At 36.2% G+C, this 70,457-nt stretch overlaps 1 protein-coding gene across 2 annotated transcripts; it reads left to right on the forward strand.

The window, feature by feature from the left end:
- Nucleotides 1–8,548: 8,548 nt before the first annotated feature.
- LOC148954514 (sex-lethal homolog) lies at nucleotides 8,549–57,214 on the forward strand. 2 transcript variants are annotated; one of them, XM_089086561.1, is made up of 6 exons: nucleotides 8,549–8,598; nucleotides 34,321–34,514; nucleotides 45,517–45,692; nucleotides 49,189–49,302; nucleotides 51,891–52,090; nucleotides 55,622–57,214. In XM_089086561.1, the coding sequence occupies exons 2-6, from the start codon at nucleotides 34,338–34,340 to the stop codon at nucleotides 55,882–55,884; spliced, it is 930 nt and encodes a 309-aa protein (XP_088942687.1). In that variant the 5' UTR covers nucleotides 8,549–8,598; nucleotides 34,321–34,337; the 3' UTR covers nucleotides 55,885–57,214. The 2 variants fall into 2 exon arrangements, with proteins under 2 accessions (XP_088942687.1, XP_088942688.1); XM_089086562.1 differs by having other exon boundaries at nucleotides 8,552–8,591.
- The last annotated feature ends 13,243 nt before the right edge of the window (nucleotides 57,215–70,457 follow it).

A 70,457-nucleotide genomic window follows, 5' to 3' on the forward strand; every position in this document is an offset into this window, starting at 1 on the left:
CCGGGAGGAGTTTAGTCCTAAATAAATATTTATGCATTGCTAAGTCCCTAATCTTTCCAATCTCACTTTCTAAAATTAAATTCATACACATATTTACCTTTTTGTACTCTATACAATATCATCAGTCAATAAAAGCTTGTATATTTTCGAAACACTTATCAGTACTTCCTGAGCGCTTCTCTCCTTGAAGAAATCAACTATATCATTAATATACACGTTGAACAAAATCGGTGACAGTGGGCATCCCTGTTTTAAATCTATTCGCGTCAAAATTTTCCCGGATACCCTTACCTAGTATTCTAACGACTAGGCCTACTGAACTATATATTCCTACAAAATCTAGCAAAATTTACAGGCAATCCAATCTCCAAAAGTCGCTTAATTAACATAGCTCTGATCACATTATCAAAAGTCCCTCTTACGTCCAGTAACGCTACGTAAATCCTGCCCCTCTTTTCATGATTCCTTTTCTAACTATACTATGCAAAATGAAAACCTTCTCTATTGTACCCCCTTCTTTCCTAAACCCGTCCTGCTCCTCTATTAATTTCCCTACATCTTCTAGCCACTATCTACTAGCCGACTATCTTAGCCGACTTCTTAGCCGACTATCTACTATCTTACAAAAAATATTGCTAACTGTGGGAGAAATCTGGATCATTCGGTAATTCGAGAATTCTTTGCTGTTTCCTCTTATATAACGGTACAGCTATAGATGTTGTCCATTCTATTGGCCAGCTGCACAATAAAAATATGTTGCTGAAAACGAGAGTTAAAAATACTCGTAGTGGAATTCCGTCTCTACCTGTAGCTTTTTCTTTAACTGATTTAATAGCCTCCCAAATCTCCTGGTCCGAAATTGGTGATATCATTTTCGTGTCTCCTTCTGTCATGGGTCCAAAAGGTCTGCTTTCTAGTAAAATCTTTTGGAGATCTTCTTTCATTCAGTTTCCGTTTATCGATTGTACCCTGAGGTGCTGTTCCCACTGTACAGGTTCCAAAGAACATGTCTGCGCTGCTTCGCATTGTTTTCTCACTCTTATCATCTTCTTATATCGCTTTCTATTATCTCTGTAAATTCTTAAATTATTCTCTATTCCTTGCGGTTGGGATGAGCGTACTTTCCTTAGGCTCTCTTGTACAATGCGTCGAAGACTCTCACACTCGTAATGAAAAAATATTTTCGTCGATTTATTCTCTTTCTGTAGTTAGCATGTCTACCTCAGCGATTCTTCTAAATTACATACTGTTTCACTTACTTTTCCCACTTCAGCTAACTCAATAATCCTCTCCATCTCTTTCTCTAAGTTTTCGTTTCCTACAATAACCTTAAATAAATCTTCATTATAAATATTTACTGATCTCTCAATTTTTATATTTTTTCTTAAATCTAGTACCCTATTCTCCAAAACCTTTTCTATAACCTTATTTTTCCGTCGACGATCTTCTACTCTGATCTCTAACAGCTATGGCAAATGGTCGGAGCCAACTATTTCCAGAACCTCTAAATCCGCACAGCACGACAAGAGACAACCATAAACTAAAATATAATCAATTAAACTTGGACTCTTACCCGACAAACATGTAAACTCTCCTATCCCCTTATCCTTTCCAACCCTCCCATTAACCATAACCAAACTATACTCCCCGCAAAAATGAGTAAAATTCTACTTTAGCTACTTTTGGTTATCTTGGAAAGGAGTTTGGTTAGGAAAATGAAACTTTCAGGGATAGATCTACAGGCTAAAGTATGTCTCAGGAAGGTATTTTGAAGTACCTACCTCTACTCCTTCTCTCTCTAGAGGGTCCTGACCTTTAATGACCTTTACAAATCTGTGTGTTATAAAAGTGAAACCTTGTAATATAGATCTTCTGCTTAAAATGAAGTCTAACAAAATTGTTTTCAGCTTCACAACTTTGCTCAATCCTGATTTATAGAGTTTTAAAGGTATGCAAATACATTCCCTAAATTTTGAAAATTAACATTGATATGGCTTAAAATACTACTCAAATAACAGGAATTTCATTTTCAGAACTAAAGCCAGAGAAAAAGATACTGATAACTGAAAATTAAGGTAGCCTAAAATGTTGTTTTGTCAAAATTTCCTTCCCCTTAAATTCTCCAAACTTTCTTCTTCTTGAATTAAAGGATCTGCAAAATTAAAACCATCACAAGTTTCACGTTGTTCTAAAAAATCAGCCGAGTACGCATTAAAATCCCCATCAATATAAATCCCGTGCGAGGGTACTTCAGACGTAGAGCAGCCATTTCCTCAGACATAAGTTTCCAAGTATCTTCGTTTGAATATGAGCTAGACTGAGGCGGTAAATATACGGAATCCAGCATAATATACATTACTGAGCACTTTTAACGAAGCATAATCCACACGAAATTTTCAGTTTTACTTGGTAGTCTTTTAACTGAAGCAAGCGTTCTGTTTTGCACGGACACATATAGGCCCCTGTATGTTCTACTATTTCTACTTATTTTTGTGCATGCTTTAAACTCTTCATATCCCTCAATATTCACACTTTCCTCTACACTTTTCCACGTCTGTACAATACCCAAAGCGTCAAAATTGTTCGTTTGTTTCATCCTTTCCAACTTTTTACTTTTGAGACCTCGGATATTCCAATGACCAACCAAAAAACATTCAAATTGTTTCCCACGGCTCACCAGTTTCTATTTTTCACTTTCTCTTCTGTCATTCTCCCTTCTTTCCGTCTTACCTAGTTATGGTTCTACACTGCTATTGAGGCTTAGATCTCATTTATTCAAGTTCTGATAGTCGTTATCTTCGCTCTGGCTCCCGAAAGCTGATTCAAATTCTGACACAACAGTCTCTATTGACAAGGATCTTATTCTTGTGTCTCCTGATTGAGACCGGAAACGGCTTGTTCTTTCCCTGCGAGTTTGTGAGCTCGTTCCCTCCCCTGGATTGTTTGCGGCTTCAACTTCGGTAAGTCGATTATATGATCGCACAGTGCCAGTTTCTCTATATACTCGTAAGTGGTTTAATTTGTTTCTTATCTCTCGTTCTTTCAGTACGTCGATTATATGATCGCACAGTGCCATTTTCTCTATATATTCGTCAGTGGTTTCATTAACTATTAACTTGATTCCCTTCCACTTAGGTTTCAGATTCTTGGTGCGTCCCTCTTGATGTATCAATTTTAATTTGTTTTTAATCTCTCGTTCTTCAGGTGAATAATTCGGTGTCACATACACTCGTTCCTGTCCAAAAACTTTCCCGTTGCACAAAATAATGTCTCTTTGATACGCATTTGAAAACTGAACAAGTGTTGGACGTGGTCCCGATTTTGATTGCAGTCTGAAAACATCAGGTAAATCGTGGGGTCGGATATTACTTTGGGGAACCATTCTTGCAAGATAATGCGCTAACTCTTCTTTAAAAGAAATAACGGCTTAGCTTTCCTGCAACACATAAATTAAGAACTTCTTCGTTCAAGCTTCCTTCTTTAAAATTTGCATACGGGTTTCCTGGAGTGTACTTGGTTTTTCTGTGCTTTGGACTATAGTTTTTACTAAAGATATTTCCGATGTGAGTACCGTCATTTTAACTCCTAACTCATTTGGCAAATGTTGTATTACCCCGCTTGTTGATTTCTAAGACTCTTGCACGCTAGTTAATTTCGAATCCAGCACTTGTAACTTTTCGAATAATGCCTGAATTGATGCTGATATAGCTTCCGCCATCTCGTAGCCTAATAAATAAGCAAAAAACCGAAACTTGCTTGCAAAGGGGGTATATTTGTGAACCCTGTTTGCAGGTTTACTGTTTCTGAGGTCGGATAACTATCCAAATATCCATAAATCACACTTTTTTACGCACTTCTTTCGACGGAAAATAATCAAGTCTTTATCACCCACATTGACCTTATTACTTCCACTAATCTGTTGAAGTTTACTATTTTACTTATTGTGAAACTTCTATAATTGCTGAATTAATTACAGTTCATGGCAGTGAAATAATGAAATTCCCAAGTGAGTTTCGAAATGTCCAAAAATAGGTGCTTTCGCTTCGCTTCGATGGTGAGTTTAATAAGCTTCCCTGATGATGATGAACTAATGTGATACAAGAGAAATTAACGATAAAAATGATACGAAATCATATCTCTTGTGATATATTCAATTCATACCAGCCCAGTTGAACCTATATTATAATCTTTTTGTTACAAATACTGGCGGAATTTGCAATTTATTGAACATATGCAGTGTTAGACAAGAACTTAAATACATCTTTTCAAGAGTTTTGTAAACACGTACTTAAATAATTTGTTTGTATATTCATCATTATAAAAGTATCAAGTTTAATTTTATATCAAATTAAAGAAAGTGCATAGGAAAATTTGAACAAGCTTCAAGATTTTGTGCTCAGGTATAACTGAAAGATATTTCTTTTATTTGAAGCTGCTATTTAAAGCATACGAAGACCTTATTTAAAGTATACAAAAACCTTACTTACAGTTCGTGGTAACGAACTGTAAGTAAGGAGCGACCCGGCTCAATCGTAAGCGCAACCCTAGAAAACGGATTTTTGATACCAATAGATACATCAAAAGAATCAGATTTCAAAGCTGAATTCAAATATATAACTTTCATCAAGTTTAGTCATCTACTCATCAAAAGTTACGTGCCTGAGAAGATTTGGCTGATTTTTGAAAAAAGGGGGGAAATCCCTAAAAGTTATAGAACCTTTATGAAAATCACACCATTATATTCAGCGTTTCAGAGAACCCTACTGTATAGGTTCAATCTCCTAATTACAAAAATGCGGAATTTTGTAGTTTTTGCCAGAAGAAAGATCACAGATGCGTGTTTATTTGTTTTTTTGTTTTTTTTGTTGTTTTTTTTCACAGGGGTGATCGTATCCACCCAATGGTCCTAGAATATCGTGGGAGGACTCATTAGAACGGAAATTAAAAGTTCTAATGCCCTTTTTAAGTGACCAAAAAAAATGGAGGGCAACTAGGCCCCCTCCCAAGTACATTTTTTCCCAAAGTCACCTGATCAAAATTTTGAGATAGCCATTTTGTTCATCATGGTTGAAAATATGATAACTATGTGCTTTAGGATGATTTAATCCCCAGAAGTCCCAGGGGGGAGGGCTGAAAGTTATGAACTTTACCCAATGTTAACATATAGTATTGGTTATTCGGAAGTATACAGACGTTTTCAGGGGGGATTTTTTCGGGCAGTAGGGGGGTGGGTGGGTCGGGGGTTATTTGGGAATATCTTTCCATGAAGGAAGTTTTCATGGGGGATGGGACATCGCTGTGAAGGGGGTCCCAGCATTATTTAAAAAAAAGATCATAAATTAAATATAAAAAAAAGTTTTCCAACTGAAAATAAGGAGTAAAATCAAAACTTAAAACGAACAGAAAATATTACGTGTATGATTGGGTTCACCCTCTAGTCAAGAACTCGCTCTTTAAGACATAGATTTTTTAGTACTTTCAGAAGAGCTATTTATTCTAAATAACGGCCTTTGTGATTATGTGCTAATTTTTAAAGAATTGGAACAAAATTCGAACTTTAGCTTAAAGAGCGAGGTATTGACTAGGGGGCGAGTCCCCTTTTATACGTATTAAAAATATGTGAATATAGAAGTTCGTTACGTAATTTAATTCGTAAGTTACGTATATTTATTACTAATAAAAACGTTCGTAAATAAAATTAAACAAGTTTCGAGATAGCCATTTAACCAAATAAAAGTAAAATTAATATGCAAATTTTGTTTTAATTATTCATGTACGGTGAGCCAAAATCAAAACCTACATTAATTCTGATATTTTGATACCAGTAAATACATCAAAAGAATCGGATTTTTATACTGATTTCACATATTTAAGTTTCATCAGGTTTAGTGTTACGCGTCAAAAGTTGCGAGCCTGCAAAAATTTGCCTTATTTTCGAAAAAAGGAGGAATCTCCCCCTAAAAGTGATAGAATGATAATGAAAATCAAACCATCATATTCAGCGTATCAGAGAACCCTACTGTAGAGGTTTCAAACTCCTACCTGCAAAAATGTGGAATTTTGCATCTTTTGCCAGAAGAAAGATCACGGATGCGTGTTTATTTGCTTGTTTTTTTTGTTTTTTTTCTTTTTTTTCTTGTTTTTTTTCAAGGGTGATCGTATCGATCCAGTGGTCATTAAATATCGTGAGAGGGCTCATTCGAACCGAAATTAAAAGCTCTAGTGCCCTTTTCAAGTGACCAAAAAAATTGGAGGGCAACTAGGTCCCCTCCCACGCTCATTATTTTCCCAGTCACCCGATCAAAATTTTGAGATAGCCATTTGGTTCAGAATTGTTGAAAATCTAATAAATCTGTCTTTGAGGATGACTTAATCCCCCACAGTCCCCGGGAGAAGGGCTCCAAGTTATGAACTTTGCCCATTGTTTACATATAGTATTTGTTACTTGGAAGTACACAGCCGTTTCAGGGGGGATTTCTTCTGGTGGGGAAGGGATCAGAGGAGGGGGCTACGTGGGAGGATCTTTCCATGGAGGATATTTTCATGGGTAAGGGACATTTTTATGACGGGGGCCGCTGAATTTCCCAGCATTATTTAAAAAAAAGATCAGAAATTAAATAAAAAACAAGTTTTTTCAACTAAAAGTAAGGAGCAACCATAAGACTTAAAACGAACAGGCACTATCACGTACATTAGGGGTTCTCCCCCTAGTCAATACTTCGCTCTTTACGCTAAAGTTTTTTGGTACTTTCAAAAGAGCTATCTATTCTAATTAAACGGCCTTTTTGATTCAGGGGTCATTCTTAAAGAATTGGAACAAAATTCGAACTTTAGCGTAAAGAGCGAGGTTGTGAATAATGAGAAATCTTCTGATTTGCTTAATGAATACATAAAAGCCTGGAGGGTTATTACGTAAGTTGCTTCACGTATTATACCATATCAAAATTTCGAGAGAGTTATTTAACCAAAAAAAGTAAAATTTATATAAAAATTTTATTTTAGTTATTCATGTGTGGCGAGCAAAAATTAAAGCTGCATTAATTCAAAAATGTTCAAAAATTAAATTAAAAAAACAAGTTTTTTTTAACTGAAAGTAAGGAGCGACATTAAAACTTAAAACGAACACAAATTATTCCATATGTGGAAGGGACTGTCCCCTCTTCATCGCTTGGCTCTTTACTCTAAATTTTTTTATTGTTTTAACAAATAGAGTTGTGAGAAAAAGGCAAACTCTAGCGTAAAGAGCAAGGTGTTCGGTTACTTTCAGTTTAAAAAAAACTTGTTTTTTTATATAATAGGGAAAATGATGACTGGGGATTTGAACCATGGCACAAACTGCAAAGACCCATTTGATTATATCTTTCTTTACTCAACTTCATTTTCCTAAAGACTACCCTTAGTGTTTAACCAGTCTATTTATGAGGATTGAACAAATAGAAGAAAGTGAGAATGGGAATGTAATTCTTACCGTATTCACTGAGGAAGAGAAACATAAAGATCTTAACTTATCTTTCATAAGGTGCAAGAGTATATGGTGAGGCCATAAGCGAGTTAAAATAAAAAACTACGGACACTGACTTGTGTAGAAGTGACATCGCACTTTATGCTTATTTCTCTGGCTGATTAACGTCCAAAAGATTCAGTTAAAAATGTGACGCAGTGATTGGCTGATTTCTAGTGCATTTTTTAAGATCTTTTCCTTGCTTTAGGTTTGGTACCGATTAAAATCTGGTTCTGTGAATTGAACTACGAACACCTAGAACAGCAGTTTTAGGTTACTAATTAAATGCGAACAATCAAACGAAACATGATTGGAACAAAGGCCATCATTTTTGAGATTACTGACTTGTTTTACATTCATCGTCTAATGAAAACAGTAAAACATTAGATTGTCATATATGGTCTCTTAAAAAATCATCTTATATCTACAAGAATTTCTCCCTAGAGCGTCGAATTAGCGGTACTAAAAGTTGAACTACAATGGTTTGAGAAATGAAGTAATCTAAAGGAGTGGTTAGTCTAGATGTTTTATTTTCAATTAATCTCCTCTCTAGAGCCTCTACCACCTGGTCTGTTAGGCAAACTGATCTTTTTATCAAGTTTTGATTCATTTTTAATCTTCATAATAGAACCACAGAAAGGATCATAACAATTGATCCAAAACTGCAGCGCAGCAAAAACTTCTCTTTAGATTTAGCAGGTTCTATCTCAGGAAATCTTTTACACATCAGATGAACCATTTTAAAGAATACCACATAACCTTTTTTTTTAGCTCTTACCACTAATTAAAGGTATTGGAGACATGGGATTCTCATGTTTAGAACATTCTTGCCTTACTGACAAAGATACAAACAATATTGGGATCTTTTCGAAAATGCGGTTTACATGGTCAGGCCACATATAGTCGGCTACCGTACTTCAGAGTCCGAACTTGCTCCTAAATACATTTTTGGTTACTGGATTCAACACTGAACATATACTACCATCTATATTCTGCAATACTTATTTCATTAATAACTGATGCCAGTTACCGTTTTAAGGAAGAAAAGATACTTATTGGGTCATTAGCTGGAAATACTTCACTCATTTTAGTAGGAGGTTTCTGTTTTACTTAATACCAGTAGGCCAATTTGCAAGGGCTAACAGGTTGTTTGAGGTGAAGTTATAGGTAGGCCTATCAGTTTACAGTTGAGGCTGTAGGCTACACTGGAAACAACTTTAAAGACCATAAAAATACTTAGCCCTACGGTCAATATATACCAAATCATATTATTGAGTTAGGACTAAAGTGAATACACCATTTAACGCCTTTTTTTATGCTGATTACAAATATAATAAGCATTTATATCGGAAATGAATTTCAGCCCCCCCCCTATATAGGCCAATTTAGGGTTTGGTTAGGTTGGGCTAGGTTAGGTTAGGTATAGCCTATATAGGGGGGGGGGGCTGAAATTCATTTCCAATAGAAATGCTTATTATATTCGTAATCAGCATAAAAAAGGCATCAAATGGTGTATTCACTTTAGTCCTAGCCTAACTCAATAATATGATTTGGTATATATTGACCAGCCCTACTTGTAGCCTATTCCTAACACTTCGCTTTACCTTAACCCCCCACCCTGAATAAGTGCAAGTATATAGCCCAAATCATTTGTTTCCTAGCCTATGTGTTTGCCCACTAGGGGAAAGGGGGTTACCCCAATCTAATTTACCAGCATCTGATTCATAGATAGGCTATAGGCCTATCCTTAATAACCTATAGCCTATAGAATAAGATCTCATTGCTTTAATGTTTTCTTTTTGTTTTTACATCTAGGCCAGGCCTTCCTAAACTATGGGCTGTGACCCCAAATGGGGTTGCAGTAAAATTCTACTTTAGCCTAGTTACTTTTACCTATCTTGGAAAGGGGTGAGGTTAGGAAAATGAAACTTTTAGGGATGGGTCTACAGGCTAAAATATGTCCTGGGAAGGTATTTTGAAGTACTTATCTCCTCTCCTTCACCAACGATACTTTAAAGCCCGGCGCCCGCTAGCGCCCAAAGAACCCAAATTCATTAATACTTTAGCGCCCAGCACCCAGAACCCACAGCTCCCAACTTGAAAAATAAATACTAGCATTACCTTAAGCACAGCAAATTTATAGTCCATTTCTTCTTTAAATCACCGTTTAAAAAAGTAACATATCTAAAGTTCGGAAATCACAGATGGTGCGGGCATACACGAAAGAATTATGATAGTCACAAAAATATATTAAATTTATGTCAGCAAGTGCATTGTATCGGCAAGGTGAATATGGCAAAGAGAGATCATTATCAATTACAGGAGGGGAGATTTGTCTTCTGTCGGCAAACGCATTTCACAAAGAGGCAATTTGCATGTTACAAATATTCGAGATATGTCATTCAGTGTTGGCTCCCGCACCATCTGTGATTTGCTAACTTTAGATATGATATTTGTCTTCTGTCGGCAAACACATTTCGCAGAGACATATCAAGTTACAGGAACGATCAAATTTGGGTTCTTTCTGGGCGTTCAGAAATATTTCAAATATGTCATTCATTTTTGGGTTCTGATAAATTAAAAATGCTTGTATTACATGCATCCGGGTGTTAGCCTTGCTTGGGATTATGATGCCCTATACAGTGTTTTTGTTAAGTGAAAAATAATTCATACTTATATTTTCGGCCAAATAAGTATTCAAATAATCAATTTATTGTCAGTATAATTTTATTTTTAACTTGGGCGCCAGATTCAAAGATAAATAAACACCAGATCGCATGGGATTTTGTGAGTTCTTTGCGCTTTTTCTTCTTTGGCTCCAGTAAAAATCGCTATTTAAAGAAGAAAGAAGAATTCTCTGTACCAAAGGTAAAATAACTTAATATTTGGTTTTATGAATTGATACTTGGATGTGCTTCTATTTATCTTCCAAGTTGGGAGCTGTGGGCGCTATGGATTCTTGGGCGCTAAAGTAAATGTTGCTTTGATCCTGGAAGCTAGATCTGGTTTCAGCAAAGGTTTATATTTACCTTTGAATCTGACGCCTAAGTTAAAAATAAAATTATACTGACAATAAATTAATTATTTGAATACTTATTTGGCCGAAAATATAAGTATGGATTATTTTTCACTTGATAAAAACACTGTATAGGGCATCATAAGCCCAAGCAATGCCAACGCCCAAAGGCCCAAGCAAGCAAAGGTTTATATTTACCTTTGAATCTGGCGCCCAAGTTAAAAATAAAATTATACTGACAATAAATTGATTATTTGAATACTTATTTGGACGAAAATATAAGTAGGAATTATTGTGGCACCATATTGTTTTTTTTTTTATTTATAAAAGATGGTTAAATCAGTTTTTTTAGTCTAAAGCTCTTTTTTGATTCTGGGCACTTTGACTCTGGAAGCTGAGAAGCTAAAGTATCAAAGCTTTGATCCTGTAAGCTAGATCTAGTTTCAGCAAAGGTTTATATTTACCTTTGAATCTGGCGCCCAAGTTAAAAATAAAATTATACTGACAATAAAAATAAATCTAACAATCGAAAATAAATGTGGTCTGCTTCAAGAGGAAGACTTGGAGACCCCTCCTTCTCCAGTTTCTGTGGGGGGGGGGGTCAATTTTGGAGGGATAACAAAAATGCTGAGAATAGAAAATAAAGCGTGATCTGCCTCAAGGGGAAGGCTCAGCTGCAACTCCTTCCCCCATGTCTGCGGCCAGGGGAGGGAGGGGTAAATTTGTGAGGGAAAAACAAAAATGCTCAGAATCGAAAATAAAGCGTGATCTGCCTCATGGGGAAGGCTCAGCGGCCCCTCCTTCCCCCCTTTCTGAGGGCAGGTGAGGGGGGGTCAATTTTGGAGGGAAAACGAAAAATACTCATAATCGAAAATAAACGGGATCTGCCTTAAGGGGAAGGCTCAGAGGCCCCCCCTTCCCCCCTTTCTGAGGGCTGGGAAGGGGGGGGTCAATTTTGGAGGGAAAACAAAAAATGCTCAGGCAAACTATTACAGTTATATTATCGAAGTTTTCGCCATATAGCAGCAGATATCTTTGTTTTCAAACCATTTGCTTGCAATTATTAAAGAGAAACGTTAAATGATCCATGCCTTTTTTCTTTTCTTTTTTTTTAGAAATTCGTATGTGCACTGTCGATTTCTGTCAGCACCGTTTCGTCCCCCCCTCTAAAGGAAAATTGCTCGCAATGCCCCTGGCCTTGGCTACAACTAGAAGTATTTGAGACAAGAGTATAATTTTATTTGGCAACCGAGTGTCAATCCCCCCCCCGGAAATCCTGAATCTGCCACTGTTTCTAAGTTGTAAATATAATAGAAAATGCATTTTTTTTGTAGGGAATCTACATAATTTTTCGCAATGACGTGGAAAAACTATTTGAAGTTCCCTCAAGGACTTTTCTGAAATTATACCCCTGGCCACAACCTTATTATTTAACTATTACCTGTTAATACTTTTTAAATAATTTTTTTTTACTGATCTCTCAATGCCCTGCTCATGCGAAAGACCCCCCCCTCCCCTATTGCTAAGCCGCATTGCATACTTTGTCGATGCGGATTACTCTTGCCCCAGATGTAATAGAGGTATTGAATGGGTTGTCCATATTCTCGCCGGGTGCCGAAAACTGTTTCTGGTAAGGGTTAATTAAATTGAGTGGGTGAGAGTGGAGGCTCCGGGTTGTATGAAGACAACCGTAAAAAGAACAATCATGCAGTTATGTAGATATTTAAATGAAGCGTTGTCAGCAATAAGTGAAACTTGACTATCCTTTATTTGTTGTTATTATTTTCTTTTAGTTATTTATTTATTTCATTTTATTTGTTTAATTTTTTTTTTGGGGGGGGGGAGAAGTTAGATTTTATGTTATTTTTCTTGTGGAGTGTAATTAAGAATACTCTGTTGTATGGCATATTTCTTCGCTTATAATAAATTTATTATTATTATTGTTACATTCCGTAATGAAATTAATGGTGAGTCAAGAATGCAATATTTGTTCGTAGGCTTCTTCAGTTTGTGAGCTTCTTTGAACAATTATTTCCGTGTGATATTCACAAGCACGTCGACTTGTACTTTTCCCAGGGGCGGTCGTATTTTTTCCCAGGGGCGGTTGTCTTCCGTATCACCGGCTCAGATCTAGGGCCGTATCAAGGGGGGGGGGTGTACCAGGTTTACCTATTCTACCGTAATTCTATCGATTCCCCTTAAAATTGATATTTTACCAATTTTACCATTTTTCGTAATTTACAACTTTTCCGTATTTTACTGGCATTTTACCTATACTACTGACGTATTGGGCGGCACCTTGCACTCATCGCCCCAAAACCACCCAGAGAGCTGTCGAAAAAAGGTTTGGAGGAAAGCTTTTTTATTTTTTATTTATTTATTATTATTTTTATATTGGATGCGTAGGCTTGCGATTGAGGGTTACATTGGTTATTAATATGCATCATGTTTGCGCAAGACGAGAAGCCTATATAGAAAATATCAAATAAAACCATCCATGCAGATTGTAGGTATTCTGTGGTCAGGTCGGCTCAGATTCAGGGTAGGGGCGGACCCTGAGAGTTTAGAGATCCAATCGTATAATTTACCTGCTTAATAGTGATTAATTTGCTGATAGACAATGACACATTTAGTTACATTAGATAATAGATAATTAGAATTATCTATTTGGGATTAGGGCTTCAGCGGATATATCTCTCCTGTAAAGGAAACTTTTTTCAATGTAATTTGATCTTTTGCCGCAGCGGGCGAAACTTCTCAAGCAATTTTGACCAATGAGCATCAAGTTCCCCAAGCGTTTGGTAGCGATATCTCTCTGTTAGCATTGGAAAGCTTCTTCTTGCACAGCAATTGTGAGTGAAATGCCCCGTCGCCACTGAAAATTTTTTGCTAAACTTGACGCCTTTGCTGTCCGACGGTTGTCTGAAGAAGAAAAGAAAATATTTCAAAACTTCAAACATAATTAATGGGAAAAACTATTTTTTTTTTGAAATTAAAGAGTGGAGTTTAAACTTGAGACGAACAAAAATTATCACCCCTCAATTCTTGACAGGCACTTTACGTAAAGCAAAAAGGAAAATTATTATTTAGAAATTATGCTGATGGCATGCGGTGTTAATTTTGCCTTGCACTTTGCTGGTTTTTAGACTATCATTTTAATTTCAAAAACATGTTGAAAACCTTTCATTGCATTTTGAAAGTTGTCAGAAGAGAGGAAATTTGGGTTGCAAATGACCCTCAGCCTACGTCGGTCATTGGACCGTGCGTCAAGTGGAACGTGAAAATAGCCAAATAATTCAACAGAAAAGTGGTTGAGTAGCCATGAGGTTTGGAAGAAAATTGGAGTTGAATATCTGCTCCAGCACAATTAATCTGTAATTCAGGGGAAAACAAGGGTATAAGGAATGAGAAAGCATTTCTTTTCTTGTCAACTAGTTTTTTTTTCGACCCCAGTTTCCAGAGAAAAAATTATTAACACAATTCCATACACAGATGGGGGAAAACAGATACAGTGGATTGGCTGCAACAGAAATAACTTTCATTGGTTCCATATAAAATGCAATACAGATAAAATTGGCGAAATAACAGCAAGTGGCAATGAAAAACAGTTTAGGTGCAGTCTTTGCAAGCATAGTATTGACACTATGCTTGACACTACGTATAAACACAAACTAAGAATACTTACTACACTTACCTACTATACCTACCTACTACGAACATCACTAAAATGTCTTCTGTATTGTAAAAAACAATCGGATCTTTTGACAGTGTTTTGGTTTTTTTTTTACATAAATTCTCAAAATAGCCGATTTCCGCCGAGATAGAGAAAAAAATGTAGCTCAAGTCTCATTCAAAGCCAGCGTAAAGCTTTATTGCGCAGACAGACGGAAAAAATGTGAATACACACTTTTATTCAGTTTCAACGAGCAATTGGACTGGAGGGAATGTATAGTGTTCTATTGAGTTGTATTTTGTCTTTCATACCTTTCATTATATTTTATGCTCCGTCTTTTTCTTCATTTTGTGAACTGACGATTAATAAATTAATAATAATATTTTAATACTGGATAATTTAGTAGCTAATAAGAATCGTAATTTTCTGAGAAACTGCAGATCCAGAACCGTGACGCATACGCAGAATTCTTCATTACTTGAATTATTTGAAGGAAAAAAAAAAGAAAAAAGGCTTTACAACACACTAATCACTTGCACTAAAAGATGTTTGTAAAAACTCCGAATATGAGCATTTATTCTATGCAATTACATGTTAATTGCACTTAAAACAACATTGTTCCAAATATTACCCTTATATTGAACCTTAAATTATACGAATAAAAAAGAAAAAAAACACGATTCGGATATGTAATAGCCCTCACCCGTTTTCCTATTTATCTTCTAAACACAAACACGGTCATCAGGGTCGTATCCAAGGTTTGTATTTGAGGAGTTTAAAAACAAAAATACGGGGTGGCGAGGGAGTACCAAAAAATATCCTTTTTTGAAATTAGCCCAACAGACTTCAGCAAGATTATACCTAACGGACTTCAGCTAGATTAAGGCCCTTTTAAGATACTTTGAATTTGCGAGTCGAAGAAGTTTTTTGAAGGGGGAGGGGTTAAAAACCTGGTATCCCCCCTGGATAAGGCCCTGATGACCACGACTAAAAATATGACCACATAGATTTCGACTTCACATATTCAGGGCACACTGACGCTAAAAGGGGCTTCCTGGCAAAGAAAAAAAAGAAAAAGCATTTCCACATTACCAGGTTTCGAAAAAAAAAAACACACAAAATAGGACTAGTAGGAACCTTCGCAAGCCAATAATAATAAATAAATCAATAAATTTTATGAAATAAATTCTAAAAACTTATAAACATAAATAAAAAAAAATGAAAAATTATTGAATAAATTTATAATTTAATAATAATTTGACAAATAATTAAAATAAATCTAATAAATACATATCTAATAAATTTCAATAGAAACTAATGTTACTAAATTATAATCCACTAATAAACGTAAATGAAATGAACAATCCGAATAAGTAAATCCAACGACAGTGAATCTTCGAGTCTGCAAGGCGAGTGTTGTTTTTCAAAGATCCCAGTTGATACTGGCGGTCGAACCTCAAGTAGCTTTATGAATGAAATTCCAATGATAGTGAATCTTTGAGTTTGCCAGGAGAATTGTCTTTCTAAAACATGCCGGTTGATTCGATAAAGACAGTTACGAAACGGACTTAGAAGCTATGGGGGAGGTTTCGCTTTGGTACTAGTAAAGCATACAAGTCGACGTGCTTGTGAATATCACACGGAAATAATTGTTCTAAGAAGCTCACGAACTGAAGAAGCCTACTAACAAATATTGCATTCTTGACTCACCATAAATTTCATTACGTAATTTAATAATAATAATAATAAATTTATTATAAGCCAAAAAATAGGCCATAGAACACAGTATTCTTAATTACACTCCACAAGAAAAATAAAATAAAATCTAACTTCACCCCCCCCCAAAAAAAAAAAAAAAATTAAACAAATAAAATAAAAAGAAAAAAATAAATAAATAACTAAAAGAAAATAAAAAATAAATAATAATCAAGTTTAACTTATTGCTGTCAACGCTTCATTTACATATTTACATAACTGCATGATTGTCCTTTTTACAGTTGTCTTCAGGATCCCCGGGAACTCCAAGCTACCACCCTCAAAATACTTTCCCCTTAACAGAAAAAGTTGCTGGCACTCGGCGAGCATATGGGCCACATCTTCAATACCTATATTACATCTGGGGCAAGAGTAATCCGCATCGAAAAAGTATGCAATGTGGCTTAGCAATAGTGGAGGGGGGGGTCTTTCGCATTAGCATTGCATTGAGAGATCAGTAAAAAAAAAAATTATTAAAAAAGTATTAACAGGTAATAGTTAAATAATAAGTTTGTGGCCAGGGGCGTAATTTCAGAAAGGTCCTGGGGGAACTTCAAAAAGTTTTTCCACGTCATTGCGGAAAATTATGCAGATTCCATACAAAAAAAAAATGAATTTTCTATTATATTTACAACTTAGAAACAGTGGCAGATCCAGGATTTCCGGGGGGGGGTTGGATTGACGCTCGGTTGCCAAATAAAATTATACTCTTGTCTCGAATACTTCTAGTTGTAGCCAAGGCCGGGGGCATTGCGAGCAATTTTCCTTTAGAGGGGGGGGGGCGACGAAACTGTGCCGACAGAAATCGACATTGCACCTACGAATTTCTCAAAAAAAAAAGAAAAGAAAAAAGGCATGGATCATTTAACGTTTCTCTTTAATAATAGCAAGCAAATGGTTTGAAAACAAAGATCTCTGCTGCTAAGGGGCGAAAACTTCGATAATATAACTGTAATAGTTTGCCTTGGCATTTTTCGATTCTGAGCATTTTTTGTCGTCCCTCCAAAATTGACCCCCCCTGCCCTCACAAGTGGGGGTCGGAAGGGCCTCTGAGCCTTCCCCGTGAGGCCGTTCCCGTTTTTTTTCGATTAGTAGGAATTTTTGTTTTCCCCTCCCAAATTGACCCCCCCTGCCCTCAGAAATGGGGGAAGCCGGGGCCGCTGAGCCGTCACCTTGAGTCAGATCACGATATATTTTTGAGTATGATCTTTTTTTATTGTCGCTCCAACACTGACCCCCCCCTCCCCTGCCCTCAGACACAGGGTAAGGAGGTGCCGATGACCTTTCCCCTTGAGGCAGATTACTATTTTTGTCCTTGACTGATCATTTTTGATTTTCCCTCCCAAATTGACCCCCCCTTCCCTGTCCTCAGTCATGGGGTAAGGAGGGGCCTATGAGTCTTCCCTTGAGGCATAGCCCGTTTATTTTTGTTTATTATCGTTTTTTTTTTTAAATCCAAAATTGACCCACCCCTCCCAAAATTGACCCCCCCCCACCTCCCTTGCCCTCAGAAATGGGGGAAGGAGGGGCCGCTTCCCCTAGAGACAGAGCCTTCCCCTTGAGGCAGATCACGCTTTATTTTTGAATCTGAGACTTTTTGGTTATCTCTCCAAAAATACCCCCCCCCCCTCAGACCTAGGAGTCGGGGGGGTGTCAGCGCCTTCCCCTGGCAGCCGGCCCCCGTTATTTTCGAGTGTTCGATTTATTTTTATTGTCAGTATAATTTTATTTTTAACTTGGGTGCCAGATTAAAAGGTAAATATAAACCTTCGCTTACTTGGGCCTTTGGGCGTTGGCCTTGCTTGGGCTTATGATGCCCTATACAGTGTTTTTATCAAGTGAAAAATAATTCATACTTATATTTTCGGCCAAATAAGTATTCAAATAATCAATTTATTGTCATTATAATTTTATTTTTAACATGGGCGCCAGATTCAAAGGTAAATCTAAACCTTTGCTGAAACCAGATCTAGCTTCCAGGATCAAAGCAACATTTACTTTAGCGCCCAAGAACCCATAGCGCCCACAACTCCCAACTTGGAAGATAAATACAAGCACACCCAAGTATCAATTCATAAAACCAAATATTAAGTTATTTTAAATTTGGTACAGCAAATTCTTCTTTCTTCTTTAATTAGCGATTTTTACTGGAGGCAAAGAATAAAAAGCGCAAGGAACTCGCGAACTCGCAAAATCCCATACGATCTGGTGTTTATTTACCTTTGAATCTGGCGCCCAAAGTAAAAATAAAAATATACTGACAATAAATTGATTGTTTGAATACTTATTTGGCCGAAAATATAAGTATGAATTATTTTTCACTTAATAAAAACTCTGTATAGGGCATCATAAGCCCAAGTAAGGCCAATGCCCGCATGTATGTAATACAAGCATTTTAATTTATCAGAACCCAAAAATGAATGACATATTGGAAATATTTCTGAACGCCCAGGAAGAACCCAAAGTTGATCTCTCCTGTGGCTTGATATGTCTCTCCGAAATGTGTTTGCCGACAGAAGCCAAATATCATATCTCAAGTTAGCAAATCACAGATGGTGCGGGTATACACAAAAGAATTCTACTGAGGGGGATTTCCCGCCATTATTTCGTAACAATCAGAAATCAAATAAATTTTTTTTTTCCATCTTTCCATCTTTTTTAAATCCAAGTAATAGATTGGATTTAAAAAAGAAACTGAGTGTCTTTTTTAAACTATAAATTCAGTTTATAAAAAATTTTCTCTGACAGTGAATCGAACCCGGATCTCCCGCCTGACAGTCAGCAACAGTGACCATTGTACCACAGACACTAACGGATTTATTATTTTAGCGTCCAGTATCTATTTTTGACGCAAGCAAATTCCCACAAAACTTGATATTTGGTTTTTGGAAAATAGGGAAGGAATGATCGGATTGAGCTGAAATTTTGAGGATAAGCTCCCAGGCCCAAAGTCTAAAGCTCTTTTTTGATCCTTGGACTCTGGAAGCTGAGGAGCTAAAGTATCAAAGCTTTAATCCTGGAACCTAGATTCGGTTTCAGCAAAGGTTTTTATATACCTGTGAATCTGGTACCCATGATAAAAATAAATTTATACTCACAATAAATTGATTATTTGAATACTTATTTGGCTGAGAATATAAGTATGAATAGTTTTTCACTCGATGAAAACACTGTATAGGGCATCATAAGCCCAAGCACGGCTAACGCCCGCAAGCATGTAATACAAGCATTTTTAATTTATCAGAACCCAAAAATGAATGACATATTTGAAATATTTCTGAACGCCATGAAAAAAACCATACTAGATCTCTCCTGTAACTTGATATGTCTCTGCGAAATGTGTTTACCGACAGAAGCCACATTTCCCCTCTTGTAAATTGACATGCTCTTTCTATGCCAAGTTCCCTTTGCAGACACACTGGATTGCTGACTCCAATCTTTGTGACTAGTAGAATTCTTTTATGCATGCCAGCACCATCTGTGATTTACAAACTTAAGTTTTTTTTAGTTTGGGGGGAAGGGGGATTTCAAAAACATCTTCCCATGACATAAATTGTCCTCTAAAGTTGATTCTGATGTTTGTAGTGCTCTATGTCTTTGCGCCTTAGAAATATTTAAAAAAGCTTCTAAAGTAGAAATTTGGAAATTTTGAGTTTGGGGCGAAGGGGGATTTCAAGAACATCTTCCCATAACAAAATTCTTCCTCTAAAGTTGATTCTGATGTTTGTAGCACTCTATGTCTTTGCGCTTTAGAAATATTACAAGTAACTTTTGGAAAATTTTTAGTTTGGGGGGAAGGGGGATTTCAAAAACATCTTCCCATAACATAATTTGTCCTTTGAAGTCGATTCTGATATTTGTAGCACTATCTATTAGTGCTTTAGAAATATTTAAAAAGTTTCTTAAGTAGAATTTTAGAAATTTTTGAGTTTTGGGAGGGGGGATTTCAAAAACACCTTCCCATGACATAACTTGTCTTCTAAAGTCAATTCCAATGTTTGTAGTGCTCTATCAATTAGTGCTTCAGAAATATTTAAAAAGCTTCATGAGTGCATGGACCTATAAAAATAAAAACATCTTCTCATAACATAATTTGTCCTCTAAAAACAATTTGGATTTTTTACTGGTCTATCTCTTGTCAAATCCTTTCCCTAATTAATAAAGTTTAAATGGCTTATCAACACAAAAGTTGCCTTCTACCCCATGGCACCTGCATGCTACTGTTAAAAGGGGTTATGATAAGCAAAGTTGTGACATCACAAACATGTTCCATAACAATGTCAGCTAGATAGTAAATAAGTTAAAGGGATGGACTGTTACATGAAAATAGGATTTTGGAATATATTTTAATGAAGAAGGTTAAAAGCTGAAGTTGTGTAAGGTAAGCAGTGATTTATAATTATGATAGTAATATTGGATGAAATGTGAGCTAAAACAACTAGTAATGTGCAGTAATTTACCATTATATAAAGGGGGAAGGTAGGTACTTCAAAGTACCTTCCTGGGACATAGGCCTACCTTGGTAGGCCTATGTGTCAACCTTCTTGTGTCAACGTCTTTCCCTGCTGTTCAAACTATCATTAAATCTTTCTAGACTACCTCAGGATCAGAAAACTGCACATATTATTCCTGTTTTTAAAAAGCTAGAAAGGACTTACTGAAAATTATCAACCCATCAGCAGTTGTTAAGGTTCTTGAAAGAATAGTTAATTCTGCAGTTGTTAAACACCTTGAAGCAAATAATGTTTTGCACAGTTCACAACATGGCTTTTGTTCTGGAAGATCTGTTGACACCAACCTTCTTGAATCAAATGATCACATCACCAAGTTGCTTGATATCGGGGTGCCTGCTGACATGATTGCGCTTTACTTTTCTGAAGCTTTTGATAAAGTGTGTCACAATCGACTTGCAATTAAATTGCGTGCAGTTAAGCTTGAAGAGAAATCCCTGCTTTGGATTCTTGAATTCAATGTTGCCAAGTGCCATATCATTCCCTTTGGCAAACAGAACCCATGCTGCTCTTGTTTTTTGTTATGTCACCTAGTCCTCTTCTGTTAATAATGAGCAAGATCTGCGTGTCACCAATGACAATGAACTAAAATGCAGGATACTTGCTAAGAGGCCTACTGCTGGGCCTAGTTCAACCGTGGGCTTGATTAAGCGTACCATCTCCACTTGTTCCTCTAAAGTCATAAATCTTCTTTATAAGGGACTTGTGCATCCTAAGCTATCCTGCTAAGCTTTCCTACCCTGTAAGACTATCAAAGTTGAATCTCCCTACACTTGTATACAGGAGAAATAGAGAGGATGCCATTTTAGCCTTTAAGTAATTGAGGGCTAATATTCTCCCAGCATTATTCCCTGCTGTTAGCACCAATTCAAGAACTAGAGGTCATCAACTGAAACTTGTCAAGCAGTCTACAACATCTAGAGTCTGTACTCAGTTCTTCTCAACACGTATTGCCAACAATTAGAATAGAGTATCTACAAAAACAGGTACTGCTATATTCTTTGATGTTGTTAAACGAAAGCTAGTTAATGATTGGTCCTCCAACGAGTATACGGCTAATTAGTATCTCATCGAAAATGAAACATCACTTGATCATCTGTTATACTTGTATACAACTAGTCATAATTCCGGAGTTCTACAAGATGAAATTCTTAGATTGCTCCTAGCTAGAATTTAAGGTAATATCTTGGATATATTTATGAAATTAAACAATCTCAATTTACCTTTTCAAGGAAAAAATTACAATATCTTTACTTCTAATGATAAAATTGAAAGTTTCATTAAAAAGATTAAAATTTGGAAAGATGATAGAAAAAAAAATTCAAAATATTTTCCAGTGTCAACAATTTTATAATTGAGAGAAGTCATTGTAAAACTTTTATTGCAAAGATTATTGTAAATCACTTAAAAGCACCAGAAGCCTAGCTTCATACATATTTCATATTAAATATTAATTTCAAAAAGGTAGTTTGGATTCAAAATCTGTTTTGTATTGATTTAACTGAGATTGATAACATGCCACTTAAATCTCAATAGAAATTTGCTGAGCTTTTGAGTGATTTAAACTTAAGACTACAATATCCAAAAAGGCCCTTGACTGAATTCTGGATCAGAACTAGAACTGAATTTCCCACAATTGCAGATTTGGTATTATATGTTCTTCTACCATTCAACACCAAATATTTATGTGAAGTTACTTTCTCAGCTTTAACACATATCAAACATCAATATCATTCATTGCTAATAAATGTTGAAGAAGTCTTACATCCAGGAATGTCAAACATTCCACCAAGATTTAATTTGTTATGCAATAAAAAACAGGCCTCATCTCACTAAAGTTGGTCAGAATAAGATGGTCAGAATTTTCTTTTATTTATGTTGTTGCGAAAAATGCAATTTTGATGAAAAATAGGGCATATAATTTTTTTAAGTATAATAAAGACAACTTTGTGGAATTTTTATTTTAGATTTTTGTATATTTCTAAACAAATTCTAAAACTATGTATTTTCATGTGCATATGTGTATTGTTACCTGATAAGTGAATCATCAAAAAAAAAATATTTATCTTTCAATTATATTTATATGGGGTCATCAGGAAATTTGCAATCATAAATGGGGTTGTGAATGAAAAAAGTTAAAAAGCCCTGATCTAGGTTATTCCTTGGGTTATGTATAGGATCATCAGGGGGTTACTTTTGCAGTTAAATTGATCATTATATTTGGTAAAGGTCTAGATTAGGGGCTATTAAGAAGGAAACAAGCAAGGAAAACAATTCTTACTTCCTTACATACAGAATAATTATAGGCAACACATTTTGCATACAGCTCTGCTATATTTAACCCTCCCCCCTTATTGTACAAATATCTAGCCAAAATTAGATATTTCCCATGTATTCTAATACACCCCTCTTGTTTCAACCTATGTTCCTTTAAATTGAAATCATCTGTGCCAAAACAAGAACCAGAAAACAAGAATGATATGGCAGAATACATTGCATATATAATTTAGGCTATATATTAGTATATTGGGGGGAGGGGTCAGGAATAAAGTATAGTAGCCAGGCAAGGTGCAATTGCTTAACCTAATTACAATAATGGTCTTATGTCCTTGAAGCTCAGGCCTCATATCTCCTTAGTCACTTATGCTGATGACATTTTTAACATTAGCCAAACTTTGGACAAAATTTCTGAAACTTTCCAAAAACTGCAAGCAGAATATTTAAAATCATGTCTTGAATCTAATGGTGCCAAGTCCAATGTTGTGCTTTTTAGCTGGAAAGGCCCCCTTCCTCATGAGATTGTACTTGGGGATTCAAAGATCTGTCTGTCTGACCAAATCATTTATCTTGATATTCCCATTGGAAATGTCATTTCTCATACTTTTCATCTCCTAACAGAAGTCATCAACCACTGCTTATAAGCTTCCTATGCTTCCATAGCCTCTGCTAAGCTTTGTTTCAATTGCCATTATCTTGCAATGTAGTACAACACTTGCTCTCCCCTATATTCTCTACATTGCACCCTTCTGGAAGATTCTTACAAATGTTGAAAATCTGAAAATCTACTCCACTTTCTCTGTATTGCAAAATACCTACTAAGATATCCAACCTGGACACACTATTCAAAACTCATCAACAATCTTCACATAGCAGATCCTGCTATAGCTGTTGCTAAACTTATGGAGAAACACAACCACAAGATTTCAAGGCATGCTTGGAGCCAAGTTCTATACATATATATATATATATATATATATATATATATATATATATATATATATATATATATATATATATATATATATATATATATATGCATGTATATTGAATACCCAATACTGTGCCCTGGAGCACACTGCTTCCAGCAGCAGCCATCTTGGAGACAAACATCCTCACCAAATATTTTAACCATCTGTTTTCTATCTATTAGGAATTGCGTTACCCACCCAACCATATTCTCTTTTGCCTCAATAGTTTGGGACTTAAAACTGATGGAGAAACACAACCAAAGGATTTCAAGGCATGCTTGGAGCCAAGTTCTATACATATATATATATATATATATATATATATATATATATATATATATATATATATATATATATTTATATATATATTATGCATGTATATTGAATACCCAATACTGTGCCCTGGAGCACACTGCTTCCAGCAGCAGCCATCTTGGAGACAAACATCCTCACCAAATATTTTAACCATCTGTTTTCTATCTATTAGGAATTGCGTTACCCACCCAACCATATTCTCATTTGCCTCAATAGTTTGGGACTTAATTCAAAGTCTTTTATGGCAAACTTTGTCAAATGCCTGTGCAAAAATTCAGTAGTCTAATGCTTACTGGTGACCCCTGGTTCAGAAGATTAGTGACATAATTGTAAGAATCAATCCATTTGTTACAACTAATCAACCAGTAGGGCCAAAGCTAGAGTTTTGAGTTTGAAGGGGTAATAAAGAATGTGCTGACAAAATAGTCCAGTGTGCCAACAAATCACATAAACTTTGTTAAGACACTTTGTTAAGTTTTGTCAGCACTGGATGCCAATTAGGCTCTTTTAATTGGTCCATGCTGGATCTGTTATGCTGCACATCAATGATGATAATTTGGAATGTCACTGTGTTATGGGCCAAGTGATGTTGCATTAAATGGCAGCTGAGAGGGATGGACTATCCCACTTATATTTCCATGGCTTGTTGTTCCATTCTTTGTCAAGTCTTGACGTAAAGGAGGCACTAGTGGGTGCAATCACAGTTTCATCTTGAAGGTTGTTCCAGTTATTGGAAATGTGCTTGGTAAAAAAGTTTTGGTGCATTCTGGTCTTCACTCTTTGCTTTGCTAGCTTCTGCAAGTGTCCTCTAATGTTGTGTTTACCTATATGTTTTGTGAGGAGGGTATTGTTTGATTGACTATTATATGTAGGTCAGCATCATATCACATCTGCAATGTCTGAAGACCAGCATTGGTAGTTTTAGGTGCTTCAATCTCTTATCATAAGGCATATTTTATAAACCCATAATGCATTTGGTGGCATGTCTTTGAAATCCTTCAGTTATCCTCATGTGATGCTTGTAGGAGAAGGAGATCAGACAGGTTCTAAAATCCAAGAACAGCCTAACAATAGCCTTGTAAAGTCCCAGGAGGAAAGTACAGGAGGGGCTGGTGATAGTGTGTTTCAACAGGCATAGACTTGTGTTAGCTTTCAACACTGCTTGTTGCCAATGTCCATGGAGCTTTATTTGCTCATCAATAAGTACTCCCAAGTCTTGCTCTTCATGACTGGTTTGTAGCTGAATATAGGACAATATCCTTTCCTTCCTGCTTTGATGCTGATCAGGTAAGGGAAAATATTTGAACCTGCCAGTAGCAGAATTAATCTGACTATTTTCTATCCTGGTATCTGTTGTAAAATTAACTCCCTGCTAGCAAAAGTATTATTTACATTTAATAATGCACTAGAAGAGAAACTGTGTCCAAGTTTTGACTGCCTACTTAAAGTTCCATCTGAGTTGGAGAGGCAGGAGGTATTAATTTTTTTTTTTATACAATTTTGCCACCCTAATCACAATATCTGTCTCGCCATTTGCTCACCAAGCTTGGATCTCTTTATAAAGCTTGGCTCTTTTAGTCTGCTTTGGATTTGTTGTTTCTGAACAGCATTCTGCCAGTTCCTCTTGTATCTTATGACTTCTGGAGAATTTGTTTCTTTGTAAGGTTTACAATGGAAAAAATGATAGGTGAGTCTGAGCTAATTGGGTTATTCAGGTTAGCTAAGCAACAGGGATTTATGATGGATATGTTTGGGAGGTACTCTTGGGACAAAAATGGCTGGATAAACTGTCTGTTGTCTGGTTTTGCTAGCACTTAAAACAAAGTAAGGTTCAGCTTGCATCTCTTCTGGCCTCTATCTTTGACTACCAACTGTATCATTTTGCTCTCTAAATGGCTATCAAGATTGCTTTTTGAAGCCTGTATCTTACAGGATCCTCAGTGCCTTTAGGGAAACATCCCTGTTATGGCACTCTCTAGATGGCTGTCAGTTGGTTTGTTGAGTCTTGTTTCTCTGATACTTGGCTATCTGAAATTCTGCAATTTAAACCATGGGTAACAATTGGTCTGCCAAACCATGGAAAAGAGTGGGACACTGCCAAACCAATGGCTCCCCATCATCACTGACCAGCAACTCTACAGGATTTTTTCCTTATTTTGCTTGACAGTGCAATTTAAGGTGGGTAAGGGTCTCCCCAGAGTGTATGGCCAGCGGAGCCCTATCACAACATCAACTTTGGAAGAGTGTGCACAGATGGTAGTTTTGACAGTTTTAAGTCACTAAAGTCAGATGTTTAAGAGTTGTGTGTGTACATGTGTTCTTTCCAGAATTGGTCAAGTCCATTTTTGAATGCATTTAGGTTGTTTACCTTCACAACACTTTCTTGGAGACTGTCCCGGTTGTCTACAGCTTGTACACTCAAGAAATTGGCTCTTGATTTGGGCATGGGCTTTGAACACTTTTACCAAATGACCTTGTGTAGTCTGGGCTTTGGGGGGCTGAAAGTAATTTTCAAAGCTGAGTTTTTCCAACTTGCTTATCATTTTGTACATCTGGATTTGCTCTCCTCTTTTTCCTCTGCACTTGAGTGCTGGAAGTTGCAGTTTCTGTAACCTCTCTTCATAACTCATCTCTTTGAAGCCTGGAAGAAGCTTTGTGGCTTGTCTTTGAACTTTTTCTAACTTGGCTTAATTTGTTTTATAGTGAGGCCCCCATGTGACATTACCATACTCAGTAGTAGGTCTTACTAACCCTTTGTACAGCTTTACAAACGTCTGCTAGTTGAGATGTTTGAAGCTCCACCTAATGAGACCAGTGAGTTGAGAGGCCTTCAAAGCTATATTATTTGTGGGGTCATGAAACTTAAGCTAAGAGTCAATGATGATCCCGAGGTCTCTTTCTGATTCCACTGTCTCTAATGGTACCCTTGCACCTGCTCTACTTTTTATAGTTAACTGTGGGGCTGTTTCTTTTCTCTTGCCAATCTTTTGTTTTGCTTGTGCTGAAGTTTAGCCCAAGGGTTTTCAGTTTTTCTGTCAGTTTATCAACATCTTCTTGAATGAAGACTTTGTCCATGTGTGATGCCATTTTTCTATAGACTTTAGTGTCATCTGCAAAAGTCTTGGTAGAGCTTGAGATACCGCAGTTAATTTTGTAGATAAATAATATGAATAGGAGGTGCCCAAGAACACTACCTTGAATGACTCCACTTGTCACCCTGGCTGGTTCAGAAAGGGTCTCACCAACCTTGACTCTTTGTGTTTGGTTTTCTAGTAAAGACTCAACCTGGTTTAGTAGTTGTGGCTAGAGACCAAAATCCTGTAGCTGTTTGACAATATGTGGATGGGAGATGCTCTCAGATGCTTTTTCAACATCAAGCAATACTGCCAGGATACTGTAATCTTTGGAAAGAACTTGGGTCCATTTGTTCAGTGTGTCTAATAGTTGTGTGGTACAACTTTTGTTTAGAAGGAACCCATACTGATCTGGGATTATCAGTTTGTTCTCTAGGAAATGGTGCAGTATGCAGTCTCTGATACACCCTTCCATTATTTTACAGACCAATGACGTGAGACATACTGGTTTGTAATTTTCTGCTTTTGCCCTTTCCCCTTTCTTATGGATGGGCACAACAATTGCTTCATGCCAGATTTTTGGCAGCTCCCCTTTGTCTATAGATGTCTGGAAAATCTCCAGCAATGGCTCAACGATGTACTCAGCACATTCCTTTAGCCATACTGCCTCAATTCCATCTGTGCCTTTTGACTTGTCTGTCTGAAGTTTCTTAAGTTGGTTTATTACTTCCTCTTTTGAGGAAGTAGTAAATTTTACTTTGTCTATGAGCTTAGTGAGAGCTGTGTTAAGGAGGTGTAGGGATTCTGTTTTTTCTTCAACTGATTGTGATGGTGACCCATAGACACAACCAAAAACTGCATCAGACACCTTTATGAAGAGTGTCTTTAGTCTAATCTTGGCACTATCTGCTCCTGGAGAGATTTGCTGGTATTCACACCCAGTTTTGACATAGAAAAGGTTCGGACTTGCCTATAAATTCCAATAAATTCCTATATTTTAATGCACTCCTATAAAATGCCTATATTTTGGCTAAAATCCTATTATTTCTGTATTTTTGGCTGAAAAGCACCAAGATCAGTGCTCATGATTCGCAATTTTCACTGCTCATTAGGTAAGCCAAGATGTGATTATCTTTGCTTTTGACTGCTTGTAGACTCTGCTGTCTTTCAGTGTAGATTGATAATTAATTACAACTGTTGAGCTGTTTGAACTTAACTAATGCTTTGTGTTGGGATTAGTAAGCTGCTTCTGCCTGGTCTATGCTGTTGTGTCGACTTAGTAGCCTATATTTTGTTTTTTGTCATGTTGGGCCTATCCAAAATGAGCAAAGATCAGTATATAGGCTAGCAGTCTCTGCTTAATGAGGCTGTGAGTTCTTGCGACTTATGCGTTTCCTGGCTGAACGCTATAAAAGGCTGATGCGAATACGGCCCAGTTTTGTACATATCCACATTTTTTCTTTTTATGGCCTTTTAAATGCAGGATGCTATTTTGTAGGGGATGCTTGGTAATTAAGTATGGGGCCTACCAAGATCAATAGTTCATGGCTTGCTAAGACAAATTGCAGCGGTAGAAAGATTGGGAAATGATGTAAGACTGGGAACTACCAGTACTCGTTCTTTTGCAAACTCTGCTTGAAAAATCTTGGTTGCACAGCTGGGGCTGCTCAGCTAAACCAACATGTGCGATCTGCAGAACACAAAGCCGCAGTTACTGCTCAACTACATCCACTACAGCTTCACCTGACTGGACAATCTTGAGTTGGATGAAACAACCAAGGATAAACCACTAGTTGGTACAAACATGTTTTGTGAGCGTGATGCCGCTTGTAAAGCTGAGTTAATATGGGCACTTCAGACGGTTCAGAGTTCCATGTCTGCTAACTCTTTAGACTATATTGTCACAACCTACCATGCTATGTTCCCCGGTAAGATCCCCGACAGAATGTCCCTATGTGCAAAGAAACTCACGTATCTGACCACTGATGTGCTGCATCCTTACTGTAAGCAAATGCTTGTGAAGGCCATTCAGTCTTATTTTGTACTAGAATATGACAAGACAACCAACAACGCTGGTATGAAAGAGTTTCAGATACGTGTTTGATATTGGTCCTCATACAGAAACGACATCCAGAGCAGACATTTATGCACAAGTTCTATGGGCCACGCGACAAGTGATGACCTGTATAGGAAGATTATGTCAGCCATTGAACTGTTCATGAGTGTTCATGAGTTTCACAAACTCAAGAACAGCAGAACTATTCATGAGTTTCACCCAACTGTTCCAGAAAAAAGAGCCTCTCATTTATGTTATGCACTCAGAGATCAAAATCTAGTTGTGATGCTTTATGGACGGCTCTTTACTCCAGATTTGGTGACTGAGACTGAAAATTTCTCACCAGAAATGTTGAACCTTGCTGAAAAATTTGCAGAACAGCCCATAGTTTCAGAAAATTTGGAACAAACTTTTGGTGAGAAAGCAACACTGAAAGACAAGGCCATTTTCTATGTCAATGTGCGAAAACATTTTATTGCGGGTATTTGCCATATTTTGAACAAATGTCCTCTGGAAAAGGATTGTTTTCTAGAGGCTTTACGCTGTTTGAGTCCAATCAACATGAAGGATTCAAGAAGCATTGCAGACATAGCAGTTGTGGCACGCGAGATTGCGATTGGAGTAAGCTCAGACGTCGCCCAGGCTGAGTGGCTGCTTTTGGGAATGGAAATGAGACCCCGTGAGGACATCACTCGGATCAATCATTTTTGGAGCCAGTATTTTGGACTGGTGAATGAGCGCTGGGACAACAAGTACCCGGAACTTACCAAGCTTATCAAAAGGTGCTGACGTTGTTGCATTGCAGCGCAGATGTTGAGGATGGGTTCTCGTGTTCTGGTAGGATTCTCGGTGAAGACCAGGCCTTGATGTCTGAACGCATTCTGGATGCGAGACTCATGGTATATGACACGTTGAGGCTTTATGGAGGAAAACAGAACAGTTTGTTATTGTAAAAGAGCTGTTGAATCTTGCATGTTCTGCACTGTCTCGGTATCAGCAATATCTGGATGAAAAGAAAAAAGAAGAGCCATCCAAGAAGGAGAAAGCAGCTTTCAAAGAGGACAGAAAGTGGAAGTTGCAGGAGGTCCATGACAAAAAGAAAGAAATAGAAGACCTGGAAAGCAAACGAAAAAACTTAAGAGCATCAGAGCAAGAAAAGAGAACAGTAGCAGATACTCTACTTCAGGAAGCGCCCAACAGAATGAAGAAGGCTGCCGAGTCCAAGAGTTCCATAGACATTGCCCTAGCTTTTTCTTTGCTCGAAGGAGCTGTGAAGTTCAGAACAAGCAAAAGAGAGCAGATGGTGGAATCTGCGAGAATGGAGCAGTCTCTTGCAAAGAGAAAAACTGACCTCAAATCAAAATTGATGCCCAAAAAGCAGCAAGAGGGATTCCAAATATTTTACCTGTATCAGTCAATCGTTGGCACAGTATGTGTATCTGATTTTTTACTATTTGTACAGTTTGTATTTGAAATAAAAAAAAAAAAAATAAATAAATGAATGCAAAAACTCGGGAAATGACGAATTTATGTGACCAGGCATCCCACGCCATCTACCACAGATCTGATCCCGAGGACTTCCGAATCCTATATTTGGCCTATATTTGGGCCCGGGAAATCCTATAAAGATAGGACAGAGCCTATAATTTGAAACGAACCAACCTGTCCAAACCCTGCATAGATGATGTACCCTCTGCCACACTCCTGTAGGTTTAGTGCTTTGACTTCATAGTAGGAGATCTGTATTTCTGAATCCTGGATAGCTATGTTTTGCTTTGGACAGACTTCAGTTATGCAGATAAGGTCTGGTTTTTCATCATGAATGAGGAGCTCAAGTTCACCCATTTTGTTTAACAGTTGGTCAGCATTGGTATACAGGATGCACAGCTCCTTGAACTTTTTGTCAGATTTCCATATCTTCTTTCTGGGAAAGTTGTCACATTTCTTATTGGTCAGCACTTTGGTAGCAGGATCTTTAGACCCTTTGTCATTGGAGATGTAGTCAGTTACAGCATGATTAGTCAGTCGTTTTTTGGTGGGTCTGCTGTTCTGAGAGTTTTAGGATTCCTTGGGTTTTCAGTTGATGTCTGATTACTGTTCTTGGAGGCTCTCAGTTGTCTAGGTATGTCATTTTCGAAGAAGGTCTGAAGGCTTTGCCTTTTCATATATGATTTTTGGACTATGTCCCTCTTTAATTGTAGTTCTGATTCAGGGAGCTGAATCAGTAATGGTTGTCCTCTAGGCCTAGCGTCTACTTCATTTCTGTTCTTGTTTCTGAGCCTGGTGACTTTCACAATAGTGGACCCTGGTAATTCAAGCTCATTTTCTATTATTTGCTTAACTTCAGACAGGTCATCAACATTTTTGTTCTCCAGCGAGTTTGTTACAATGATGTTTATTTTCCATTTCTCTGTCTCCTGTAGGCAGAAAGCTTCTTCTCTCACAATTTTTCTCACTTAGTCTACATTGATAATCATCTGTGAGAAATTCTGTTTAATGTTTTCAAGCCTTGAATTGAGGTCTAAGAATGCACTGTCTTCATAGTGCTGCATCTTGTCAAAACTTGGTTTCTGGGCAAGCTCTGATCTTAGGAGTGCTATTTCAGAGGATATTTGCTTCACAGAATTGTCGACCCCTGCTATCAAGTCAAACAATACTTAATTTTCTGGAGACAGAATTGGGGTGGGAGTGTTTGGTAGTCTAGTTGTTTTTTTTTCACCTTGCCAAAATCCCCCACTGGATGGACTGTAGTAGTTAGGTGGGTTTTTTTTTCCTGGTTTGTCTGTCATTCATGATTTATTTGAGGGGGACTTGAGCTATACAAAAGTACAGTTATATACAATTTGTCAAAATATATACACAAAACAGGGTAATATATACAATTCCTTACTTACAAATCTTCCTGGGAGGTCCCCAATATATACAATTAGTGCAAAAGCCAATATGTCAATATTTTTTCTAAATATGTTTTCTAATATTGCCTTGAAAATTCTCAAGGTAGACAGAAAATTTGGGAAGTGCAATACTCAAATCACCTATTCCTATATGCAAAGTTACAAGACTATTCAGCAAGTCCTGGTCAACAGCCACACCAGATGCTTGCTCAAGGATATCTATCTGTGTTTCAATGGCTTGGTATCTATGATACATGTCTTCAACCATTTTACTCTCAAATCCATTAAAAGATGCTTTAATGGCATCCTTAATTTTTACAGCTAGATCCTGAATGCTTGCTAAGGCTGGTTGAAATGGTTCAAGGGATCTGGTAAATGGTATTTTGGCTATCTGACTCATTTTGTCTTGCTTGTTTGTCACCCTTACACACGGGACAATGCTGCTTGTATCCAATACACCTTGTCATCTTTGTTAGGAGATCATGCTCTGGCTTGGTGGTTTTTGAGACAATTTATATCTATCCATTGACCTTAACCATTACACTTGATTCTTCACATAAATTACAACCACACTGATCAGTTCCTTTTTTTGTGAGCTTGTGCAAGGTTGTTTTGGCAGCATTTTATGAGTGTAGGATAAATAGCACACTGTGTTTTCAGGGATCACCAGTTCAAAAATTTGAAAAAGCATGCTGGAATTAACACCACCAAATATAAACATCAGCATCACCTATTTGATGGAAATGCCCACTGGTTTTACCACCCTGGATTCACCACATTTATCAGTATTTATAATTTGTCAATAAAAATACATAATAATGATTCTGAAAATAATTGCTGGAGTAAACTTAAGAGATTACAAACTTCAAGTAACAGAATAGCCAGAAACATCTGTATCTATTTGTGTCTTTTGACTTGAATAAATCTGTTTTTTTTGGTGGTTATACTGTGGTTTTGTATCATTGATTTTTTAGCCTCAAGGCAATACTTTATCACCAGTTGTTTTTGCTTTCTTTGGAAGGAATTGAGTTAGGTTATTAAAACTTTCAGGAATGTTTCTAGAAGCTCAACTTTACACCTTAATTGTCTTTGATGTATTTATTTCTTCTCCTTACCCCTCAGAAGAGGATTGAATATTGATGATTTGGACAACTTTCTGTTATAAGAGTGATACTTCCAGAAATCTGGAGCGCACATAAGGCTCAAGGATAGTGCTTTGGGTTTTATAACTTTGCTAAATTTTGACGTCTTAGGTTTAAACTTTTTTGAGAATTATGAAAATTTATATAAACAACGTAACATGGCATAAAATCCTCAGTTACTTGAGAAATTTTGCTTAACAATGTGAAAGCCAGATTTTTCCAGTTGAAAGCTAGATATTAAGCTTGTCCACCTGATCCTTTGATTATAACATTTTGTATGTTGCCAAAAAAAAAACATGGATGATTATAGATAGAATAATTGTCTGCTATCCTATGGCCAGTGTACTTGCAAACAGGAAATTACTAACTTGCAAATTATAACTAATAGGACAAGAAATCACAATCTCCCTGATTAGATCAAACTCTGAATACTATAAATTCAGTTTTTCAGTAATTTTTTTTTGTGGGAATTGGTGTAAAATTAGTTTTTAGTTGTTTACTGTCTATTTATTGAAAGTCGCCAGATAGGGGAAGATTTCTGCAATTCAGGAGATTGCTAATTCTCTCCTAGACAAGGGGAAAGGATAGGGTAATTTTTGCCTTAGATTGATTATAAGGGTTCCTGGGGAAAATTTGTAGATTATGGTCCAAAATTTACTATTTGTCCCCGTCCCCTCAAAAGAAAAAATCTCGTAGCTTCTTTCCAAAATGAAATGTTGTATACTGATGCATAGGGGCTAACTCTGATAATACTTTATCAAAATAGATGTATTGTAATCATTAGTGCAATAGCCCAGTACTGTGCCATTAGTGCAATACTGCCAGAACAGGTTGTATAAAAAATCCCAACTTATTAAATGCATGATGTTTCAATAGTTAGAACAGGTGTACTTTGGTACACACCCAGATCAAGCACAAGTAGTTAGTAAAAAAGGTGCTTCAATCTTTTTATGATTTTGACTTGTTTCACATCTTGCATATTTTTTTTCTTCAGTTGCCTGCCTTTCCCTCTTTTTATACCTTTTATCAATGTTTTTTACAATGTTATTTTATGTCATTTATATTTCTAGTAAAGTTTTATTTTCTTATTTTTATTGTTGCTGATGCAGGCAATTTTTTTTATTTATTTCATAAGGAGCCTTGAAGTATTCAATGATGGCTACTTATGGTGATGCAAATGGACCTACAGCTCAGGAAATTGAAGACCATAATGCAAAAACTAATTTGATTATCAACTATTTACCACAAACATTTGTTGATGCTGACTTGCGTAGAATGTTTTCTTCTATTGGTGAAGTTACAAATGCAAAAGTCATGAGAGACAAGAAGGTTAGATTTTTTTTTCAATTTTTATTTAGGTCTTTATTTCACTTAGCTCCTTTTTTTACATAATTAAGGTCAAGTAATAAATCACCTTTAATGTTAAATAATAGTTGCCTGTTCACAATATGAGTGATCAATATTCAAACCTGCAGAATTGTTCTGAAAACTTATACAAATTTGTTTGAGAACTGTGAGAAAGTTTAAATAGCATAAAATTTGGGCATTATTGCCTAAAATGTATATATTGTAGCATTATTCCTGATTATCCTGATTTGAACACACCCCTATCCCTGCCCCCTCAAAGTGACAAACTACATAAAGCTTTTTTTCTATAATTTTGTGACTCAAGTACCTTTTGTTAGTAACAGTAACATTTGGCATCTTGGGCTATAAAAAAGCAATACATTTCTGTTTTTAAAATGTTATTAATCTCAATTGTGACTAAAATTCTACAGAACGAAAATTTAGAAATCATATTTTATTTGTATCATGAGATGGTTCAATTTTTTTCTTAATTATTTTCTTACTATGTTTCTTATTCTCTATTTGTTAGTCTGTTAATGATTAAACATGAGCTATTCTAACTAAGTCTGCTTAGTTTCCTTCTCTTTTTCCTTCCTTTTCTTTGCAAAACTGGTGGTAAATTTTTTTATGTTATCTATTAGCTTTGTTAGTGTTTCTTTTCATTTATAACAAAAAGACATTATTGCTTTGGAATAGTAAAAATAACAAAATAAACTCTCGCTTTGAAAGGGTCAAAATGAACAAATTCACATTTTTATTCTGCACCCTCCTTTAAGTATGTTGATTATACCCCTAACTGGAAAAGTTTTATCTTGAACAAGTGTAATGCTTAGTAATGAAAATTTTCTGTGAACCTTTGTGTTTCAACCTGTCAGCACTTAATGTTTTTCCACTTTGTATGTTTCATTTGAGGACATTTTCTTTGTCAATATAATCCAGCTATAGGTAAATTCTTTGTCAGAACTAAGCAATCTACCATTGAGTATACAGTATGACTTCAGGAGAAAAAATCCATTATCAGACTGCCGGATACTGCAGTAGCCAGAATAGACAAGGTCTTCTGTCTGAGCAAAGTCAGCTTCTTTCTTTTGATATTGAGAAGGCTTGCTATCATATTTAGGTAAGGGTCTTTTATGTAAACTGAGTGCTTGAGACTAGATAAATTGTTTACTGAAATTTTTTCTGTATTGCTGTTTGCTAGGAGCTTTCCATGTTGGTCTCACATAAAAGTAATGCCCAATGATTGCTGAAGTGCCTCGATAAAACATATCTGGGTCAACCCTCTTTTCTTGCTTATAAACGAGTCAGTTACGTACCTAGCATATAATTTTCTTCTTTTTACAACATAAAAATCGATATCAAAATTCAGAGCAATGGTTGTCCCAGCAAAATCTGTTTCAAGCTTCAGGTTAATTTTTGAGAGTGGAGGCTTGAGGGAGTGCTTTGCAAGTCAATGTCAATCCAAAAAGGGCAAAAGAGTTTCTCATGACTTGAGCAGCACAAATGAAGGGTCGCCAATTTTTCATTTTTAGAGGTGGACTTTTTGTTAGGGCTGAGTCTTTATGTCTTCTAGGATTGCAGTTCTGCTCTTATGGCTCTTGGTATGACTACTTGAATAAAGCTAATGTTTCTTGAAAATTGGGTTGTATTGTGCATTTCAAAAACCTTATTCCAGATAGCTCTGTTCTACTTTTGTGCCTTCTAGTTGATTGGATCACATAATTTAGGGCCCAGCCATTGACTCCGAGGCTGTTGGGATGACATTGACCCTGGAGGCATGATTTTTTAGACTTTGACATTTTAGAACAAAATGGTGTCTCAAAAGTTTTAGCATTTGTCAACTTTCGACTGTTTTCAACAAAAAGGCCATCTCAAAACTACGATCGGATGTTGTTGTTGTTGTTTTTTTTTGGGGGGGGGGGGACTACAGGAGGACGTGTCTGAAAAAAAAGAACGTGGTAATTAAAAAAGATAAGGGAGGGAAGTGGTTATCATCAGGTCACTTTGACTCTTAAAAAGGGGACTAGAATACTTCTTTTATAATTGAATGAACCCCTTCCAAAGTCTCTATGGCCAGTCCTTCTATAAGAAGTGGCCAGAGAAAAAAATAATAAATTTGAGCATATAGCTGTTTACTACTGGCAACGAAGAAAGTTTATGATGGCAGAAGATTTTCTGGTAGGAATAAGGATCAAAGTTCAAGGGTTTTTGACTAATTGATGTATTCTTGCCTTAGGTCCTGCTAACGCGAATAGAATAATCTGAAGCTTATGAGTTCGCATCACTAAGGATTTGTTAAACTTTTGTTCTACACATCTTGGAGGGATACTTTTAACTATAATATCCCCATATAAATCTGTGTAAAACAAAGCTCCTGGTAGTACTTATCCCCCCCCCCGCCATGCCATACCTTTTAGGAATTTTCCTGGCAGTGTTCACGATGTCCCCACTCCTTCCTCTTTCACGCCGGTAAGAACATCAATGTAATCTTATGTGATGTACAGAAAATATGATCTTGTAATATGAGGGGAACTGTTACCCTTTAGTACCCATATTACAGGCTTAGTTCAAAACATTCCTGGGAATAGGGGAGATTAGAGACTAATTTTCAATGCCCCTCCCCTAAGCTCTTTCTGTGTTTATGTGTAGGCTCACTATGAGTTTGAAAATTTGGGTTGCATTTTTTGAGTCTTCTGGCACACTGGTCCCCTTACCCACACAAGGAACCCTAGCCCTCCGTTATAAAAGCTGATCCGCAAGAATAGACTACTATCTATAATTTTATCAAGCTTCGATTGAATCAAATCTGTTAAATGATGCTTTAAAATCGATGTCTCGTATTAACCCTTTATTTTATACAACTAAGCGAGTCTTTAAGAAGGAATGTGCCACCACAGGGCATAATAGTTTCTGAAATTGGGAAGCTCAATTAATAGATTTTGACAATTCAAACCAATTGGTTATCTCAGAATCTACACTCGATAGCTGTTTGACCCTCTCTGGGTCAAAATTGTCATCGCAGCACAAGATGGCCCAAGGTACCACTTTTTGCGAGTCTCTTTGCTACTTCAAATTGGCACAGTGACTTTGTTTCCGCTCGCGCCCTTTTCTAGTTTTTTTTTAGGACCATAAATTTTAAATTGATAAGCCGTGGTGAAAGCAAAAGAACCACGAATATACACGAAATAAACACGAATCCTTGATCTAAAACTAACATTTTTGTAGATAGAAGCTTAAAGTCCCTGCTATAGGGTATTCTGTTGAGCCAAATTTGATGATATAATTGTCGTCGAGATCACATCAATTTTCGGGAGTGTTTTTTCTTTTTTACAAATCAGGCAAGTGTTCTCCCGGCTTGTAAATTTTGGTACGTAATTCTGAACTTCATGGATTTTAAATACTCAGAATCACCATAAAAAATCATTTGATGTAGAGAAAGCATTAAAATAAGAACTAAGGAGGTGTGAAGTACAGGCCATGGATATAATTGCCGACCATCTGGATAATGCAGCTAGCATGGGCGTACGGAGCTTCTTCTCTAGGGGGGGAGGCGATTCTTTGATGAAGGGTGGAGGGCTGAAGTTGTATTGGTAGTTCACAAAACCTTACATTGCCAGCAAGTTATATCATACCTCTGAAATCTTTATTAATAAGTAATCACCAAAAATCATAAATCATCGATAAGCTTCAGCATTAATCAATCTTCTTGGATTAGAGCTAAATCTTTCCAAGACATTATGGATAATTGGCGGATAATTGCTTCTTGTTTGAATTTTATTCTGTCATTCTAGTTGTTTATTACCAGCTTTTTCAACCATCTACCTTTTTTCAACTGCTTTTTCAACCATATCTAGTGTAAATTTGAAGTTCTAGGGGGCGGCTGCCCCCCCCCCTTCTGTACGCCCATGGCAGCTAGACGGCATAATTGTAAATTATTGTACTGGTATGTTAATAAATTGAGAGGGAGTAGTCAATCAGGACTTGTCTTAGTTAAAGATAGGTTCGGGGCCACTATTAGTGATAAGTAAAGAGTTAAAGAGAGATGGGCGGAACATTTTGAGAATGTGCTAAACCGATATACAGTTGCAGGAAAAGATATAGGGGAAAAATGAAAAAGTTTGTGATACCTTGAATGTGAAGTGAGATTTGTTTTGTGAGGAAGAATTAGCGACAGTACTAAAATAATTAAAAAATACTAAGGCCTCAGATGCTGATAGTGTGGTAAATAAGTTACTAAAATATGGTGGCTCTGAGGTTAGAGATATGTTACTGAAGATTATGAATATGATTTTGTAAAAAGGGGAAGTACCTAACGATTTTAGGAAAACTAATTAAACCACTGTATAAGAAAGGTGGTAAGAGTGAGTGTCGTAATTATCGAGGCATTTAGTCTGGTCTCTGTAGGTAGCAAATTACTTAGTAATTTGAAACTTTTTAGACTCAAAGATGCTGTAGACGAAGTTTTAAGAGAAGAACAGTGCGGTTTTAGAAAAGGTAGAGGATGTGTCGACCAAATTTTTACTCTTAGGTTAATATCTGAGAAGTGCCTTAGTTGTCAAACAGCTTTGGTCCACAGTTTTAAAGATTTTGAGCAAGCGTTCGATTCTGTTGATAGAAGAGCTTTAGCAAAGGTCTTATCCTTATATGGTATACCAGACAAATGCATTGAAGTGATTAGTGCTATGCACGAGAATAACACTGCTGTGGTTAAGGTAGGAAATGAGGTTAGCAGCTGGTTTTGTATGAAATCAGGAGTTAATCAGGGTTGTGTTCTATCCCCCTTTAAATGGATCATTTTTGATAGACCTTGTCATAAGGAGCACAGGAAAGGTAATGGGAGACTACGGAATCAAATGGGGAGGAAAAACTCTACTGGACTTAGATTATGCTGATGATTTAAGCATCCTAGATGAAAGTGTGATCAAAATAAATGAATTTTTAGAGATTTTGCGAGTTCAGGGTGATAGAATAGATTTGAAAATTAATGTTAAGAAGACTAAGTCACTAAGCCATGGAATAAGTGAAGATGAAAAGGTGACGTTGGGTAACGAAAAGATTGATCAGGTGGGCAGCCTCACTTACCTTGGTAGTATTATTAGTAAAGACGGTGGGAGCAGTGAAGATGTTAAAAGTGGAATAGGTTCAGGGTGTTTTTCTTCAGTTAAAAAAGTTTTGAAGAATAGGAAGATAAGTCTGCAAACCAAGATTAGAATATTGGAAGGTACAGTGATGACAGTGGTCAAATATGGCTCCGAAGCATGGGCACTCCGAAAAGTGGATGAAGATTTATTAGATGTTTTCCAGAGAAATTGCCTACGGATTGTTCTGGGTACCCTGTTAACTGACCGTATTTCAAAAAGTGAGCTGTACGAAAAATGTGGTTCAATGCCGCTTTCTATGGCTATATAATGAAAGAAATGTTGAGATGACTAGGGTACGTTTTGTGGATGAAGGATGACAAATTGCGGAAGATTGTCCTTTTCAGCCAACCGTCTGGGGCTAAACGGAAAGCAAGTCGTCCTTGTCTGGGATGGGAGGATGTCATAAAGAAAGATTTAAAGGAAATGGGAACTTCCTGGGAGGGTGTAAAGAGGGAGGTTTTGAATAGATTGGGATGTAGGAGGAACGTGTGTAGCTGTGTTGGCCTCAGGCGGCTTGGTGCTGTGGTGAGTTGTTAGTAGTAGTAGTAGTATTTAATCAGCTTTGTCAGTCAGTCTTATGCAAGGTTTGATGGTAAAATTTAAAGTTAGGTTAGATTAAGTTAGATATTAAATCTCAAAAATGGGGGTGGCCAGCATTTATCTTCCTAGAAAATACCCCCCCCCCCCCCTGGAAAATACTCCCCCGTGGAAAATTTGGTCTTGACAAACCTTTGGTCTTTGAACGTTTTTGGCCTTGACAAAATACAGCATAATCCCCAATATCAATTAGCTTGATGGGGCGTAATAGTGGTCAAAATTAAAAGGTAGTTTAAGTTAGTCCAATTTATGATGTCGCAATTGGTCTCAATGTTTTCAAGTAGGTAATCTAAACATTTTGCTATTCTAAATCATTGGTTTTTGACCAACCCTCCTTGTTTGTTTTAGACCCCCTATCATTGATATAACATTCCTCATTCCTATTTATTCTTTATAGGTTTTACACGTTTCCATTGTAATTTCTGAAATTAGTTTCCAAATTACGAAATAGCATATTTATCGTTTTATTCTGTAGTTTTGAATCGCATTTTCGTTATCAATTCTAAGTGATTCTTACTGTTACTTGTTCCTCGCCCTTTTTGTTTAGCAGTTAAAAGTCATTTATCATCTTGAGTAGCTTAGCACGTGTCTCAAACAGAGCCGTCCTAGCTAAGTGGCTAGTTGCGCTAAACTTTAAACTTACTGTCCGTTAGGACAGGGTTTAAATCCTGGGGTAGCTGGTTATTTGGATTGAACGGGGGTCAGTAGCGTGACTCTGTAAGCTCAGACTGAGTCGACCCAGATTAATGGGTACCTACCCAGGTAACGGGTACCTAGAGAAACCTGGGGAGGTATGCAGGACGGTGCACTTTCTGTAGTCTATGCCTTTTATTTTAGTTGTTCAGAGTCAATTTTCGTATTTTGCAAATTTGCATGCGTCATTGATACTAAACACGACACAACCACGCCTGCGGTGGCGGGTGGGGGAGAAGGATATAATTTACACTGTTGAAATGTGCTCAAAAATATGCTGTCGCTCACATTATTTTGCTTTCTAGATTTAATTATCTTTACGAATTTTCTAAAACTTTCGACTTACTAGAGGGTCAATCCACGCCAAATCATCCAATCGTGACTGCGCGTGAAATTCCAATTTTGCTGAAAAAATTCTCAGCGGTTCTCTTCATTGATAGTGCACACAGGATTTTTTTTTTTTTTGAAAGCTAGTTTTTCGGGAAAAAAATTTCCAAAGTTTCAAAATTCGCAAAAAACGAGGTTTTTTGAACAAAAAAAATCCAAAAAGTTGGTATTTTTTTTCCACTTATTTATACAATTATCTTCATAGCCAGGAGAGATTGGATAGAAAAAATTGAGGCAATCCGATAACGACGGAAGAACTGACGGCCAACCGAAGTTTTTGTACCCTTGTGCGAAAAAGCAGAACTTCAAAAATCTGTAAATTCTTAACGGTAAGAGCTAGGATACCATTTTTTTTTATTCTTGTCTTCTTGTCACCAGGTAAAAAGGGAAGTTTTGCATTTTGTCTTCTCGCTTTTAGTTTCGGAGATATTTTCACAGAATTTTGACAAATTGTGAAAATTGTAACTTGTCATCACCAAAAAAAGCTCTGTAGGCAACGCGATCCAGGAAAACTACTTATTAGGTCCTAAACTACCAAACATGACCTACCTGAAACCGTAAAAAACCTCGATGGCAAAATTCGATCCTGATTTTTAAAAGAAGATTGAAGTTCGACCGTTTTTCAAGTTTCCTGTTATCATAAAAATGCAGATTCTTCTATCGCCAATTATTACATTTTTATTTGGTTAGCGAACATATCTTTTAATATGGCCACTCGTGCTGTATCTCGTGTAACCAATCTCAAACTTTTCTAGTTTGAATGTAATTAATCAATTCAGGCACCTGGTATTCTTAGTATGTAGCATAGTATACTAAAGTTTTTTAGCCTACCCTTCATGTGAACTTGTCCGGAAATGGCTGATTTTATGATTCTTGAAACAAATAGACGCTTCTTCAAAACTACTTAGATCAATAAAGTTAGAAAAAAAATGAAATAATGAAAATAAAACAATTAATGGTTGCTTTCTCTGCTTTTCTTCTTGTAAGTTTTGAATGTTTCTGTAACAACGGCTACTACATCTGGCTCTAAAACAAAGTTTCTTGCGGAGCGACTACGAGACTCAGGAATAGGCAGCTTTTGTAGTAAGTTAGCAGCTGGTACTATGCACGTGTCGTCAGGCCGAGGCCAACGAAAACTTGAGCATGGTCCATTTGGGTGCATAAACTTAGCTTCAACTTCGCCACTCTCCTCATCAATGCTTACAACACACCCCACCCACCAATCAGAGCCATACACACAGGCTACGTAGTCTCCCGAGTCCAGATCGGTTAAAAGGACGTTCTCGAAATCTAACCGCAACACAATAAATTCTTCTCTTGGCAAGATAGTACCCAAATCCGATAAAACGCAAGCACTGATATTATTTTTGCCTTTGGGCCTAAAACGGTGAAACGACTGAGTTCCAGGAATAGTAATAGCTTTCTCAAAGCGGTCTTCGAGGCAACTTTCAAAGTTTTCATTAACGTTATTTGACGAAACGCAAAATACTGTAATGTTGGGTAGGGACTTATCTGCCCACTCATAAAGATCGTGTGCCGTAAGTATCTGATTGTCAAATGGCCTTTGCAAGCTGGCGCGAGCTGCTAGCCTTTTCACAGTACCGCCAATCCCATCACACGCATTCTTTCCATGACACGAAGCAAAGAAATTCCACTCAGCATCTAACCCAAATTCACTGAAATGGCAGCTCAAATTTGCAAAGTTTTTTCTGTTTTTGTACTGGGATCCTGCACCGTCGCTGAAATAATATATTTTGCAAAGGCCGGGAATCATAGCCTTAACGTGAAGCAATACGATTTTCAAAAAAGCGTGAACTGCAGCAGTGTTATGGTCCATGTGGTCGCTGATAACACACAAACTGTTGCTGAACAGGCTATCACCCCTACGCCAATATACCACAAACGGATGTAATGTTGCCTGAGAATTTTCCCAGTGAAAACCCTGAACTGCGTCTTGGACCAAAAAGGAAAAATTTTCTGCAAAGTCTAAAAGCAGGAGGACCTCATTGGAGCAGAGATTCTGCTTTAGTTGGTCTATGTAATTTTCCTGACGGACTGAAATGAAATGGTGTACTGTAAGGTTCCGGATTGACTCGACGAAATTCGGTATGAACACATCTATCGTTTCTTCTACTTGTCTAAGAACTGTTCGGTACAAATGTACCCGCTCTTTATAGGTCACGGAATCATATTCAGCTAGTTTCTCCCAGAGAAAACTCTCCAAGTCGTTTTTTTTATCCAAACAGATAGTGCCCGTGTGTAGTATGCACAATTAATTTATGATATAGCAGACAACATTTGAGATCAAATACATGAGCGCAATCCTTATATCAGTGCCTAATGATTTAAGCTTAGCATTTTGGTGGTACAGACAAACACATACCGAATGAACCCCACTTGAGCCAGCTGTAACACACCAGGGTGGCTTAAGCTCAGCAAATTTGCTGCGTCCGATTTTGAAATCCGGCTTGTCCTCATTGTCCTTCTTAAATAACTCGTAAAGCTCAGAAATATTGGCCAGCAGTAATTTCTTTTGTTTTTGTTCCCTTTTGCCATTGATTTTTACGGAGACGAAATCTTTCTTGCCTGGAAGCTGCCGGCTGTTGACGTCAGATTCATAAAAGTCCAGAACAGCCTAAACTATATGTGGCTTAAGAACATTAGGTGGCTTTTTTTAGGTCAAAAGAGGCAATATTCCTCCCTCCTTTCTGATATTCCTAGCTTTTTTTATGATAATGCATTTTTATGATAACAGGAAACTTGAAAAACGGTCGAACTTCAATCTTCTTTTAAAAATCAGGATCGAATTTTGCCATCGAGGTTTTACGGTTTCAGGTAGGTGATGTTTGGTAGTTTAGGACCTAATAAGTAGTTTTCCTGGATCGCGTTCCCTACAGAGCTTTTTTTGGGGATGAAAAGTGACAATTTTCACAATTTGTCAAAATTCTATGAAAATATCTCCGAAAATAAAAGCGATAGGAGAAAATGCAAAACTTTCCTTTGTACCTGGTGACAAGAAGACAAGAATAAAAAAAAAATTGGTATCCTAGCTCTTACCGTTAAGAATTTACAGATTTTTGAAGTTCTGCATTTTCGCACAAGGGTACAAAAATTTCGGTTGGCCGTCAGTTCTTCCGTCGTTATCGGATTGCCTCAATTTTTTCTATCCAATCTCTCCGGGCTATGTAAATAATTGGAAAAATAAGTGGAAAAAAAATACCAACTTTTTTTATTTTTTTTTTTTCAAAAAACCTCTTTTTTTGCGAATTTTGAAACTTTGTAAATTTTTTCCCGAAAAACTAGCTTTCAAAAAAAAAAAAAAAAAAAAATCCTGTGTGTACTATCAATGAAGAGAACAGCTGAGAATTTTTTCAGCAAAATTGGAATTTCACGCGCAGTCACGATTGGATGATTTGGCGTGGATTGACCCTAGATGACTTTTTTTATACTAGAGATCATCAAACTACAGACCACAAGCTACTGGTAGTTTACGGGGGATTTTCAGACTCAGCACTTGGGATGATTAATCTGATCTGTGCTACTCATCTAAAACCGATAACTTACGAAAAAAACAGAACTACTGAACACTGGAAGTTTATGGTCCAGTTGAACATATCAAAAATAATTTGACTTTCACATTAAAATATTTGGATTTCTATTGTTCTGTTGAATGGTTATGCTCAGTTGTTTTCCCAAATAATATAATGTTTCAATTTATATTATTATCTCATTCATTTGGAATGTTTAAAGGAATTAGTAAACTCTAGATTCATTTCTGATTAATTTTCTTTTGTCCCATACATCCTTCCCGAATTTAAATCACATTTAGAAATAAATATTCTGTGTCATTTGTTTTTATACAGCAAAGGATACAACGTATAGTTCAATAGTTATTCTAATGACCATGTCAGTGTCTTCTAGAATGACTCAAATCCTCGTGTATGCATGTAAAATAAGTTAAGTGGGAGGGACCTAATTTCTGTCATTTCTTTTTCTTTCAATAGGATGTAATCACAATCGATTTTATTTCCTTTGTAAAAAAAAAGATACTTTTTAGTGACTCACATAGATAAGTCCAGGTAGTACGACTGGCAGTCTGACCTAATTTCTGCCATTCCTCTTTCAACAGGTTGTGATCACATAATTGATATTTTTTTCTTTTGTAGACTGGTTATAGCTATGGATTTGGATTTGTTAACTACTCTAATATTGATGATGCCAAAAGGGCGATTGAAGGATTGAACGGGCTGGAAGTCCAAGGAAAGAGGATCAAAGTTTCGTATGCTCGTCCTCCTGGTGATGATAGAAAGGATACTAATCTTTATGTGACACATCTTCCCAAGTGAGCAAGTTTGTTTTTCTCCTTTTTAATTAGTACTTCAAATGCCAAATTCGTTCTGTCCATTTATGTATTTTGTAAATTTCAATAACAAGACTTTTCTATCAAAAGAAAGTTTGAAGTTGGCTTTAAAATATATATATTGAACGAAATATTTTGTTTATATAGGAGATTGGTGCAAAAACTTTGACTTTATTTTTAGTATCCCCCCCCCCTCTTTCCTAATGGTTGGGGCTGTATTGGACAAAAAGATTTTTGTTTTAATTGTTTGTCACATATTGGAAGGACACAAAAAATATAGTTATTATTAGGCACATTCAAACGGATTTTATTAGACTTAGTGGAGCGAACAGGGGGGAGGGGAGCCTTGTCGAAACGGTAAATCAAAGACGTATGATCTATTGGTGACGGAAATAACAAAAAAAAATTAACACCCTTATGGTATAGAGTAGTGACTCCCATAATGATGCGTGTTCGTGACTATAAGAAGTGTACGACCAGAGCCATGAAGGAAAAATTGTCAAAATAAATAATTTTGGAAGATTTGAAAATCATCTTGAAACTGTAGAAGTTCAGTATAGTTCTCCTTCAAAAATTTGCTAAATGAAAATCTTCTGAAACATTTAGTTCTTAGTTCAAGCTAGTTCTTAGTTACTAAACTCCTGCTAGTTGTCACAACTTAGCCGGAAGCCTTAGTGATGGTCAATGCAGACTCCAAGTTGCACTACTATAATTGAGTCGTGTGATTCTTTCTCGTGAGGAGGTACTGGCCCGAATGGCTTTAAAATTGCATTAGTTAATTTCCTTAAGAATTATTACAACCTTCTTTCCGAAAGGTGATATACAAAAGCTTTTGCAAAGCATGGGAGTCTGGCTGAATAAAACAAGTTATAAACGGTTAGATATGTGGCTTCAGTGACCAAATTACAGGAAATAACCATTGTTTCTTGTGCTAAGGAGGTTTCTACGAGAAGATATTGCCTGATTTCACAATCCTAGTAGTTTACTTTTTTATATAGCATATCAGTGTCTGCATCACGTGTTGATCCCTTTTTTGTGAATTTCTTTAGCCGAAACTGGAGCCTTGGGTGATCTTGGTTCATCAAGAGTGGCTAAGAATAGATCAGTCCTTGTGCAAAAATATCCTTGGCTTAGCTGTGGCTAAAGATCAAAAATATCATTCTACATTCTTGCTCATGGCTTGTCCTGGTCATGTTTTGCTCTAAAATTGTACACTCGAGGAGGATTGCGGAATCTGTCTTGGTGGTAGCGGAAAAAGTGTACCCCAATAGTCGCAAAAAGTGAGTGAGATAGCCCACACGTCAATTTCATTATGAAGAGGTCTGAATTTCAGTATGATATGCGGAAGAGTTGAAACGGACCTTGTTCGGATTTAGTGTAGATTTTCAGTTCTTTTGGTGTGCCAAACAATTCAAACATATTGTTAAGATCATGCTACCCCAAAAAGAGGAGGACCCATGAATTGTTTAGGTGACCCAACCATCCGTTGTATGTAAGCGATTCTTGAAAAATTACTGAAGAATTTTGGACAAACCAGTACAAGGGCATGTCCGCACTGCCAACCAATACGCAGCTATCTATGTTTGAATCTGAGCTATGATGACAACTAAGCAGCAAAAAAAAAAAAATCAGCAATTTGAATTGAAGTTATCAAGTATTTTGCAGCAGGTTGCATAGGTTGCATCAAGACATGGCTAATTGTAGACAGTGAAAAGCCAAGACAGATAGTTCAAGTAATTGAGAGGCAACTGTTTAAATGGCTGGGGCACGGGTAAATGGCAGGAGTATGCATGGTTTCTCTTATCGGACACATACTATTGCAATTTTAATTGTAAATGCCATACGACGGAGGTTGAGTTGATTAAGGTTGAGTTGCATAAGGCCTCAGTTAAATGGGCTCATTTGCACAGGTTTCAATTGCACAAGAATCATTTGAAATAGTTCTGTGATTTTTAAAGGGGTACTTTTTAAGTCTTTCATATGTTGCACCGTACTGAATGTTTTTTTTTCAGTTGAAGGACATATACCAGACAAACTATAAAGTTAAACTGGGGCGAGAAGGGTTTTACAGACTCAGATCCTTGCTCGGGCAATGTCGTATTTGGAAATCCGTCGATGTCTGGGGCCAATTGCAAGATTTCAAAGGTTCTGATAAATCCAATGGACTATAAAACATGAAATATCAAATTATTTTCCTAAGCCTGGATTAATTAATTTAGGATATGTTTCTGCCTGTGTTTGTGTGAAAACTGAAATAAATTTCTTGTTGGAAAATTGTGATTTTATGTGAAGGTCATGTATACGTAAAATAGTTTTCACGGTCCAAGAAATAAGTAGACGATGGATATTTTTAGATTATGTGAATTATGTGATATTTTTAGGTGTTGTTGTTAATTTAGAGTCATTCTTAGTTTTTTAAAAATAAAGAAGTTTTCGTTTTTTGATTGAGAAAAAGCAAAAATATGTTCCAGAGTGATGCCATTTTTGTTGTCTGACTTCATGAATTGACTGAACTAACTTTCCGTAATTTTGAATGCCAGCAATGAGCACAGTCTATTAGTCTGTCTTTTAAAGGCTTAAATCTTACAATTATTAATTTTATTTTTAGTTGCCTTTTTGTTTTAGACACGAAGAAATAAATGATATAACAGAACATCCGACACAGAAAGTACATCAGAACAGAAATATTCTAATTGTAGAAGTGGGAGTTGTTATCTGTGAACACAATTTCAGATTATTCAGAGGCAATTAATTAATATAGTTCAAACATGACTATCACACGAATTGAGAGAAAACAATTTGAGAGACCGGGAATTCAAACGTTTTCTGTGGTCTCATCCGCTTTGATTGACACACTCGCCGACTCGTAAAATGATTTTTAAGATGCCGCATCGCCTTTGCACTGACTTAAAAAAAAATCTTCATTTTGTCTCTTCAAGTTTTAATAAAACATAGCCCCATTTATTATGTTGCTTTTGTTAGTTGTTTTTGTATGGTGAAAAGGCAGTGTTGTATTTTCAATCTTGGCCAAACCACACCTGCTGAGAAAGAAGCCAAATTTTACAAGTCATGAGTGTTTGTTCTTGATCCTAACGTCGTATTTGTACTATACAGGCGGAAAATTGAAATAAGAGTTGGTTTTGAAAAGCTTGTGTCAACACTTAATTTGTTCCCAGCTATTGCCTGCTATAGCCTGCCTTTGTATCTTTAGACAGATTCATAGTAGACCTACAGATAGATAAACTGTTGTTCCAAGTTTCCATTTTTTCTAATTTAGAAAAATTGCGTCTTAAATAGTTAATATAATTAATCTACAATATATTTTACGCTTGTAAGTTTAGTATGTTCAGCTTGAACATGCTCAAATTACGGACAGGGTACATGTTTGTGTGTTTCCGTTATCCGACGGGATTTGGATTTTTTCTATAAGTTAGACTGTAGTGTAAGCTGGCAATAATTGAAAGCTTTGTTTTTCTAGAAATATGACGGATGCTGAATTTGCCAAGTTGTTTGAGCCATATGGCAGCATAATTCAGTCCAATTTGCTCCGTGATAAGAACACTGGGCTTTCAAGAGGCGTTGGATTTGTTAGGTTGGTTTGTTTCTTACTCTTCCTTTATGCAAGGGTTTAACCTTTGTTTGATTTTTTACAATTTTATCATTACGCTAGTTTATTTTATATAATGATCGTCGCAAAAAAAATATTGACTACTTTAAGCTTTTTGAATAAGAATATATTAATTATAACAAATCAGAACGGTTGGTTATTATTCTACGAATGAATTTACTGAGAGAGCTTTTAAGCTATAAACTAATTATATTCTTTATTCTTATCTGTTGCTTGAAAATTTTTCAAAAAGGCAAAAACTGAATAATATGGGAGATGACAACCGAGTTATATAATGCAGCAACTGCAAAACCTGGTAGGAGTGGTTTTTTTTATGTAGTTTTTGTTTTTACAGATTGGTGGGCTTTTTTGAATAATTTGTAGTGAAAATGTACGTGAAAACTAAAACCCGCTCAATATTGGTAATTACCTCCATGAGTTGGAAAAATTATAATATTGTACTCTTATTTTTGCTTAAAAAACATAAATATTGATAAAATTTGAACAATTGAAAGGAAATCGCTCATGCCCGGCATATGAGTTGTGGGAGGTTTTTGGAGTCACCCATCCCAGATTTCTTTGTTTTGGACTTCTCCAATTGCATCTTATATCTGTCTTTTAAATTTCTCTTAAGTTTGTTCTCAATCAAAGTTATGTCCCCGAATATGTCAACTCTCACCTCAAAAAGCTTCCTGCATTCATAGCTGATCAAGCGTGTATACCAGGGTCTACTGCCTCCTCCCTGAATTTGGAAAGTATTACGATCTTTCTGGATTTATCTTTATTTTACATGTGATCACCTGTTCCAGGATTAGAGATTAAGGCCGTCCGATTTCCATAAAGGATCACCCTATCTTGTCCATTATAAACTTTTTTATTTTGTATGGTTAAACTATTTATAGTCGATTTGGTGGTCTTGTCATAACCTGTATAGCTTTGATAGGAAATCCGAGTAAACGAGAAAAAATTAAAAACCGATACATATTTTCCCCCAAAAAAATCTTAGAAAAATCATCTAACCTCTCCTATTTTGTTTCAGAGATAGGGAAGTTTATATTTAATGAAACTTCCATCATTAGAAAGCGTGAATTTTGTGTTTTTTATTGAACGGAGCAGAATTTTTTTTAGTTCCGAAAAGGACAGTCCCTAAAAATATTGTAGTACACCTGCTTGGAAAACATGTAAAAATCAACTCAAAAGAAGTATTGTTGAATAATTTGATAGCTTTGGAAGTTTCCTGTTGTGCTAACCGCCTTGATTAAAATCTTTGCCAAGACAGGATGTGTTTTATTTACGCTGCATGTGCATTGAATAGACCGAGTTTTTTTTTACAATTAGCAAGAGATTATAGGTTTCTGTCTCCGCGAAACTTTTACCTTTTTCCGTTTGAGTTTTCAGAATTAAGACTCGCTATTCTGTACAGTATCTTTCCATGACTATATACCACCAACATTAAGCTGGAAAATAAAAGCACAGTATCAAACATTTCGTGGTAATGAAAAGTAAGTAAGGAGAGACGCGGCTCAATAGTATCCAATACTCTAAAAAGCTGAATATTGATAACAATGGATATATCGAAAGAATCGGCTTATTATGCTGATTCAAAATATATAAGATTCATTTAAGTTTAGTTGTACCCATCGAAGGCTACGAGCATATTTGCCCGATCTTCGTAAAAAGGGGAAAACACATTCTAAAAGTCAAGGAATCTTAATGATAATCATGCCATCAGATTCAGCGTATCAGATAACCCTTCTGTACAGATTTCAAGCTAACATCTTAAAAAATATGGAATTTTGCATTTTTTGCCAAAAAGACAGAGCACGGATGCGTGTTTATTTATATTTTTTTTTCAGAGGTGATCGTATCGAACCAATGGTTGAAGAACATCGGGTGAGGGCTCATTCCAACCAAAATTAAAAGTTTTAGTGTCCTTTATAAGTGACCAAAAAGATTGGAGGGCAGCTAGCCCCCCTTCCACGCCACTTTTTTGCAAAAGCAGTTCGATCAAAGTTTTGAGATAGCCATTTTATTGAACATAGTTAAAAGGTCCAATAACTATCTCTTTAGAGATAACATGACCCCCCACAGCCCCTGGGGAAAAGTCTTAAGTTATTAAATATGCCTATTGTTTTCATATAGTGTTTGTTATTGAGAAGTATGCATGCATTTTTCGAGTGAGGTAGGGGGGTGAATTTTCTGCTTTGGGATTTTCCACGGGGAGAATTTTCCATGGAGTGAAGTTTCCGGGGGGGGGGGGTGGCTTTTCAGGAGAAATTTTGAACTGGGGGAATTCTCGTATATATATATATATATATATATATATATATATATATATATATATATATATATATATAAATTTTAAATAAGTCTTAGATTTTACTTTTATCATTTGGCGAAAAACAACGTATTCAATTATGGAATAATTTTGTCCATAAAAAAATTGATAGTTTTTGCGTTTTTCCCCTCTGGTTTGTTCTTGTTGAGTGGTTTCACTAATTTTTTCATTAAGCCTTCAGAATAGTCTGTGCGATAGCAAATATTATCAAACAATACGAATGCCCTTTTTCCAGATACGATAATAAAGATGAGGCTGCATATGCCATCCAATCTCTTGACGGTACAGTGTTGCCAAATGCTTTACAGCCACTTAGTGTCAAGATTGCCGAAGAGCATGGAAAAATGAAGGCCTCTTATTTTGCCGGCATGCAAGCAGGAAAAACAATGGCAATGGGCCATGAGTATGGAGGATACGGAGGATATGCCACAGGAGGTAATATGCTTCAGTATATTAATTGAAACGAATAGAAGAGTATGTATACCTATTTGTTTCTGACATTTCCTTCAGTGAATAGGTATTCACTGCTCATATTTACAGAGGCTCATAAGAGGCAATGGAGACGACTATGATCGGAGAAACAAAACAAAATTATCAGTATACAGTATTAAACTCAAGGCTACCTCAAATAATGAGTATCTAATGGCAATACCAAAACCAGAAATCGTTATTCAGCTATCAGCTTTAATTGTTTAGAGATTGCCTCTTTCTCCTCATAAGTTTTTGGAGAAAAAAAATAGTTCCTGCCCTAAGCTTAAAAATCTAATTTTCACTATACTACAAAGTTATAAAAACGCTAATACACCCTTTCATTGGGCACAATATATACCATCAAAATCGAAGCTATCCAGTTTTTTTTTTATATATATATACATGGGTGTGTACATATTTGATTATAAAATGATCAGATATCTTTGAAAAGACTTGAGCATGAAAAGACAACAAATTGTCTGCAGTTAGAAGACAAGCGACAATGAGAATCCATATATAGAAGCCTGCCGCATGTCGAGTGCCGAAAAAACTGGTAATTGCAAAAATGTTTGTATAGATTTTAACAAGGGATTACAACAATTCAAAAACCTTGAAAAATAAAACCAAAAGTTTGAAGCTTAGTAGAAATCGTTGCTAGAAATCGGACACTTTGTAATAATCAAATATCTTTGAATAGATAAATCAGACATGCTGCAATAATCAAATATCTGTGAAAAAAGATATTAATCAATTATCTTTGAATAGACTTGCTTTAATAACCAAATATATTTGAGAACACACTGTATTGAAAGACATTAAATTGCGTAAAGAGAAAAAACTGGTAATTGCAAAAATATTTTTATATACAAAAATAATAAACAAAAATAACAAAACGAACAATTAAACAGACAACGAAAAGATTACTTACGCAAGTAAAAATAATTCACATTTTTTTGGTGCAAAACAAGTGGTACTTTTCGGTGATTCATGTAGATAAGTTCAGGTAGTATGACTGGCAGTCGGAAGAGTTAAGCCTGGCCGAATCGACGGGGTGATTGGGGTTAAATATTCCCAGGATCGAATAATCTATTTGGTCTGTGGACAGAGCGACAGTCCAAATACTGACATATTATGTAGTTTTATGACTAGGGTTATAAATTAACCATTAATTGGCCTCTCCCTCTCTAAAGGCTTAAACTAGTGTACTATTAAATTGGACTTTTATGCAAATACTAATGTTCTACTTTTTTTGTCCATAATTTTGGTTAAGGGTCTGCTCCCAAAAACTTGATATATAAAGGATTGTTGTCTATCTAGCAATCTCTGAACACATGAAATTTTGAGAAAGTAAACCCATGGATTGGTGGATAATTGTTTACTTCTGAGGAGGGAAAAGGGAAAGATATAGCTGCAAAGGCAAGAAAAGAGGGACTTGGTACGGTTCTCTTTCACAGTTGTAAGGCAGGCAGTTTCAAGGGCAAAATAATTTTGTTCTTTTTATGTGTAAAACAATGAGAGAGCTTTTGAATAGATTTGGTTTTACTACCGTTCATCGGAAAGATGGAAATGCTACACCGGACTGACCTATGCTGACTGGCGAATGGTGAAGGCCAGTTAACATAGAGAACACGTGCCCTGGGGCATCTGAACTTGTTCAAAGTCTTCAGCAAAGGGAGCAACACCTTGTCCCATTATACTAAAAAATGCGACTTGAAATTGTTAGCGATAGTAAATCAAAGGAGCTGAACGTAAGTTAAGGTCCTTTTTTACATTGGGATGGGATAGGGTTTAAAGAGCATATTCCAGGTTATTGAGGGTAGGAATGTTCAATTAGAGGTATTCATTATCATATGTAGGATATTGGCTTCATCAGCAACATGGGTGAAGATCTCTAGAGTTGCTTTCACTTCTTCTATGTTAAAATCAAGCATTGATAAATCACCCACAAAATTCCTTTGTGACGAAACACGTTTTTCAAGCTATTAACCATAGCACCTACATTTAGTTGGTAAAGTCTCTGTGGAATATCCCACAATAAATAAAACGGGGATCAGAATATGCATCATTATATTTTACAAATTATGATCCACTGAAAATAGCGGATGTTAAAGGATTAATTAAGGGACGACCAAATACAATATTTTCAGTAGTATATCAGTGAGGATACCGTATTCAACCAAATGAAAGCCTTTTTGCAGATCAACCATTACAGACACAAAGCTGAACATTTTAATTTGTGTGGTTACTTACAATGAAATATATTTGTCAAATGTATATGGTTATGGATGCTAGAGATATTACTTAGACAACCAAATTGTTTTATACGTTGTTATGTTTTGTTATTTTATAGATTATGCCATTTTTTTGTACGTTATGTAGCATAAACTGAGAGTATAAGAGGGAAAACTACACCATGCTATTGGAACCATGGAATCCTGCTATGTATTGTTTTTCTGATAGGCTGTGTATTCGATGAGGAATAATTTATGTAAAACAAACAAAAAAAAGCTCTTGGATTTCTTTGTGCTTTAATAGTGATACAGTAACAAACTTTCACTGAATTGTCCTATATTAAGCGCTTCTAAGAAAAAATTAGTAAAAAGCAAGGATTTTTTTCAGAATATGGGGGGTGGGCTGTAAATCCCCCTCCTGGTTATGGTATGGCAAATTCCAACTGGTAGAAGGTATTGGCGTTGGTCGATATGAAGACCAAGTAATATAGCAGTCGAAGAAATCATTGGTGTATCAAATTTTGTTGCTATTTGTTTTTTACTGTGATTAAATAAAAGTATGTCTCTAGGTGATTTTTATCAGTGAGGTGGATGGGTTGTTAGAAAACAATTGTCCGTTAAATTATAGTTTCCATAAATTAAAAGCGAAAGCTGTTTTATTATTGACTAGCTTGTATGAGTATTACCTTCCCATTTCCTAGCAAAGATCAATTATTGACAAAGTTTTAATGCAAAATTTTACACTTTGCAATACCAGTGTCAAGTCCTATGGATATAACATTGTAAGGTCGCAGTTTCCAGGAATGTTAAAAACTGTTTAGTTATAGACCACTTTAGAAAATCAATGGCACTTGCAGAGTAGATTGGATGTGCTCCTCTCCTGATTTCCGAACCGTCGTCCATGATTTCGAAATGTTCTCACTAAAATAATACATTTTCTGGTAAATAATGATTAGAAAGTCCATTTTTGTTCAATAAAGGGAACTTCGTCAGGTTGAAATGTAATATGATCTAGTTATGAAGTTTTCGTGTAATCAGTGATGATAGTGAAGGAAAAGATGCACAAAAAAGGTTTGTTTTTTTTGTCTAATATTTTGCCAAGGAGGTAATTGACTTTGTTCCTGAATGGGAAAGCCATAAATCATATAGGAATAGAGTGACTTACCATATAAGGAGTATTAAACTTAGAAATACTGATAGTTTTTATTATCAGTATCAACACATTGTTCTTCTTTTTTAATAAAAAGAATGCTTGATTTAATAGGTTACAATGGATATAACGGTGGCTATGGAAGCTATGACGTATCTGGCTACTCTTCCAATATTCACCGACCGCGCATGCCAATTTCTGGGGCACGGCCTGGTCTTATGGGCCCAAGACCATCCAACCCAATGTCTGGAATGCCACGTCCACCCCCAATTCCTGCTGGTGGACCAATGAAATCTAGGATGCAAAATCAGAAGAGATACAACCCCATGGGAAGCTGGGATGCTACTGGGGCTGAAGGGTCCTGGGGTCTGGAATAATCTTGAAGTTTCTTGTTCACCTATAAGTTAAGAAACTCTTCAGTGTTTAATTCAGTTTATGTATTACGGAATAAACAAAATTGTTTTGTATAAATTAGATTTGTGTATTTCTGTCTGAGCCTAGTCAGATTAAGAAATGTTTGAACTTGATATGCCCTACTATTGTACTTTTCATAGCTAAAGAATCTTTTGAAGTTTTGATGCACAACAAAGATAGGTTCGGAATTGTTAATTAAAGAGCAAGAAAAATAATTTTCGGTGTTCATCGGGAAATTACACAAGTCATGAATTAACTAGGTTCATTTTACGGACAAAAAACTTATTGGTATGGTAGAGTTTTTTTTTCCTGGAATAACAGTTTGTTTGGGTGGGGGGGGGGTAATCTTGGTTCTATCTTAAGCCTCTCTTTATTTTGACATGTGTGCCCGAGTTGTTTGATCTTGCAAGTTTGATTCAACTGTATTTATTATGCCTTTGCCAGGTATAGAGCAAAATTTGACTATTGCAAATTTTGAATATATCTGGAAAACTCGAGCTAATCAAAGATCGCTCAATTTAGTTTTTTTTTAAAAGAATTATGCTCTATGAAAGGTAGCCTATAACTATTTGTTTATTTTTAACAGAAATCTGTAACCTGAGTTGTTTAAACAAAATCTAAATTATTTTTTACCAGTGACATCGCTATGTCAACCAGACTGAGGCTCATAAATGTTTTTGCTTGTACAAACATTTCAGAGCAGTAGGACTAAAGGTGTTGGCCTGACATTGTTCAGGATTTGAACTGGAATCTACATCAAACTTAGCTTTACTATAAATTGTGGACCCATTTCCAGAGACTCAAAATCTGCAAGTTGGGGAATAGTTAAGGAATAAGCTGAAAATCTCTTTGTAGATTTGTAACAAGAGCCCCAGGGGGAGGAGGGCATTTGAATACATCTTTCTGTGTCATGATTTGGATAAGATTTTATTTTATTGTGCCATCTTGGAAAGTTTTTGAGCAATAAGAATGAAACTTTGAAAAAATTGTCCAAACGCTTATACTTTTCTTCTTGTAAGGCTTTAAAGATTTTGAGTAGACGGATGGGGTAATGCACTTGTTAGTGGTGGGCTTTTATTTCACTGGCATTTTTGCTGAAAATCTTTAGATTCAGTTAAAGATTAATTGTTGTGATTATGAACTTCTTTTTATTCTGTGGCTGCTAGTTGGTATTTTACTTCAAAATATCTACTCTAGGACAATTAGAAATTAAATGACAGTATTGCTAATGTAGAAATTGTAAATCTTAAAATTGTCTAACGAATTTAATTTAAAATTAAATGTTTTCATGAATTTTAGTTGACTATAGCTCACGCTATCTAGGTATTTATAAGTGCAAAACCATATTTCAGGTGTTTCTAGAAGGTATACTACACGTATAACTTTGAAATAAATATTTTTTCAAGTTGGGCCTAGGAGTGCTCCTTCTAGACTGTATGCCTCATGAAAGTAGTTCTTAAGGCAAATAACCATATTTCGATTGTAAATCAGTTCTTAACCTAACTGCAACACTGAGCTGTGGTAAATGTTCTTTTTAGGGTAGTATTTGAAAGAATGATGAATGCACATTTTGGCCAGTGGTACAATTGAGTCTGAAATGTGCGTTGAAGGTGCAGATCCTGTGAATTTGGAGGCTGTAGTACTGAGGGGAATGTAAACCATTTTCCCGTTCCCTCTATGTGACTTGCTATGAGTTTGATAAAATGGTAATTGACGTGGGAAAAAAAAATCCAACAGGGTAACAGTTGCTTTCTAATTGTTTGTTTTTTTTTATCTAAAAGAAAGTATCCGAGCAAGACAAATGAAAATTTCAGAGATCTTCTGGAATAAATATTTCAGCCACTCTTCTAAAATTTTATTCACCTGGCTCTACTATTCTTAATATATTCAATAAGAGTTAACCTTAAAAGCTAGCCAACAAAACATTCAAACTGTCATTTTTACAGGGTATCCAGGTAAAGAATTTTATAAAAATTAAACTGGTAAAAAATACAGGTACAAACACTTTGCCAACTTTAGATTAGTGTTTGAAGAAGGAAACTTTAAGGAATGAACCTACAGTTCAAATTAGGGCTGAGGAGGTATTTTCAATAGCGGGTTTTTTCCTGTTGCGGTAAACATTAGCTTTCTGTAGACGAGTGGTTTTTTATGATTCCGCATTCAATAGAGTCCAAATATAATGATTGTTAAATCTCTTTCCATTGAACAATTTTACCAAATTGTAGATGAGGGGCTTTTGTATATCTTGAAAAGGAGTTGAGGAAAGTCAATGAAACTCTTAGGAATAAATCCAGAGCCTCAATGATCTCTTGGGAATGTTTTTGAGCTAGCCGCTGCCATCCCTTCTCCCTCCAAAGGACACTGACCATTTACAATCGTATTGTATTACTGTGAAACCCTGAGAAGTAGATGTACTGCTTAAGTGAGGCACCAAAAAAGTGTTTCAAGTCTCATACCTTTGCTAATCCTGATTTATCAAACAGTTCGTGGTAACGAACTGTAAGTAAGGAGCGACCCCGCTCAATAGTAACCGAAACTTTAAAAAACGGAATTTTGATACCAATAGATACTTTAAAATAGTAAGATTTAAATAATGATTTCAAATATATAGGTTTCATCAAGTTTAGTCTTACCCATCAAAAGTTACGTGCCTGAGAAAATTTGCCTTATTTTCGAAAAAAGGAGGAAACACCCCCTAAAAGTTATAGAAGCTTAATGAAAATCACCCCATCATATTCAGCGTATCAGAGAACCTACTGTAGAGGTTTCAAGCTCCTATCTACAAAAATGTGGAATTTTGTATTTTTTGCCAGAAAAAAGATCACGGATACGTGTCTGTTCGTTCTTTGTTTTTTCTTTTTTTCCAGGGATGATCATATCGACCCAGTGGTCCTATAATATCGTGGGAGGGCTCATTCGAACGGAAATGAAAAGTTCCAGTGCCCTTTTTAAGTGACCAAAATAAATGGAGGGCAACTAAACCCCCTCCGACGCTCATTTTTTCCTCAAGTCACCCGATCAAAATTTTGAGATAACCGTTTTGTTCAGCATGGTCGAAAATGTGATAACTATGTCTTTTAGGATGACTTAATCCCCCAAAGTCAACAGGGGAAGGGCTGGAAGTTATGAACTTTACCCAATGTTTACACATAGTATTGGTTATTGGGAAGTATAGAGACGTTTCGGGGGGAATTTTTTTCTGGTTGGGGGGGGGGGCTATGTGGGAGGATCTTTCTACGGAAAAAGTTTTCATGGGGGAAGGGACATTGATATGAAGGGGGAGCCGGATTTCTCAGCATTATTTAAAAAACGATCAGAAATAGATAAAAAAAAAGTTTTTTAACTAAAAGTAAGGAGCAACATCAAAACTTAAAACGAACAGAAATCATTACGTATATGATTGGGTTTGTCCCCTAGTCAATACCTCGCTCTTTAAGTCAAAGGTTTTTTAGTACTTTCGTCAGAAATATTTATTCTAATTAACGGCTTTTGTGATTAAGGGTCATTCTTAAAGAATAGGAACAAAATTTGAACTTTATCGTAAAGAGTGAGGTATTAACTAGGGGGCGAACCCCCTAATATAGTATTAAAAAGTATTAAAAATAGTATTAAATAAAAATATTAGTATAGTATTAAAAATATATGAATATAGAAGTTTATTACGTAAGTTCATTCGTAAGTTACGTATATTTATTACTAATAAAAACGTTCGTCAATAAAATTAAACAACTTTTGAGAAAGCCATTTAACCAAATAAAAGTAAAATGAATATGCCAATTTTGTTATAATTATTCATGTACGGTGAGCCAAAATAAAAACCTGCATTAATTCAAAAACGTTCAAAAATTAAATTAAAAAACAAGTTTTTTTTAACTGAAAGTAAGGAGCGACATTAAAACTTAAAACGAACAGAAATTATTCCGTATATGAAAGGGGTTGTCCCCTTCTCAACGCCTCGGTCTTTACGCTAAAGTTTTTTATTGTTTTAAAAAATGTTTTGAGACAGAGTCTAATTTTAGCGTAAAGAGCGAGGCGTTGAGGAGGGGACAGCCCCTTTCATATACGGAATAATTTCTGTTCGTTTTAAGTTTTAATGTCGCTCCTTACTTTCAGTTAAAAAAAAAACTTGTTTTTTTACTATTTAATATCCCTTTAAAGATTTGAAATTCTATTGCTTAAATTCAGGAAAGAAGCGTTGATATGGCTTAAAATCCAGCAAAAATAATAGGAATGGCGTTTTCAAAGGTAGCCCTATGAAAGAAGTAGCTTGAACTTCCTAGCATAAAGCGCTATAGTTCCAATCCCGTGTTTTGGCTCTAAAGTCTGTTTTGAAAAAACTCTTGTTGCATCAAACGGATCAAATCCTTGTTGGGACCCGCTGAGCCTGAAAGTAAGGCTCAGTATACATATATGTAGTCTCACTTCTACCCTTTTTTAGGTATGGGGCATAATAGATGTAAAAGCCTTGTCGGATTCAAATGAGGTAAGTGAAATAAGAACAAGAGGCTCGATTGTTGAAGCTGAGAAAGATAGTAAGATATACAAGCAGAATTATGCAAAAGCATTGGGAAACGAGAAAGAATCTTTTCTTTCTCGAAAACTTTAGAAGATTTATGAAAGATGCTTTACAGTCATTTTGCTAATAGCACAGAACGTCACAGCGCTTAAGTCCCAGGACTTATGCATTATAAACTGGCTGAAAGTTCTTGCTCCTGAACAAACAAGAGGATTCTTAGCCTATATCTGTGTAAGACGGATTCGTACGTTATGGGAGCCCCTGAAGCTTTAATTCAGGAATTTATCATTTGGGACCCCCTGCGCATAGAAATGAGATTGTGTTTAATTACAGAAATCCGCGTATGAAACTGAAAATATATTTTATCCGGCACATTCTTGGCCTTTTAACAGAATTTAACACGACGTTCCAAGTATATACCCTACTGTTTCTTCTTTTGAAAGGAAAGATAGTAGCACTTGATTGGAGTTTGTCCTGAAATTTCATAACCGCCAAGTCTATTCAGGAAAAGGGAATGACAGTTGATACCGTAATAGTTCGTAGCACCTCCTTCTGAAAAGAATTATCTTGGCTTAGATGCGGTGGAAGAAACTGTCAAGTTGACCAGTGACTTGTAAATTAGCGATTTGTCAGCCAACAAAGAGGAAGAACTAAAAAAGAGACTGAAAAACCTATCTGTCAACTCGCGAATTTTATATAGAGACTATCCAAAAGAAAAAAAAGATTCATTTTTGAACATGATATATGAGGTAATCTTTTTCATTGAACCTGAAAACACTGGGTCTCTAAACCCGTCCACCCTTGCCCAATATATAATGCACTGCACGCTACCAGGGTGGTAGAAAACTACCATTGACAAAGAGTGACGGGAGTATGCAGAGTGTCAGTGACGAAGTGAGTCATGTGACATTAACAACCCTGGATTACTGAAATCGGCTTCGAGTGCGAGAGACCACTGACGAAACGAACAGGTTTTAAACTTACCAAAGTTTGTGCAGCACTTCTTGTCATTTTTTAAAGTATCTTCTGAAATTTTTTTCAGCCTTATCAAGGAAGTTAAGACAAATGCAAGGAATAGGTTGGCAACAGTAATTCTGACTTTCACAACTCAAAACAAAACTAGAAATTAGGCAAGCCAAACTTACTGCAACTCAGTGACGGATGACCTGCTCCTTTCGAAAGAGGCCAAAAGGAGATGTAGCGTCCGCCAGCGTAGTTGAGTTGCAGCGTGATTCATTAGGAATATCAGAGGCAACGCTATAGCGTTGCTTATAGTAAAGGCCATAAGGCTTCAATTTTTTATTAAATTTTTTTCCAGAGGCACTTCATATGGAAGGGATAGTTGTATAAACATTCGGAGGGGCTCATTCGATTGGAAATCGGAAGTTCTATCGCCCTTTTTAAGAATCAAAATTAATCGGAGGGCAATTAGTATCCCACACACTTTTTTGCCAAATGCATCAGATACAAATTTTGAGAATGCCATTATGTTAAAAATAGTCCAAATGTCAGATAACAAAAACTCTTGTTGACACAACCCCCCAGGGCCAGGGGGAGGCATTATTAGTTATGCCCTGGGGGCATACATGGTTTTTATTGAAGGGGTGCTCGTATAAACTTCAAAGAGGGCTCATTTGATTGGAAATTTAAAGTTCCGAAGCTTATTCGACGGAACATGCTCTTCAGTTTATGGTGTCAAAGGTTATAGCGGTTATAGGAAAGGTTATAGCAAAGGTTAAATGAAGCTGTTTGAGAGCTGTGGGATCAAATCCAGTTTGAAATTTATTTCACGTATAAACTGAGAAATAGCGTCGGGATCTGACGCATCCGGAAGTTGAGGTGGCTGAATCTGATTCCCCTCCATTTCTGCTTGCGTATTCAAGATAATTTTGGTTTCTTGTTTTTTTTTTTTATTTATTAGGAGGGTTTTCTCCCGCACAAGCATTGCTTCAGGGAATCGATGATGTATATATTTTTTTTTTTTAATAAACCCATTGTTACTTGTTAAAAAAAAAAAAAAAAATTAAGATTGCCTACCTTATTCTCTGCCAGCAATATTCTCCGGCAGTAGAGTTTATTCGTTGCGTCCCGCTTTAGCCCGGGACACGGCTTTGTAGCGCTCTCTTCTTCAGTTGTCAAAGAAATGAATCTTTATCCGGAAACGCTGCTATACTGGGGGGCGTTGCTAACTTCTCCCGTCCTTGCGCACTGAATTGTGTATTAACTGTTTTAAACTAATAGATGTTATCGCTCTGAATGACCGATGAATACTGATGTATTCATCGCCCCTGGGACATATATGCCCCTGGGACATAATTTGCAACATTTGCCTCCGGGTTCTGGGAGGCTGTGTTATCCCTGGAGTTTTCATTATATGATCTTAGGTCTGTCTTGAACAAAATGGCTATATAGAAAATTCCATCGGAAGTATTTGTGGAAAAGATGGTTCGCGGGGGGGGGGGCACCATCGAATCACCTTTGACTCTTAAAAACGGAATTAAAACTTTCAATTTCTAAGAAAAAAAAGATTCATTTTTGAACATGATATATGAGGTAATCTTTTTCATTGAACCTGAAAACACTGGGTCTCTAAACCCGTTCGGATCCGAGCGAATTGCCTGCCACTAAAAAATAGAAAAAGAGTATTTTAAAGAAAGAGGGTGGCCCCAGATGCAAATGCGGATTACTCTTGCCCCAGATATAACTTAGTTATTGAGGATGTGGCCAATATTCTTAACGAGTGCCAGCAACTTTCTCTATTAAGGGAAAAGTATTTTGAGGGTGGCAACTAGTAGTTCCCGGTGATCCTGAAAACGACTGTAAAAAGGTCAATCAGGCAGTTATGTAAATATGTAAATGAAGCGTTGACATCAATGAGTGAAACTTGATATTTATGTTATTTTTCTTGTGGAGTGTAATTAAGAATACTGTTCTGTATGGCCTGTTTTTTGGCTTATAATAAAATTATTATTATTATTATTATTATTATAAAAAAAATTTATGGAAGGAATGGTCGCATAAAATTCGGAGAGGGTCCATTTGATCGTAAATTGGAATTTACAGTTTTTTTTATTAAGAGTCAAAAGTGATTGGAGGGCAACTAGATCCCCCCCCCCCCCAAAGTTCTTTTTTTACCAAATCCATGTGATCAAAATTTTGATACAGTCCTTTTGTTCAAAATAGTTTAAAGATCAAATAACGAAAACTCTGGGGTCCACAAATCCCCCCAGAGCTCTGGGACAATTGTTGTAAGTTATGCCCCGGTGGCATATAAGGTTTTATGTTAAGGGGTGGTCGAATAAACTTCAAAGATGGCTCGTTTGATTTGAAATTGAAAGTTCTAGTTACCTTTTTAAGAGTCATCAAAAGTAATTGGAGCGTTTTTACAGCCCCCCCCCCCCCCACACACCCTATTTTCCCAAAATGCATCCTATCAAAATTTTGAGATAGCCATTACCCTTGGAAAAGAGTCCAACCATCAGATGACAAACTACTCAGGTTCATCATACCCCCCCCAGCCCGAGTGAAGGATTGTAACTTATGCCCAGGGGGCATATAAGGTTTCTATGGAAGAGATGATCGCATACACTTCAGAGGTGACTCAAATGATTAGAAATTGAAAGTTTTAACTCCGTTTTTAAGAGTCAAAAGTGATCCGATGGTACCCCTCCCCCCAACTCTCTTTTCCCCAAATGTGTCCGGTCGAATTTTCTATATAGTCTTTTTGTTCAAAATAGACCAAAGATCATATAACAAAACTTCGGGGATAACACAGCCTCCCAAAACCCGGAGCCAAGTGTTGTAAATTATGCCCCAGGGGCATATGAAGTGTTTTATGGAAGGGATGGTAGCATAAACTTCGGAGAGGGCTGATTCTATTGTAAATTAGAATTTATGGGTTTCTTATTAAGAGTCAAAAGTGATTGGAGGGTAACTAGCCAACCCCCCCCCCAAGATCTTTTTTACCAAATACATCCAATCAAAATTTTGATACAGGCATTTTGTTCAAAACAGTTTAAAGATAAAATAAAAAACACAACTCTAGGGTCGACACCCCCCCCTCGAGCCCAGGGGCAATTGTTGTAAGTTATGCCCCGGTAACATATAAAGTTTTATGATAAGGGGTGGTCGTATAAACTTCACATATGGCTCATTTGATTGGAAGTTGAAAGTTCTAGTTACCTTTTTTAAGAGTCATTAAAAGTGATCGGAGGGGATCTAACCCCCCCCCCTCCCTCTTTTCCCAAAATGCATCCTATCAAAATTTTAAGATAGCCATTCAGTTTAAAAAGATTCCAACGATAAGACGACAAATTTACTCGGGTTCATCAACCCCCCCTAGCCCTGGAGAAGGGTTGTAACTTAGCCCAGGGGACATAGGTTTCTGTGGAAGAGATGATCGTATACACTTCAGAGGTGAGTCAAATGATTAGAAAATGAAACTTCTAGTTCCATTTTTTCAGAGACAACGCTATAGCGTTGCCTACAGTAAAGGCTTCAATATTTAATTATTTTTTCCAAGCGCACATTTTTAAAGGGGGCTCATTTGATAGGAAATTGGGAGTTCTAGTGCCCCTTTTCAGAGTCAAAAGTGATGAGAGGTTAACTAGCCCTCCCCCACGCTCTTTTTCTCAAAATACATTTGATATAAAATTTGAAATAGCCATTTTTTAAAAACAGTCCAAAGATCAGATCAAAAAAATCTCCAAGGTAGGCACAACCCCCCAGAGTCCCCAAGTCTTTACGGAAACAGTTGTGGCATAAACCTCGGAGGAGACTCAAATAATTAGAAATTGAAAGTTCTAGTTCCCTTTTTAAGAGCCAATAGTGATTAGATGGCAACTATCACCCACCAACCCCAAGCCATAAGGCTCCAATTTTTTTTTTCTCCAGAAGCACTTCATTTGGAAGAGGTGGTGGTGTAAACTACAGAAGGGGCTCATTCAACTGTAAATAATAATTTCTAGTGCCCTTTTTAAGAGTCAACTATGCTGAACAAAAAAACTATCTAAAAATTCTGATCGAACGATTTTGGGAAAAAAGTGGCATGGGAGGGGCCTAGTTGTCTTCCAATTTTTTGGTCACTTAAAAAGGGCACTAGGACTTTTCATTTCCGTTAGAATAAGCCCTTTCCGGACGTTCTAGGTCCACTGGAACTATACGATCACCCCTGGGGAAAAAACACGAACTGTTTGATTACCCATCAAAATCCAAACAGAGATCATTGAAATATTGATCTTTTTTTCTGCGTTACTAGAATTATTGTATTCATAAAACTTAACAGTTTCACGAAATGTTATTAAACAAATAGAAAAGGTTTCTCAACTAAAGTAAGGAGCAAGTTTAAAACTTAAAACAAATGTAAATTACTCTGTACATAAGGGGGACTGTCCCCTTCTCGACACCTTGTTCATTAAAAAAAGTTTTTTAGTGCTTTGAAATTTTTTTTTGCAAATTTTCTTTAGAAACTTGGAAAAAAGCCAAACTTCATAGTAAAGAATAAGGAGCTAAGAAGGAGACAGCCCCCCTCATACAAAGAATAATCTGTTCAAATAGGTTTCAAATCTTCCTTGCTTTCAGTTGAAAAGCTCTTTTTTTATTTAATTTCTGATTATTTTTTCCTAATCATACCCAGGCCTAGCCAAAATATAATTTAAAATACCGGTCTCTTAAATCCCTGGTCAATTTCATTTAAAATGTGTACATCAAAAATCACACGTTGATTAGTACCGTCCTGCGTTTAAATTTGTCATTTCAGTTTTGGATAAAATTTGAATATACTTAAAAAATTGGTGATGAATAGTAATTGTGGTGAAAAGTCCTTGTTAATATTGCTACTAAAGAAGTTTGGTTGGATGAAAAGGAGTATTATTGTTTATATGGCTGGAAATTCTGTGAGATTTTTGATCTTCTACATTACTGAAGCCATCACAGTAGTAAGAGTATAATAGATTCTAAACTTACATGAAAACTTACATTGAATTTCACAAGAAAACCCATGCCATTGACACTAAACTTACACGTGGACATTTTGAAAAGCTGGCAAGGTTTTTGTTATTGATAAGAATTGCATAAGATTGTACCGTTTGACGTAGGCATTTTTTAGGAGCCAATCAGAGACATCGGTGGGTACTCAATACACGATAACTTGATTGGTGATTGGGATTTGAATAAAAGGAATGGTTTTCATTACAATTCATATTAGTAAGAGAATTGAATTCAGAGAGAATAGTTTATTTGAGAGGATATTAGTAGAGAAAAATGAGTGGTGCATTTACATTATTGGAGATTAATGATGGATCCGGTAGCAGTAATGATATACGAGTACCCAATGTGGTTGTGGAAATAACCGGAGGTTGTAGACTATGCCTTGATTGGGACGATATTTATGCAAGATACGTGATATCAATAAGCAAATATAAGCAGGAGGAGCAACTATGTTTTGCTGGAAAAGTGAATATTCTCCATATAAATAAACTTCGGGCAGCATTAGATGTCCTAACGAAATATATTGATGAGAACAAAATGCATCAGTGAATATTATTGTTGTAATTATGCCCAATAAAATTGTTTCTAAATCAAAGGTATTTTTCTTTCTATAGTAGACTAGCGTATATTTTTTAGAGTAGAAAAAATCTGGTCAGTCTGTAGATGGTTGTGAGATTGTTAGGTTTCTAAAAAATGAATAGATTTTAGAAAGAGTAAGTCATCAGGAATCTAGTGCTTATGGAAAAACATTTCATTTTAGATGACGATTTTCTAGAATTGTCTATTCAAAGAGAGAGATTTTCTTGAGGAATGCTTGTCAACATAATGAAAACTGATTCTCCATCATTAGACTATTGCATGAAGCTTTTACATCGTGGCTTAAATTTGTTTACACAATTAATTTATGTATTGATCACAACACGGCCAAATTATATTATGGATATGCTTTTAAACACCATTGTTTAGATTTTGGACTTTTTTCACGAGAAAGATGTCGCTGAAGGATGTTTTACTCCTCTCTCTCTCTATCCCCGTTAATTTTTTGTTGTTCGTAGCTTAGTTTCAATGTGGCGCTGAGAGTGTCAACACATGAAAAAATGTTCCATACATGTCCCCTATGTATGTACACACTGGGCAGCTGGTCATCATGTGAGAATTGCACAATGATTGATGAGTATGATGAAAAGTGTAGATTATGCAACCCGTTTAAATTGCATATAGGATATGCTGTACAAATTAAAAGTTGTAATTTCTGTCTTGAAGAGATGTGTGACTCTCATCCTAGTGGCCACCTAGGTTCCAAGTGTCAGTATGTTAAATGTATTCAGTGGGAGAATACATACCCCGGTATGATTGGAAAGAATCCTAAGCGTGATTTTAGTTTATTGCTACGAGATTGGTATCGTCGTGGTTTTAGATTGTTCCGGGAGGTGGAGCCAGGTAAGCGATTCAACTGTTGGAACAATAAAAGAATATGGCTTCTACTTCATTGATCTGAAGACAATGGGTCTTATGATTATAATCCCACTGATTTTTATTTGGCTGTGCCGGAATGTGATTCGACACTTGAGGACACTGTTTCTGAAATTGCTTCAAATAAGTAAATTGAAACATGTGAATTCTATAGAATGAATGAGAATAGTATCATTGACTATACAAAGAGATATGACAAGAGTGAAGTTACACTCTACTGTAGAAAATGTGACCCTGACATTGCAGTACATCAGGATCAGTATACTGTGAATTTAGATAATCTACCTGATTATCTATAGACTGCCTACACATAATAGACTTCCTAGATAATCTACACATAATAATATAGACTTCCATTTCCAAGAAGACCCTTCAGTTACAGCCAATGATCTGAACAGGTTTCTTTCTTCCATAGTTCAGAACCTCCCTCCCCTTTCTTTTGACACTCCTTATGATTTGTGCTCTCTAAATTTTTCAGTTATTTCACCCTCGGATGTGGAGGCAAAAATTAAGAACATTAAAAAGTGTAGTACAAATCCATTAGACATCCCGATTGCACTAATTAAAGCCTTTGCCGACTATCTTTCAGAGCCATTGTCCTTACTTTTTAATAAAATCACCTCTACAGGTAAATTTCCAAATTGTTGGAAATTAGGTTTTATTACTCCCGTAAAAAAGAAAGGTAATAATCAAGATTTTAATAGTGTCCGTCCCATTACTCTTACTCCAGTTTTTTCGAAGTTACATGAAAGCTTTTTAGCTGAGTGGTTGAAAGTAAAAATAATCCCAAATGATGACCAAAGACAATTCGGAAACCTACGCTCTACATCTACTACCCACTATCATGTTCACCTTATGGACACAATATGCAAAACACTCGAAAAACCCAATACCTGGCTCAATGTTATCGCTGTTGACTTGCAAAAAGCTTTTGATTTAATCAACCACAATATACTATTAGAAAAGCTATCTAATTACTTTCAAGATGACCCTTATTTAATTAGAATAATTGCGTGTTTCCTCTCTAATAGAACGCAAGTCATGAAATACCTGAATGTAGATTTTGATCCCCTCCCAATTTAAAATGATGTGCCCCAAGGAACCCTCTTAGGTCCAATTTTATTTCTTACAATGATAAACAACCTTGGTGTTCATTTCCCGGATAGATGGAAATTCGTTGATGATCTAACTGTCTTAGAGACATGTTCCAAAAAATCAAAAAGTAACCCAATGAACATCTTGGAATCGATATCAGCCGAAGCTCTTACTGATGCTTCAAATTTTAGTTGTGCTTCGTTTCAAGGTTTGAAATTTTTTTATAGTATCCATGGATTTTTATTAGTAATTTCTATGTTATTATCTTGCACTGAGGACGGTCAAGCGGAGGTCTTGACCGAAATATTTGCATTTTAGTCTGTATATTTCACTGGCTTGTAAAATCCTCGTTTTTCTCTTTTTTTTACTATTTTTTTGTTTTATCATGATTAGCCAGTGTGGTCTCAGAAATTATTTATAATAGTTGACATTTTCAACCACTGAATCTCCGCTGCCTCCCCCCCCCCTCACTCACTCTTTACCTCATAGTTATTAATTTTAATGCCCATTTTGCAAATTTGGAGGTTTTATATTTATGTTTGTTAGTCACCAACTAACTTATGTTTTTGTTTTAATTCTACTTTATCCCCTTGTTAATTTTACGAGTTTTTTTTTGTTTTTTTTGGGCATTTTTGCTGACTTGACATTGGCCTTCTAATTTTATGATTTTACTTTGTTTTGTTTTTAACGTTTTTACGTATTTGACATTGACCCTTTTATAATTTTCCGTTGTTGTTTGATTGTTTGTTTTTGTTGTTCTTTCTTCGCTGTATTTGACGCTAAAGTGCGAATTCGGCACTTTTGGGCTTGTGATAGCCATTTTTCAGCAATAAATCTTATCTTATTATCTTATTTCTCTGCGACCCATTTAGAGCTGGGTTAATTCTGGCTGAGAATACAGAGTAACATCACTGAACCTCATTCCAAACCAAATAAACTGGAAATGCCAGAAATCAAACCTGTGCGACATGGACAAAGGACTCCCAACCAAGAGTACCATCCACTTAGCCAGGAGCACCAAAATGGCCAGGGAAAAACAACTATTTGAAAAAAAATACTTAAAAAAGCCAAGATGAATTTATTTCCATTTTCACTACTCTTCCATAACGAATATATTGTTTTAAGATGTATTATCTTAGGACAAGGTATCAACAAAGCTCCTCCAGGGATTGTATTTACTTAACATACAAAAAAGCATGGTGAATGCTTCACTTTGTGATACTCTAGTCTTGAAATGATAAAAAAAGAAAATTTACATTTTCTATTTGTTTTCCACCAGCTCATTTGTGACAGCAATATGCCCATTGTTGGCTTAGAATCCATCTAAAATGCTTTAAATAGAAGGGAAAAAGTTTGTGGATAAAAAGTGTTTGAACATATTCTAGTGTTATTTTCACTAATTCTAAAGCTTGGTCCTACATCTCTTCTAATTTTGATTAGCCACTGTTTCCTCCATTCTGGGTC

This window comes from Artemia sp. Qi Xiang Cuo, chromosome 3, assembly GCF_049724085.1.
Source record: "Artemia sp. Qi Xiang Cuo chromosome 3, ASM4972408v1, whole genome shotgun sequence".
Classification (NCBI taxonomy): domain Eukaryota; kingdom Metazoa; phylum Arthropoda; class Branchiopoda; order Anostraca; family Artemiidae; genus Artemia; species Artemia sp. Qi Xiang Cuo.

Coding starts and splice junctions, on each gene's coding strand:
- LOC148954514 (XM_089086561.1), top strand. CDS start 34,338: ATGATGGCTACTTATGGTGATGCAAATGGACCTACAGCTCAGGAAATT. Junction 49,303..51,890: donor AGAGGCGTTGGATTTGTTAG/GTTGGTTTGTTT, acceptor CCCTTTTTCCAG/ATACGATAATAAAGATGAGG. Junction 52,091..55,621: donor CGGAGGATATGCCACAGGAG/GTAATATGCTTC, acceptor TTGATTTAATAG/GTTACAATGGATATAACGGT.